The 72,089-nt window shown below is 43.6% G+C and overlaps 7 pseudogenes; all 7 read left to right on the top strand.

Annotated features, from left to right (window-relative positions):
- The first annotated feature begins 4,816 nt into the window (after nt 1-4,816).
- On the top strand, nt 4,817-7,068 carry LOC141540617 (biotin--protein ligase pseudogene; annotated as a pseudogene).
- A 2,551-nt stretch (nt 7,069-9,619) lies between these two features.
- LOC141541042 (biotin--protein ligase pseudogene) lies at nt 9,620-11,871 on the top strand (annotated as a pseudogene).
- Nucleotides 11,872-14,400: 2,529 nt separating this feature from the next.
- LOC141540616 (biotin--protein ligase pseudogene) lies at nt 14,401-16,673 on the top strand (annotated as a pseudogene).
- Nucleotides 16,674-19,316: 2,643 nt separating this feature from the next.
- Nucleotides 19,317-21,476, top strand: LOC141540615 (biotin--protein ligase pseudogene; annotated as a pseudogene).
- An 8,861-nt stretch (nt 21,477-30,337) lies between these two features.
- Nucleotides 30,338-35,884, top strand: LOC141540614 (biotin--protein ligase pseudogene; annotated as a pseudogene).
- Nucleotides 35,885-43,225: 7,341 nt separating this feature from the next.
- LOC141541041 (biotin--protein ligase pseudogene) lies at nt 43,226-45,478 on the top strand (annotated as a pseudogene).
- Nucleotides 45,479-63,919: 18,441 nt separating this feature from the next.
- LOC141540612 (biotin--protein ligase pseudogene) lies at nt 63,920-64,663 on the top strand (annotated as a pseudogene).
- Nucleotides 64,664-72,089: the final 7,426 nt, after the last annotated feature.

Below are 72,089 nucleotides of genomic sequence, written 5' to 3'. Positions count from 1 at the left end.
CTGCTTGCAGGAAAGTGGGCAGACTCTTGTTTGCCATTAGCCTGAAGACCCGGTGAGCCTTAGAAGCTAGTTGCTGAAGCAAGTAGAGATCATTTCATCACACTGCATTCATGGAAAACAGACTCCAATTGGATAGTGGTTTGGCACCCCAAAACATTGCTTCTGTGCCTCTGCAGGCCTCGGTGCTAAAAGAACTACAGCCATGGACAGTATCCCACATCACAGAAGTGGAGGAGTTTCACATCAAAGCAGAAATGTTGGAGCCTTTGAGAGACAGGGATGACCAAAAGATTCAAAAGGAGGAGTATCGTCGGAAGAAAGGCAATGCTTGTCAGCAAGAAGCCACCAATGCATGGGGAAAAGGAGCTGGATTGGATGAATACCATCACTTCCATCTTTCAAGCTGCCTGGAGTGTTTGGGACTAGAAAGCAGCACCACTGAAGCTGTCAGATTGGCATCTGCAGAAGACCTTGCAGATCTTCCTCATGGTTTCAGCAGCAGCCAAGAAGGCAGTGTTAAGCCAACTTGCCAACCTGGACGAAGGAGAAGAGTCAATATTCCCGAGAAACCACCGAACATTTTACTCTTTGTGGGCTCTGACTCTCAGAAAGGACAGCAGAGATTCCAGCAGCTCCATTCCCTTCTGAAGGATTGTATTGACACTGATTGTTATGTCATCTCCCAGCTGAAGGAGAAAAATGTGCTCAGCCATCCATGGCTGCATCACTGTTTATTGTTGATCATTGCCACAGAAGAGCCTATTTCTGAAGCAGTTTCCCAAAAGTTCATCTTGTACCTGTCCCAAGGTGGGAAGGTTTTGGGGCTATCTTCCTCCTTCACGTTTGGTGGCCTACAGCTGAAAAGCAAAGAGGAACTGAAGAAGAGCATCCAGACATTGGTTTTTTCCAAGGCTGATGACAGTGAAATGAAACTGAATGTAGTGACAAGTGGGATCCTATTTGAAGAAGGCCCTGGACAGCTGCCTACCCATCCTGGACAGCTAGAGGGTTACTTAGAAAACGTGCATCGAGACAGGATGATTGTTCACCTGCCTTGTGGAACAAACGGAGGAGAAGCAATTCTCTGTCAGGTGCACTTGGAAATGTCTCCCAGCACTTTGATAGAAGCTCCAGCTGCCTTTAATTTGCTGAAATCAAGCCATTTCACCCGATTGGAAGTCCTGAAGGAGATCCTGAGGGTCCTTGGCCTAAGGTGTGAATTAAAGAAAATTCCTCCCCTGACTCCTCTCTATTTGCTCACAGCTGATGAGGAAGTCCGAACTTCTTTTATGCAGTGGCTGGCAAGAAATGTGGGACCCGAAGGAGTAATGCAATTCAGCAAGCTGACCCTTCAGTTTGTTTCATCCCATCCACCAGAATTGGAAGTGACCCCATCTCATATGCCAGTTATCACTGCCACAGAGGATTTTGCCCCAGAACATTTTCACCTGGAGCTCTATCAAAAACATTTGCACACAAAGCAACTGGGAAAGATCATTCTGTTTGCTGAAGTGACTTCATCCACAATGGATCTTCTGGACGGCTTGATGGTTGAGGTGCCACCACACCTGGGTTTAGTAGCGATTGCAGCCCAGCAAACTCAAGGAAAAGGTCGTGATGGCAATGTCTGGCTTAGTCCTGTGGGATGTTCTCTTTCCACCTTACACTTCCACATCCCCCTAGATTCTCATCTGGGTCAGAGAATCCCATTTGTTCAACACTTGATGTCTTTGGCAGTGGTGGAGGCAGTTCGATCCATTCCTGACTATCAGGACATCAATTTAAGAGTCAAGTGGCCCAATGATATCTACTACAGTGATCAAATGAAGCTTGGGGGAGTGTTGGTCAACTCAACGCTTATGGGATCAACTTGTCATATTCTTATTGGCTGTGGAGTTAATGTGAATAACAGTCACCCTACTCTTTGCCTCAATGATCTCATCATAGAATATAATAAGAAACACAACCAAAACCTCAGTCTGTTACGTGTGGATTATCTGGTGGCAAGAACAATAACTGTGCTGGAGAGCCTACTGGATGCCTTTCAGGACAAAGGACCTAATGCCATTCTTCCTCTCTATTACAAATACTGGATACACAGCGGTCAGCAAGTCCGTCTGGGAAACGATGAGGGCCCACTGGTATGGATTGTTGGGATTGACGATTCTGGCTTCCTTCAAGTCCATCGAGAAGGAGGGGATGTTATGACTGTGCATCCAGACGGCAACTCTTTGGACATGCTGAAAAACCTCTTCATCCCCAAGAATTAATTCAACTGTCCTGAGCAAGAGAGCAGAGTGGGCCATATCGAAGTGAGTTTCATTTCAGGCAAAAGTGCATAGCCACTTGCAAATACATTCCTGCTTTATTTCTTAGCTCTTTCCTAACATTCATCAGAAAGTTCTGTTTGGGATTGGGGAGGCTTGAGGTTTTTTTCCCTTAATGATTTTTCTCATGCCTTTTAGTTACTTTTTGTTTACTAGGGATTTCTCTCTTTTTCAGAAGAGTCGCCTGCCTTTCCCTTCTTAGACGGAACTTGGTGTATGTTGATACCTGGAGCTCTTTTATGCCAACAAGACAGGGAAATTTAGGTGTTTCACAATAGTCAACCCCTCATTATAGCTCCCTTTGAAAAGGGAAAAAATATCAGCCCCCCTTCTTGAGTCATTGCTCAGTTATGTGGGATGGTAATATCCTTTTGACTCAACCAAGGAGATATTTTGAAAACAAACAAACAAACAAACAAATAAATAAATAAAAGCCACACAAAATACAGAAAAAAACCTTTGTTTTTATTTCTTTATTAAGAGAAGAATTATAAATAATCTTTCAGAGATGGTGCTTTCCTTATTTGCATTTGTTATACTTAAGTGGCTAAAGAAATTTAATATATGTGAGTAGAGGTCAAAGATATAGTGGAAAATCACTACTTTATAGTAAATGTCTTGGCCAATGTAGTTCATATATTGAAATTTACTACAAAAGTTGAATGAATATCATATAGTTCAACAACAATGCTATATGATGATCAATTCTCATGGACGTGGCCATCTTCAAAATGAGATGAACCAAATCAGTCCCATTAGAGCAGTAATGAACTGAACCAGCTACATCCAGCGAAAGAACTCTGGGAGATGACTACGAGTCACTACACAGAATTCCCGATCCCTCTATTTCTGTCCGCCTGCATTTTGGGTATCCTTCACAGGCTAATTGTACACTGTTTCAAATTCCGATTCTTCTTGGACAGCAAAACAACTCTTTGGACATGGAGACATATATCGTGTTTAACTTATACTTGAATTTCACATATGTAACATGTATTGGTCAACCTGACATCTGGGGGAGGGAGTGGGGAGAAGGAGGGGAAAGTTGGAACAAAAGGTTCGGCAATTGTCAATGCTGCAAAATCACCCCTGCATATATGTGTTCAATAAAAAGTATTATTAAAAAAAAGGAGTAACTGTTTCATTTTCGTGTTTGTTGTCATATTCTCAATGCCCACAACATTATCTGAAACATAGTAATGAGTCACAAATGATTGTGCATTTCATTCACCCATCAAGAAAGCATTTATTAAGAATCTACTGGCACAGTGTTTAACCCCTGTGTTAAGTGCTTGGGATAGAAGCCCCCAAATCATACAATTTCTGCCTTTAAATCAACAAGCATTTATTAAGCCCCTACCATGTGGCAGGCACTATGCAAAGCACTAGGGATACAAACAGAAGCAAAATGATAGTCCCTCTCCTCAAAAAGCTTACCCAATTCTGAGGGGGGAAAGAGAACACAAACTTGGAACTGAAAAAGGAAAGGAAAGACAGGGTAGTCATAGGCAGAGAATTCAAAATGCAGCTTGGGAAGAATGGTTGATCTGAGATCCTTTCTCTAAATGGACTCAGAGAATGGCCCAATTCCATCTCCATAAGAGAACTAAGGACTAATGTTCACAGAGAAGCAAAGAAAAGACACATAGAAGATTAAAGCACCATACTAGGGAAGGAGGAGAGTACAAACAACTGAGGGCTTCAGAAAGGACCTCTTGAAGAAGATGATACTGGAAAGGAGCTAGAGCAGAAGGGAGGAGTAAGAACTTTTCTGGCATGGGCAATAACAAAGGTACAGATGAATTAGACCCAGTGGGCCTCAAACTTTCAAATAGGGGGCCAGTTCACTGTCCCTCACACTGTTGGAGGGCAGGACTATAGTACAAACAAAAACTCACACTCTGTCTCCGCCCCCTCAGTCCATTGAACACAATCTGGAGGACCTCATAAACATCCTCAGTGGGTTTGAGAACCCCTGAATTAGAGAGTCAGAGCAAAATCATTGGGGCAGTGTTAGGGTTCTGACAAAGTGGTAACAGGGTTATTAGCATGGTACTTAGCTGTTCTCTAGTTTAGAGTTCACACTTTCCCCCCTTTACAAGTTCACACCTCCCCCCCCCTTTAAGAGTTCACACCTTTCAAAGAGCCTATAAAAGGACAAGCCCACTGGAAGCTCCAGGAGATTCAGAGCAGGATTCAGTGGGGAGATTCACTGGACCAGGAAACCCACAATCCCACCCTCTTGGAGTCTGATCTATTCCGACTTGTACTTTGGGGCTGGCTGGACACACTGGGAGGACATTGACAGGCTGAAGCTGGCTAGAGGCTGGAGGACAAATCTTTGGATTCGGACACACTCCAAGCGAGCTCTTGGGAACCAAGGACAGAGAAAGGCCTCTAGTAAAGCTCACAGGGCCCAGGAAAAGATTCAGGACTTTGAAAGACAAAATCAAAGATCTGGACTTTCACTCCTGCTTGCAGGAAAGTGGGCAGACTCTTGTTTGCCATTAGCCTGAAGACCCGGTGAGCCTTAGAAGCTAGTTGCTGAAGCAAGTAGAGATCATTTCATCACACTGCATTCATGGAAAACAGACTCCAATTGGATAGTGGTTTGGCACCCCAAAACATTGCTTCTGTGCCTCTGCAGGCCTCGGTGCTAAAAGAACTACAGCCACGGACAGTATCCCACATCACAGAAGTGGAGGAGTTTCACATCAAAGCAGAAATGTTGGAGCCTTTGAGAGACAGGGATGACCAAAAGATTCAAAAGGAGGAGTATCGTCGGAAGAAAGGCAATGCTTGTCAGCAAGAAGCCACCAATGCATGGGGAAAAGGAGCTGGATTGGATGAATACCATCACTTCCATCTTTCAAGCTGCCTGGAGTGTTTGGGACTAGAAAGCAGCACCACTGAAGCTGTCAGATTGGCATCTGCAGAAGACCTTGCAGATCTTCCTCATGGTTTCAGCAGCAGCCAAGAAGGCAGTGTTAAGCCAACTTGCCAACCTGGACGAAGGAGAAGAGTCAATATTCCCGAGAAGCCACCGAACATTTTACTCTATGTGGGCTCTGACTCTCAGAAAGGACAGCAGAGATTCCAGCAGCTCCATTCCCTTCTGAAGGATTGTATTGACACTGATTGTTATGTCATCTCCCAGCTGAAGGAGAAAAATGTGCTCAGCCATCCATGGCTGCATCACTGTTTATTGTTGATCATTGCCACAGAAGAGCCTATTTCTGAAGCAGTTTCCCAAAAGTTCATCTTGTACCTGTCCCAAGGTGGGAAGGTTTTGGGGCTATCTTCCTCCTTCACGTTTGGTGGCCTACAGCTGAAAAGCAAAGAGGAACTGAAGAAGAGCATCCAGACATTGGTTTTTTCCAAGGCTGATGACAGTGAAATGAAACTGAATGTAGTGACAAGTGGGATCCTATTTGAAGAAGGCCCTGGACAGCTGCCTACCCATCCTGGACAGCTAGAGGGTTACTTAGAAAACGTGCATCGAGACAGGATGATTGTTCACCTGCCTTGTGGAACAAACGGAGGAGAAGCAATTCTCTGTCAGGTGCACTTGGAAATGTCTCCCAGCACTTTGATAGAAGCTCCAGCTGCCTTTAATTTGCTGAAATCAAGCCATTTCACCCGATTGGAAGTCCTGAAGGAGATCCTGAGGGTCCTTGGCCTAAGGTGTGAATTAAAGAAAATTCCTCCCCTGACTCCTCTCTATTTGCTCACAGCTGATGAGGAAGTCCGAACTTCTTTTATGCAGTGGCTGGCAAGAAATGTGGGACCCGAAGGAGTAATGCAATTCAGCAAGCTGACCCTTCAGTTTGTTTCATCCCATCCACCAGAATTGGAAGTGACCCCATCTCATATGCCAGTTATCACTGCCACAGAGGATTTTGCCCCAGAACATTTTCACCTGGAGCTCTATCAAAAACATTTGCACACAAAGCAACTGGGAAAGATCATTCTGTTTGCTGAAGTGACTTCATCCACAATGGATCTTCTGGACGGCTTGATGGTTGAGGTGCCACCACACCTGGGTTTAGTAGCGATTGCAGCCCAGCAAACTCAAGGAAAAGGTCGTGATGGCAATGTCTGGCTTAGTCCTGTGGGATGTTCTCTTTCCACCTTACACCTCCACATCCCCCTAGATTCTCATCTGGGTCAGAGAATCCCATTTGTTCAACACTTGATGTCTTTGGCAGTGGTGGAGGCAGTTCGATCCATTCCTGACTATCAGGACATCAATTTAAGAGTCAAGTGGCCCAATGATATCTACTACAGTGATCAAATGAAGCTTGGGGGAGTGTTGGTCAACTCAACGCTTATGGGATCAACTTGTCATATTCTTATTGGCTGTGGAGTTAATGTGAATAACAGTCACCCTACTCTTTGCCTCAATGATCTCATCATAGAATATAATAAGAAACACAACCAAAACCTCAGTCTGTTACGTGTGGATTATCTGGTGGCAAGAACAATAACTGTGCTGGAGAGCCTACTGGATGCCTTTCAGGACAAAGGACCTAATGCCATTCTTCCTCTCTATTACAAATACTGGATACACAGCGGTCAGCAAGTCCGTCTGGGAAACGACGAGGGCCCACTGGTATGGATTGTTGGGATTGACGATTCTGGCTTCCTTCAAGTCCATCGAGAAGGAGGGGATGTTATGACTGTGCATCCAGACGGCAACTCTTTGGACATGCTGAAAAACCTCATCATCCCCAAGAATTAATTCAACTGTCCTGAGCAAGAGAGCAGAGTGGGCCATATCGAAGTGAGTTTCATTTCAGGCAAAAGTGCATAGCCACTTGCAAATACATTCCTGCTTTATTTCTTAGCTCTTTCCTAACATTCATCAGAAAGTTCTGTTTGGGATTGGGGAGGCTTGAGGTTTTTTTCCCTTAATGATTTTTCTCATGCCTTTTAGTTACTTTTTGTTTACTAGGGATTTCTCTCTTTTTCAGAAGAGTCGCCTGCCTTTCCCTTCTTAGACGGAACTTGGTGTATGTTGATACCTGGAGCTCTTTTATGCCAACAAGACAGGGAAATTTAGGTGTTTCACAATAGTCAACCCCTCATTATAGCTCCCTTTGAAAAGGGAAAAAATATCAGCCCCCCTTCTTGAGTCATTGCTCAGTTATGTGGGATGGTAATATCCTTTTGACTCAACCAAGGAGATATTTTGAAAACAAACAAACAAACAAACAAATAAATAAATAAAAGCCACACAAAATACAGAAAAAAACCTTTGTTTTTATTTCTTTATTAAGAGAAGAATTATAAATAATCTTTCAGAGATGGTGCTTTCCTTATTTGCATTTGTTATACTTAAGTGGCTAAAGAAATTTAATATATGTGAGTAGAGGTCAAAGATATAGTGGAAAATCACTACTTTATAGTAAATGTCTTGGCCAATGTAGTTCATATATTGAAATTTACTACAAAAGTTGAATGAATATCATATAGTTCAACAACAATGCTATATGATGATCAATTCTCATGGACGTGGCCATCTTCAAAATGAGATGAACCAAATCAGTCCCATTAGAGCAGTAATGAACTGAACCAGCTACATCCAGCGAAAGAACTCTGGGAGATGACTACGAGTCACTACACAGAATTCCCGATCCCTCTATTTCTGTCCGCCTGCATTTTGGGTATCCTTCACAGGCTAATTGTACACTGTTTCAAATTCCGATTCTTCTTGGACAGCAAAACAACTCTTTGGACATGGAGACATATATCGTGTTTAACTTATACTTGAATTTCACATATGTAACATGTATTGGTCAACCTGACATCTGGGGGAGGGAGTGGGGAGAAGGAGGGGAAAGTTGGAACAAAAGGTTCGGCAATTGAATTGTCAATGCTGCAAAATCACCCCCGCATATATGTGTTCAATAAAAAGTATTATTAAAAAAAAGGAGTAACTGTTTCATTTTCGTGTTTGTTGTCATATTCTCAATGCCCACAACATTATCTGAAACATAGTAATGAGTCACAAATGATTGTGCATTTCATTCACCCATCAAGAAAGCATTTATTAAGAATCTACTGGCACAGTGTTTAACCCCTGTGTTAAGTGCTTGGGATAGAAGCCCCCAAATCATACAATTTCTGCCTTTAAATCAACAAGCATTTATTAAGCCCCTACCATGTGGCAGGCACTATGCAAAGCACTAGGGATACAAACAGAAGCAAAAAGATAGTCCCTCTCCTCAAAAAGCTTACCCAATTCTGAGGGGGGAAAGAGAACACAAACTTGGAACTGAAAAAGGAAAGGAAAGACAGGGTAGTCATAGGCAGAGAATTCAAAATGCAGCTTGGGAAGAATGGTTGATCTGAGATCCTTTCTCTAAATGGACTCAGAGAATGGCCCAATTCCATCTCCATAAGAGAACTAAGGACTAATGTTCACAGAGAAGCAAAGAAAAGACACATAGAAGATTAAAGCACCATACTAGGGAAGGAGGAGAGTACAAACAACTGAGGGCTTCAGAAAGGACCTCTTGAAGAAGATGATACTGGAAAGGAGCTAGAGCAGAAGGGAGGAGTAAGAACTTTTCTGGCATGGGCAATAACAAAGGTACAGATGAATTAGACCCAGTGGGCCTCAAACTTTCAAATAGGGGGCCAGTTCACTGTCCCTCACACTGTTGGAGGGCAGGACTATAGTACAAACAAAAACTCACACTCTGTCTCCGCCCCCTCAGTCCATTGAACACAATCTGGAGGACCTCATAAACATCCTCAGTGGGTTTGAGAACCCCTGAATTAGAGAGTCAGAGCAAAATCATTGGGGCAGTGTTAGGGTTCTGACAAAGTGGTAACAGGGTTATTAGCATGGTACTTAGCTGTTCTCTAGTTTAGAGTTCACACTTTCCCCCCTTTACAAGTTCACACCTCCCCCCCCCTTTAAGAGTTCACACCTTTCAAAGAGCCTATAAAAGGACAAGCCCACTGGAAGCTCCAGGAGATTCAGAGCAGGATTCAGTGGGGAGATTCACTGGACCAGGAAACCCACAATCCCACCCTCTTGGAGTCTGATCTATTCCGACTTGTACTTTGGGGCTGGCTGGACACACTGGGAGGACATTGAGAGGCTGAAGCTGGCTAGAGGCTGGAGGACAAATCTTTGGATTCGGACACACTCCAAGCGAGCTCTTGGGAACCAAGGACAGAGAAAGGCCTCTAGTAAAGCTCACAGGGCCCAGGAAAAGATTCAGGACTTTGAAAGACAAAATCAAAGATCTGGACTTTCACTCCTGCTTGCAGGAAAGTGGGCAGACTCTTGTTTGCCATTAGCCTGAAGACCCGGTGAGCCTTAGAAGCTAGTTGCTGAAGCAAGTAGAGATCATTTCATCACACTGCATTCATGGAAAACAGACTCCAATTGGATAGTGGTTTGGCACCCCAAAACATTGCTTCTGTGCCTCTGCAGGCCTCGGTGCTAAAAGAACTACAGCCACGGACAGTATCCCACATCACAGAAGTGGAGGAGTTTCACATCAAAGCAGAAATGTTGGAGCCTTTGAGAGACAGGGATGACCAAAAGATTCAAAAGGAGGAGTATCGTCGGAAGAAAGGCAATGCTTGTCAGCAAGAAGCCACCAATGCATGGGGAAAAGGAGCTGGATTGGATGAATACCATCACTTCCATCTTTCAAGCTGCCTGGAGTGTTTGGGACTAGAAAGCAGCACCACTGAAGCTGTCAGATTGGCATCTGCAGAAGACCTTGCAGATCTTCCTCATGGTTTCAGCAGCAGCCAAGAAGGCAGTGTTAAGCCAACTTGCCAACCTGGACGAAGGAGAAGAGTCAATATTCCCGAGAAACCACCGAACATTTTACTCTTTGTGGGCTCTGACTCTCAGAAAGGACAGCAGAGATTCCAGCAGCTCCATTCCCTTCTGAAGGATTGTATTGACACTGATTGTTATGTCATCTCCCAGCTGAAGGAGAAAAATGTGCTCAGCCATCCATGGCTGCATCACTGTTTATTGTTGATCATTGCCACAGAAGAGCCTATTTCTGAAGCAGTTTCCCAAAAGTTCATCTTGTACCTGTCCCAAGGTGGGAAGGTTTTGGGGCTATCTTCCTCCTTCACGTTTGGTGGCCTACAGCTGAAAAGCAAAGAGGAACTGAAGAAGAGCATCCAGACATTGGTTTTTTCCAAGGCTGATGACAGTGAAATGAAACTGAATGTAGTGACAAGTGGGATCCTATTTGAAGAAGGCCCTGGACAGCTGCCTACCCATCCTGGACAGCTAGAGGGTTACTTAGAAAACGTGCATCGAGACAGGATGATTGTTCACCTGCCTTGTGGAACAAACGGAGGAGAAGCAATTCTCTGTCAGGTGCACTTGGAAATGTCTCCCAGCACTTTGATAGAAGCTCCAGCTGCCTTTAATTTGCTGAAATCAAGCCATTTCACCCGATTGGAAGTCCTGAAGGAGATCCTGAGGGTCCTTGGCCTAAGGTGTGAATTAAAGAAAATTCCTCCCCTGACTCCTCTCTATTTGCTCACAGCTGATGAGGAAGTCCGAACTTCTTTTATGCAGTGGCTGGCAAGAAATGTGGGACCCGAAGGAGTAATGCAATTCAGCAAGCTGACCCTTCAGTTTGTTTCATCCCATCCACCAGAATTGGAAGTGACCCCATCTCATATGCCAGTTATCACTGCCACAGAGGATTTTGCCCCAGAACATTTTCACCTGGAGCTCTATCAAAAACATTTGCACACAAAGCAACTGGGAAAGATCATTCTGTTTGCTGAAGTGACTTCATCCACAATGGATCTTCTGGACGGCTTGATGGTTGAGGTGCCACCACACCTGGGTTTAGTAGCGATTGCAGCCCAGCAAACTCAAGGAAAAGGTCGTGATGGCAATGTCTGGCTTAGTCCTGTGGGATGTTCTCTTTCCACCTTACACCTCCACATCCCCCTAGATTCTCATCTGGGTCAGAGAATCCCATTTGTTCAACACTTGATGTCTTTGGCAGTGGTGGAGGCAGTTCGATCCATTCCTGACTATCAGGACATCAATTTAAGAGTCAAGTGGCCCAATGATATCTACTACAGTGATCAAATGAAGCTTGGGGGAGTGTTGGTCAACTCAACGCTTATGGGATCAACTTGTCATATTCTTATTGGCTGTGGAGTTAATGTGAATAACAGTCACCCTACTCTTTGCCTCAATGATCTCATCATAGAATATAATAAGAAACACAACCAAAACCTCAGTCTGTTACGTGTGGATTATCTGGTGGCAAGAACAATAACTGTGCTGGAGAGCCTACTGGATGCCTTTCAGGACAAAGGACCTAATGCCATTCTTCCTCTCTATTACAAATACTGGATACACAGCGGTCAGCAAGTCCGTCTGGGAAACGACGAGGGCCCACTGGTATGGATTGTTGGGATTGACGATTCTGGCTTCCTTCAAGTCCATCGAGAAGGAGGGGATGTTATGACTGTGCATCCAGACGGCAACTCTTTCGACATGCTGAAAAACCTCATCATCCCCAAGAATTAATTCAACTGTCCTGAGCAAGAGAGCAGAGTGGGCCATATCGAAGTGAGTTTCATTTCAGGCAAAAGTGCATAGCCACTTGCAAATACATTCCTGCTTTATTTCTTAGCTCTTTCCTACCATTCATCAGAAAGTTCTGTTTGGGATTGGGGAGGCTTGAGGTTTTTTTCCCTTAATGATTTTTCTCATGCCTTTTAGTTACTTTTTGTTTACTAGGGATTTCTCTCTTTTTCAGAAGAGTCGCCTGCCTTTCCCTTCTTAGACGGAACTTGGTGTATGTTGATACCTGGAGCTCTTTTATGCCAACAAGACAGGGAAATTTAGGTGTTTCACAATAGTCAACCCCTCATTATAGCTCCCTTTGAAAAGGGAAAAAATATCAGCCCCCCTTCTTGAGTCATTGCTCAGTTATGTGGGATGGTAATATCCTTTTGACTCAACCAAGGAGATATTTTGAAAACAAACAAACAAACAAACAAACAAATAAATAAATAAAAGCCACACAAAATACAGAAAAAAACCTTTGTTTTTATTTCTTTATTAAGAGAAGAATTATAAATAATCTTTCAGAGATGGTGCTTTCCTTATTTGCATTTGTTATACTTAAGTGGCTAAAGAAATTTAATATATGTGAGTAGAGGTCAAAGATATAGTGGAAAATCACTACTTTATAGTAAATGTCTTGGCCAATGTAGTTCATATATTGAAATTTACTACAAAAGTTGAATGAATATCATATAGTTCAACAACAATGCTATATGATGATCAATTCTCATGGACGTGGCCATCTTCAAAATGAGATGAACCAAATCAGTCCCATTAGAGCAGTAATGAACTGAACCAGCTACATCCAGCGAAAGAACTCTGGGAGATGACTACGAGTCACTACACAGAATTCCCGATCCCTCTATTTCTGTCCGCCTGCATTTTGGGTATCCTTCACAGGCTAATTGTACACTGTTTCAAATTCCGATTCTTCTTGGACAGCAAAACAACTCTTTGGACATGGAGACATATATCGTGTTTAACTTATACTTGAATTTCACATATGTAACATGTATTGGTCAACCTGACATCTGGGGGAGGGAGTGGGGAGAAGGAGGGGAAAGTTGGAACAAAAGGTTCGGCAATTGTCAATGCTGCAAAATCACCCCTGCATATATGTGTTCAATAAAAAGTATTATTAAAAAAAAGGAGTAACTGTTTCATTTTCGTGTTTGTTGTCATATTCTCAATGCCCACAACATTATCTGAAACATAGTAATGAGTCACAAATGATTGTGCATTTCATTCACCCATCAAGAAAGCATTTATTAAGAATCTACTGGCACAGTGTTTAACCCCTGTGTTAAGTGCTTGGGATAGAAGCCCCCAAATCATACAATTTCTGCCTTTAAATCAACAAGCATTTATTAAGCCCCTACCATGTGGCAGGCACTATGCAAAGCACTAGGGATACAAACAGAAGCAAAAAGATAGTCCCTCTCCTCAAAAAGCTTACCCAATTCTGAGGGGGGAAAGAGAACACAAACTTGGAACTGAAAAAGGAAAGGAAAGACAGGGTAGTCATAGGCAGAGAATTCAAAATGCAGCTTGGGAAGAATGGTTGATCTGAGATCCTTTCTCTAAATGGACTCAGAGAATGGCCCAATTCCATCTCCATAAGAGAACTAAGGACTAATGTTCACAGAGAAGCAAAGAAAAGACACATAGAAGATTAAAGCACCATACTAGGGAAGGAGGAGAGTACAAACAACTGAGGGCTTCAGAAAGGACCTCTTGAAGAAGATGATACTGGAAAGGAGCTAGAGCAGAAGGGAGGAGTAAGAACTTTTCTGGCATGGGCAATAACAAAGGTACAGATGAATTAGACCCAGTGGGCCTCAAACTTTCAAATAGGGGGCCAGTTCACTGTCCCTCACACTGTTGGAGGGCAGGACTATAGTACAAACAAAAACTCACACTCTGTCTCCGCCCCCTCAGTCCATTGAACACAATCTGGAGGACCTCATAAACATCCTCAGTGGGTTTGAGAACCCCTGAATTAGAGAGTCAGAGCAAAATCATTGGGGCAGTGTTAGGGTTCTGACAAAGTGGTAACAGGGTTATTAGCATGGTACTTAGCTGTTCTCTAGTTTAGAGTTCACACTTTCCCCCCTTTACAAGTTCACACCTCCCCCCCCCTTTAAGAGTTCACACCTTTCAAAGAGCCTATAAAAGGACAAGCCCACTGGAAGCTCCAGGAGATTCAGAGCAGGATTCAGTGGGGAGATTCACTGGACCAGGAAACCCACAATCCCACCCTCTTGGAGTCTGATCTATTCCGACTTGTACTTTGGGGCTGGCTGGACACACTGGGAGGACATTGACAGGCTGAAGCTGGCTAGAGGCTGGAGGACAAATCTTTGGATTCGGACACACTCCAAGCGAGCTCTTGGGAACCAAGGACAGAGAAAGGCCTCTAGTAAAGCTCACAGGGCCCAGGAAAAGATTCAGGACTTTGAAAGACAAAATCAAAGATCTGGACTTTCACTCCTGCTTGCAGGAAAGTGGGCAGACTCTTGTTTGCCATTAGCCTGAAGACCCGGTGAGCCTTAGAAGCTAGTTGCTGAAGCAAGTAGAGATCATTTCATCACACTGCATTCATGGAAAACAGACTCCAATTGGATAGTGGTTTGGCACCCCAAAACATTGCTTCTGTGCCTCTGCAGGCCTCGGTGCTAAAAGAACTACAGCCACGGACAGTATCCCACATCACAGAAGTGGAGGAGTTTCACATCAAAGCAGAAATGTTGGAGCCTTTGAGAGACAGGGATGACCAAAAGATTCAAAAGGAGGAGTATCGTCGGAAGAAAGGCAATGCTTGTCAGCAAGAAGCCACCAATGCATGGGGAAAAGGAGCTGGATTGGATGAATACCATCACTTCCATCTTTCAAGCTGCCTGGAGTGTTTGGGACTAGAAAGCAGCACCACTGAAGCTGTCAGATTGGCATCTGCAGAAGACCTTGCAGATCTTCCTCATGGTTTCAGCAGCAGCCAAGAAGGCAGTGTTAAGCCAACTTGCCAACCTGGACGAAGGAGAAGAGTCAATATTCCCGAGAAGCCACCGAACATTTTACTCTTTGTGGGCTCTGACTCTCAGAAAGGACAGCAGAGATTCCAGCAGCTCCATTCCCTTCTGAAGGATTGTATTGACACTGATTGTTATGTCATCTCCCAGCTGAAGGAGAAAAATGTGCTCAGCCATCCATGGCTGCATCACTGTTTATTGTTGATCATTGCCACAGAAGAGCCTATTTCTGAAGCAGTTTCCCAAAAGTTCATCTTGTACCTGTCCCAAGGTGGGAAGGTTTTGGGGCTATCTTCCTCCTTCACGTTTGGTGGCCTACAGCTGAAAAGCAAAGAGGAACTGAAGAAGAGCATCCAGACATTGGTTTTTTCCAAGGCTGATGACAGTGAAATGAAACTGAATGTAGTGACAAGTGGGATCCTATTTGAAGAAGGCCCTGGACAGCTGCCTACCCATCCTGGACAGCTAGAGGGTTACTTAGAAAACGTGCATCGAGACAGGATGATTGTTCACCTGCCTTGTGGAACAAACGGAGGAGAAGCAATTCTCTGTCAGGTGCACTTGGAAATGTCTCCCAGCACTTTGATAGAAGCTCCAGCTGCCTTTAATTTGCTGAAATCAAGCCATTTCACCCGATTGGAAGTCCTGAAGGAGATCCTGAGGGTCCTTGGCCTAAGGTGTGAATTAAAGAAAATTCCTCCCCTGACTCCTCTCTATTTGCTCACAGCTGATGAGGAAGTCCGAACTTCTTTTATGCAGTGGCTGGCAAGAAATGTGGGACCCGAAGGAGTAATGCAATTCAGCAAGCTGACCCTTCAGTTTGTTTCATCCCATCCACCAGAATTGGAAGTGACCCCATCTCATATGCCAGTTATCACTGCCACAGAGGATTTTGCCCCAGAACATTTTCACCTGGAGCTCTATCAAAAACATTTGCACACAAAGCAACTGGGAAAGATCATTCTGTTTGCTGAAGTGACTTCATCCACAATGGATCTTCTGGACGGCTTGATGGTTGAGGTGCCACCACACCTGGGTTTAGTAGCGATTGCAGCCCAGCAAACTCAAGGAAAAGGTCGTGATGGCAATGTCTGGCTTAGTCCTGTGGGATGTTCTCTTTCCACCTTACACCTCCACATCCCCCTAGATTCTCATCTGGGTCAGAGAATCCCATTTGTTCAACACTTGATGTCTTTGGCAGTGGTGGAGGCAGTTCGATCCATTCCTGACTATCAGGACATCAATTTAAGAGTCAAGTGGCCCAATGATATCTACTACAGTGATCAAATGAAGCTTGGGGGAGTGTTGGTCAACTCAACGCTTATGGGATCAACTTGTCATATTCTTATTGGCTGTGGAGTTAATGTGAATAACAGTCACCCTACTCTTTGCCTCAATGATCTCATCATAGAATATAATAAGAAACACAACCAAAACCTCAGTCTGTTACGTGTGGATTATCTTGTGGCAAGAACAATAACTGTGCTGGAGAGCCTACTGGATGCCTTTCAGGACAAAGGACCTAATGCCATTCTTCCTCTCTATTACAAATACTGGATACACAGCGGTCAGCAAGTCCGTCTGGGAAACGACGAGGGCCCACTGGTATGGATTGTTGGGATTGACGATTCTGGCTTCCTTCAAGTCCATCGAGAAGGAGGGGATGTTATGACTGTGCATCCAGACGGCAACTCTTTGGACATGCTGAAAAACCTCATCATCCCCAAGAATTAATTCAACTGTCCTGAGCAAGAGAGCAGAGTGGGCCATATCGAAGTGAGTTTCATTTCAGGCAAAAGTGCATAGCCACTTGCAAATACATTCCTGCTTTATTTCTTAGCTCTTTCCTACCATTCATCAGAAAGTTCTGTTTGGGATTGGGGAGGCTTGAGGTTTTTTTCCCTTAATGATTTTTCTCATGCCTTTTAGTTACTTTTTGTTTACTAGGGATTTCTCTCTTTTTCAGAAGAGTCGCCTGCCTTTCCCTTCTTAGACGGAACTTGGTGTATGTTGATACCTGGAGCTCTTTTATGCCAACAAGACAGGGAAATTTAGGTGTTTCACAATAGTCAACCCCTCATTATAGCTCCCTTTGAAAAGGGAAAAAATATCAGCCCCCCTTCTTGAGTCATTGCTCAGTTATGTGGGATGGTAATATCCTTTTGACTCAACCAAGGAGATATTTTGAAAACAAACAAACAAAGAAACAAACAAATAAATAAATAAAAGCCACACAAAATACAGAAAAAAACCTTTGTTTTTATTTCTTTATTAAGAGAAGAATTATAAATAATCTTTCAGAGATGGTGCTTTCCTTATTTGCATTTGTTATACTTAAGTGGCTAAAGAAATTTAATATATGTGAGTAGAGGTCAAAGATATAGTGGAAAATCACTACTTTATAGTAAATGTCTTGGCCAATGTAGTTCATATATTGAAATTTACTACAAAAGTTGAATGAATATCATATAGTTCAACAACAATGCTATATGATGATCAATTCTCATGGACGTGGCCATCTTCAAAATGAGATGAACCAAATCAGTCCCATTAGAGCAGTAATGAACTGAACCAGCTACATCCAGCGAAAGAACTCTGGGAGATGACTACGAGTCACTACACAGAATTCCCGATCCCTCTATTTCTGTCCGCCTGCATTTTGGGTATCCTTCACAGGCTAATTGTACACTGTTTCAAATTCCGATTCTTCTTGGACAGCAAAACAACTCTTTGGACATGGAGACATATATCGTGTTTAACTTATACTTGAATTTCACATATGTAACATGTATTGGTCAACCTGACATCTGGGGGAGGGAGTGGGGAGAAGGAGGGGAAAGTTGGAACAAAAGGTTCGGCAATTGTCAATGCTGCAAAATCACCCCTGCATATATGTGTTCAATAAAAAGTATTATTAAAAAAAAGGAGTAACTGTTTCATTTTCGTGTTTGTTGTCATATTCTCAATGCCCACAACATTATCTGAAACATAGTAATGAGTCACAAATGATTGTGCATTTCATTCACCCATCAAGAAAGCATTTATTAAGAATCTACTGGCACAGTGTTTAACCCCTGTGTTAAGTGCTTGGGATAGAAGCCCCCAAATCATACAATTTCTGCCTTTAAATCAACAAGCATTTATTAAGCCCCTACCATGTGGCAGGCACTATGCAAAGCACTAGGGATACAAACAGAAGCAAAAAGATAGTCCCTCTCCTCAAAAAGCTTACCCAATTCTGAGGGGGGAAAGAGAACACAAACTTGGAACTGAAAAAGGAAAGGAAAGACAGGGTAGTCATAGGCAGAGAATTCAAAATGCAGCTTGGGAAGAATGGTTGATCTGAGATCCTTTCTCTAAATGGACTCAGAGAATGGCCCAATTCCATCTCCATAAGAGAACTAAGGACTAATGTTCACAGAGAAGCAAAGAAAAGACACATAGAAGATTAAAGCACCATACTAGGGAAGGAGGAGAGTACAAACAACTGAGGGCTTCAGAAAGGACCTCTTGAAGAAGATGATACTGGAAAGGAGCTAGAGCAGAAGGGAGGAGTAAGAACTTTTCTGGCATGGGCAATAACAAAGGTACAGATGAATTAGACCCAGTGGGCCTCAAACTTTCAAATAGGGGGCCAGTTCACTGTCCCTCACACTGTTGGAGGGCAGGACTATAGTACAAACAAAAACTCACACTCTGTCTCCGCCCCCTCAGTCCATTGAACATAATCTGGAGGACCTCATAAACATCCTCAGTGGGTTTGAGAACCCCTGAATTAGAGAGTCAGAGCAAAATCATTGGGGCAGTGTTAGGGTTCTGACAAAGTGGTAACAGGGTTATTAGCATGGTACTTTAGCTGTTCTCTAGTTTAGAGTTCACACTTTCCCCCCTTTACAAGTTCACACCTCTCCCCCCCTTTAAGAGTTCACACCTTTCAAAGAGCCTATAAAAGGACAAGCCCACTGGAAGCTCCAGGAGATTCAGAGCAGGATTCAGTGGGGAGATTCACTGGACCAGGAAACCCACAATCCCACCCTCTTGGAGTCTGATCTATTCCGACTTGTACTTTGGGGCTGGCTGGACACACTGGGAGGACATTGAGAGGCTGAAGCTGGCTAGAGGCTGGAGGACAAATCTTTGGATTCGGACACACTCCAAGCGAGCTCTTGGGAACCAAGGACAGAGAAAGGCCTCTAGTAAAGCTCACAGGGCCCAGGAAAAGATTCAGGACTTTGAAAGACAAAATCAAAGATCTGGACTTTCACTCCTGCTTGCAGGAAAGTGGGCAGACTCTTGTTTGCCATTAGCCTGAAGACCCGGTGAGCCTTAGAAGCTAGTTGCTGAAGCAAGTAGAGATCATTTCATCACACTGCATTCATGGAAAACAGACTCCAATTGGATAGTGGTTTGGCACCCCAAAACATTGCTTCTGTGCCTCTGCAGGCCTCGGTGCTAAAAGAACTACAGCCACGGACAGTATCCCACATCACAGAAGTGGAGGAGTTTCACATCAAAGCAGAAATGTTGGAGCCTTTGAGAGACAGGGATGACCAAAAGATTCAAAAGGAGGAGTATCGTCGGAAGAAAGGCAATGCTTGTCAGCAAGAAGCCACCAATGCATGGGGAAAAGGAGCTGGATTGGATGAATACCATCACTTCCATCTTTCAAGCTGCCTGGAGTGTTTGGGACTAGAAAGCAGCACCACTGAAGCTGTCAGATTGGCATCTGCAGAAGACCTTGCAGATCTTCCTCATGGTTTCAGCAGCAGCCAAGAAGGCAGTGTTAAGCCAACTTGCCAACCTGGACGAAGGAGAAGAGTCAATATTCCCGAGAAGCCACCGAACATTTTACTCTTTGTGGGCTCTGACTCTCAGAAAGGACAGCAGAGATTCCAGCAGCTCCATTCCCTTCTGAAGGATTGTATTGACACTGATTGTTATGTCATCTCCCAGCTGAAGGAGAAAAATGTGCTCAGCCATCCATGGCTGCATCACTGTTTATTGTTGATCATTGCCACAGAAGAGCCTATTTCTGAAGCAGTTTCCCAAAAGTTCATCTTGTACCTGTCCCAAGGTGGGAAGGTTTTGGGGCTATCTTCCTCCTTCACGTTTGGTGGCCTACAGCTGAAAAGCAAAGAGGAACTGAAGAAGAGCATCCAGACATTGGTTTTTTCCAAGGCTGATGACAGTGAAATGAAACTGAATGTAGTGACAAGTGGGATCCTATTTGAAGAAGGCCCTGGACAGCTGCCTACCCATCCTGGACAGCTAGAGGGTTACTTAGAAAACGTGCATCGAGACAGGATGATTGTTCACCTGCCTTGTGGAACAAACGGAGGAGAAGCAATTCTCTGTCAGGTGCACTTGGAAATGTCTCCCAGCACTTTGATAGAAGCTCCAGCTGCCTTTAATTTGCTGAAATCAAGCCATTTCACCCGATTGGAAGTCCTGAAGGAGATCCTGAGGGTCCTTGGCCTAAGGTGTGAATTAAAGAAAATTCCTCCCCTGACTCCTCTCTATTTGCTCACAGCTGATGAGGAAGTCCGAACTTCTTTTATGCAGTGGCTGGCAAGAAATGTGGGACCCGAAGGAGTAATGCAATTCAGCAAGCTGACCCTTCAGTTTGTTTCATCCCATCCACCAGAATTGGAAGTGACCCCATCTCATATGCCAGTTATCACTGCCACAGAGGATTTTGCCCCAGAACATTTTCACCTGGAGCTCTATCAAAAACATTTGCACACAAAGCAACTGGGAAAGATCATTCTGTTTGCTGAAGTGACTTCATCCACAATGGATCTTCTGGACGGCTTGATGGTTGAGGTGCCACCACACCTGGGTTTAGTAGCGATTGCAGCCCAGCAAACTCAAGGAAAAGGTCGTGATGGCAATGTCTGGCTTAGTCCTGTGGGATGTTCTCTTTCCACCTTACACCTCCACATCCCCCTAGATTCTCATCTGGGTCAGAGAATCCCATTTGTTCAACACTTGATGTCTTTGGCAGTGGTGGAGGCAGTTCGATCCATTCCTGACTATCAGGACATCAATTTAAGAGTCAAGTGGCCCAATGATATCTACTACAGTGATCAAATGAAGCTTGGGGGAGTGTTGGTCAACTCAACGCTTATGGGATCAACTTGTCATATTCTTATTGGCTGTGGAGTTAATGTGAATAACAGTCACCCTACTCTTTGCCTCAATGATCTCATCATAGAATATAATAAGAAACACAACCAAAACCTCAGTCTGTTACGTGTGGATTATCTGGTGGCAAGAACAATAACTGTGCTGGAGAGCCTACTGGATGCCTTTCAGGACAAAGGACCTAATGCCATTCTTCCTCTCTATTACAAATACTGGATACACAGCGGTCAGCAAGTCCGTCTGGGAAACGACGAGGGCCCACTGGGATGGATTGTTGGGATTGACGATTCTGGCTTCCTTCAAGTCCATCGAGAAGGAGGGGATGTTATGACTGTGCATCCAGACGGCAACTCTTTCGACATGCTGAAAAACCTCATCATCCCCAAGAATTAATTCAACTGTCCTGAGCAAGAGAGCAGAGTGGGCCATATCGAAGTGAGTTTCATTTCAGGCAAAAGTGCATAGCCACTTGCAAATACATTCCTGCTTTATTTCTTAGCTCTTTCCTACCATTCATCAGAAAGTTCTGTTTGGGATTGGGGAGGCTTGAGGTTTTTTTCCCTTAATGACTTTTCTCATGCCTTTTAGTTACTTTTTGTTTACTAGGGATTTCTCTCTTTTTCAGAAGAGTCGCCTGCCTTTCCCTTCTTAGACGGAACTTGGTGTATGTTGATACCTGGAGCTCTTTTATGCCAACAAGACAGGGAAATTTAGGTGTTTCACAATAGTCAACCCCTCATTATAGCTCCCTTTGAAAAGGGAAAAAATATCAGCCCCCCTTCTTGAGTCATTGCTCAGTTATGTGGGATGGTAATATCCTTTTGACTCAACCAAGGAGATATTTTGAAAACAAACAAACAAACAAACAAACAAATAAATAAATAAAAGCCACACAAAATACAGAAAAAAACCTTTGTTTTTATTTCTTTATTAAGAGAAGAATTATAAATAATCTTTCAGAGATGGTGCTTTCCTTATTTGCATTTGTTATACTTAAGTGGCTAAAGAAATTTAATATATGTGAGTAGAGGTCAAAGATATAGTGGAAAATCACTACTTTATAGTAAATGTCTTGGCCAATGTAGTTCATATATTGAAATTTACTACAAAAGTGGAATGAATATCATATAGTTCAACAACAATGCTATATGATGATCAATTCTCATGGACGTGGCCATCTTCAAAATGAGATGAACCAAATCAGTCCCATTAGAGCAGTAATGAACTGAACCAGCTACATCCAGCGAAAGAACTCTGGGAGATGACTACGAGTCACTACACAGAATTCCCGATCCCTCTATTTCTGTCCGCCTGCATTTTGGGTATCCTTCACAGGCTAATTGTACACTGTTTCAAATTCCGATTCTTCTTGGACAGCAAAACAACTCTTTGGACATGGAGACATATATCGTGTTTAACTTATACTTGAATTTCACATATGTAACATGTATTGGTCAACCTGACATCTGGGGGAGGGAGTGGGGAGAAGGAGGGGAAAGTTGGAACAAAAGGTTCGGCAATTGTCAATGCTGCAAAATCACCCCTGCATATATGTGTTCAATAAAAAGTATTATTAAAAAAAAGGAGTAACTGTTTCATTTTCGTGTTTGTTGTCATATTCTCAATGCCCACAACATTATCTGAAACATAGTAATGAGTCACAAATGATTGTGCATTTCATTCACCCATCAAGAAAGCATTTATTAAGAATCTACTGGCACAGTGTTTAACCCCTGTGTTAAGTGCTTGGGATAGAAGCCCCCAAATCATACAATTTCTGCCTTTAAATCAACAAGCATTTATTAAGCCCCTACCATGTGGCAGGCACTATGCAAAGCACTAGGGATACAAACAGAAGCAAAAAGATAGTCCCTCTCCTCAAAAAGCTTACCCAATTCTGAGGGGGGAAAGAGAACACAAACTTGGAACTGAAAAAGGAAAGGAAAGACAGGGTAGTCATAGGCAGAGAATTCAAAATGCAGCTTGGGAAGAATGGTTGATCTGAGATCCTTTCTCTAAATGGACTCAGAGAATGGCCCAATTCCATCTCCATAAGAGAACTAAGGACTAATGTTCACAGAGAAGCAAAGAAAAGACACATAGAAGATTAAAGCACCATACTAGGGAAGGAGGAGAGTACAAACAACTGAGGGCTTCAGAAAGGACCTCTTGAAGAAGATGATACTGGAAAGGAGCTAGAGCAGAAGGGAGGAGTAAGAACTTTTCTGGCATGGGCAATAACAAAGGTACAGATGAATTAGACCCAGTGGGCCTCAAACTTTCAAATAGGGGGCCAGTTCACTGTCCCTCACACTGTTGGAGGGCAGGACTATAGTACAAACAAAAACTCACACTCTGTCTCCGCCCCCTCAGTCCATTGAACACAATCTGGAGGACCTCATAAACATCCTCAGTGGGTTTGAGAACCCCTGAATTAGAGAGTCAGAGCAAAATCATTGGGGCAGTGTTAGGGTTCTGACAAAGTGGTAACAGGGTTATTAGCATGGTACTTAGCTGTTCTCTAGTTTAGAGTTCACACTTTCCCCCCTTTACAAGTTCATACCTCCCCCCCCCTTTAAGAGTTCACACCTTTCAAAGAGCCTATAAAAGGACAAGCCCACTGGAAGCTCCAGGAGATTCAGAGCAGGATTCAGTGGGGAGATTCACTGGACCAGGAAACCCACAATCCCACCCTCTTGGAGTCTGATCTATTCCGACTTGTACTTTGGGGCTGGCTGGACACACTGGGAGGACATTGAGAGGCTGAAGCTGGCTAGAGGCTGGAGGACAAATCTTTGGATTCGGACACACTCCAAGCGAGCTCTTGGGAACCAAGGACAGAGAAAGGCCTCTAGTAAAGCTCACAGGGCCCAGGAAAAGATTCAGGACTTTGAAAGACAAAATCAAAGATCTGGACTTTCACTCCTGCTTGCAGGAAAGTGGGCAGACTCTTGTTTGCCATTAGCCTGAAGACCCGGTGAGCCTTAGAAGCTAGTTGCTGAAGCAAGTAGAGATCATTTCATCACACTGCATTCATGGAAAACAGACTCCAATTGGATAGTGGTTTGGCACCCCAAAACATTGCTTCTGTGCCTCTGCAGGCCTCGGTGCTAAAAGAACTACAGCCACGGACAGTATCCCACATCACAGAAGTGGAGGAGTTTCACATCAAAGCAGAAATGTTGGAGCCTTTGAGAGACAGGGATGACCAAAAGATTCAAAAGGAGGAGTATCGTCGGAAGAAAGGCAATGCTTGTCAGCAAGAAGCCACCAATGCATGGGGAAAAGGAGCTGGATTGGATGAATACCATCACTTCCATCTTTCAAGCTGCCTGGAGTGTTTGGGACTAGAAAGCAGCACCACTGAAGCTGTCAGATTGGCATCTGCAGAAGACCTTGCAGATCTTCCTCATGGTTTCAGCAGCAGCCAAGAAGGCAGTGTTAAGCCAACTTGCCAACCTGGACGAAGGAGAAGAGTCAATATTCCCGAGAAGCCACCGAACATTTTACTCTTTGTGGGCTCTGACTCTCAGAAAGGACAGCAGAGATTCCAGCAGCTCCATTCCCTTCTGAAGGATTGTATTGACACTGATTGTTATGTCATCTCCCAGCTGAAGGAGAAAAATGTGCTCAGCCATCCATGGCTGCATCACTGTTTATTGTTGATCATTGCCACAGAAGAGCCTATTTCTGAAGCAGTTTCCCAAAAGTTCATCTTGTACCTGTCCCAAGGTGGGAAGGTTTTGGGGCTATCTTCCTCCTTCACGTTTGGTGGCCTACAGCTGAAAAGCAAAGAGGAACTGAAGAAGAGCATCCAGACATTGGTTTTTTCCAAGGCTGATGACAGTGAAATGAAACTGAATGTAGTGACAAGTGGGATCCTATTTGAAGAAGGCCCTGGACAGCTGCCTACCCATCCTGGACAGCTAGAGGGTTACTTAGAAAACGTGCATCGAGACAGGATGATTGTTCACCTGCCTTGTGGAACAAACGGAGGAGAAGCAATTCTCTGTCAGGTGCACTTGGAAATGTCTCCCAGCACTTTGATAGAAGCTCCAGCTGCCTTTAATTTGCTGAAATCAAGCCATTTCACCCGATTGGAAGTCCTGAAGGAGATCCTGAGGGTCCTTGGCCTAAGGTGTGAATTAAAGAAAATTCCTCCCCTGACTCCTCTCTATTTGCTCACAGCTGATGAGGAAGTCCGAACTTCTTTTATGCAGTGGCTGGCAAGAAATGTGGGACCCGAAGGAGTAATGCAATTCAGCAAGCTGACCCTTCAGTTTGTTTCATCCCATCCACCAGAATTGGAAGTGACCCCATCTCATATGCCAGTTATCACTGCCACAGAGGATTTTGCCCCAGAACATTTTCACCTGGAGCTCTATCAAAAACATTTGCACACAAAGCAACTGGGAAAGATCATTCTGTTTGCTGAAGTGACTTCATCCACAATGGATCTTCTGGACGGCTTGATGGTTGAGGTGCCACCACACCTGGGTTTAGTAGCGATTGCAGCCCAGCAAACTCAAGGAAAAGGTCGTGATGGCAATGTCTGGCTTAGTCCTGTGGGATGTTCTCTTTCCACCTTACACCTCCACATCCCCCTAGATTCTCATCTGGGTCAGAGAATCCCATTTGTTCAACACTTGATGTCTTTGGCAGTGGTGGAGGCAGTTCGATCCATTCCTGACTATCAGGACATCAATTTAAGAGTCAAGTGGCCCAATGATATCTACTACAGTGATCAAATGAAGCTTGGGGGAGTGTTGGTCAACTCAACGCTTATGGGATCAACTTGTCATATTCTTATTGGCTGTGGAGTTAATGTGAATAACAGTCACCCTACTCTTTGCCTCAATGATCTCATCATAGAATATAATAAGAAACACAACCAAAACCTCAGTCTGTTACGTGTGGATTATCTGGTGGCAAGAACAATAACTGTGCTGGAGAGCCTACTGGATGCCTTTCAGGACAAAGGACCTAATGCCATTCTTCCTCTCTATTACAAATACTGGATACACAGCGGTCAGCAAGTCCGTCTGGGAAACGACGAGGGCCCACTGGGATGGATTGTTGGGATTGACGATTCTGGCTTCCTTCAAGTCCATCGAGAAGGAGGGGATGTTATGACTGTGCATCCAGACGGCAACTCTTTGGACATGCTGAAAAACCTCATCATCCCCAAGAATTAATTCAACTGTCCTGAGCAAGAGAGCAGAGTGGGCCATATCGAAGTGAGTTTCATTTCAGGCAAAAGTGCATAGCCACTTGCAAATACATTCCTGCTTTATTTCTTAGCTCTTTCCTACCATTCATCAGAAAGTTCTGTTTGGGATTGGGGAGGCTTGAGGTTTTTTTCCCTTAATGATTTTTCTCATGCCTTTTAGTTACTTTTTGTTTACTAGGGATTTCTCTCTTTTTCAGAAGAGTCGCCTGCCTTTCCCTTCTTAGACGGAACTTGGTGTATGTTGATACCTGGAGCTCTTTTATGCCAACAAGACAGGGAAATTTAGGTGTTTCACAATAGTCAACCCCTCATTATAGCTCCCTTTGAAAAGGGAAAAAATATCAGCCCCCCTTCTTGAGTCATTGCTCAGTTATGTGGGATGGTAATATCCTTTTGACTCAACCAAGGAGATATTTTGAAAACAAACAAACAAACAAACAAACAAATAAATAAATAAAAGCCACACAAAATACAGAAAAAAACCTTTGTTTTTATTTCTTTATTAAGAGAAGAATTATAAATAATCTTTCAGAGATGGTGCTTTCCTTATTTGCATTTGTTATACTTAAGTGGCTAAAGAAATTTAATATATGTGAGTAGAGGTCAAAGATATAGTGGAAAATCACTACTTTATAGTAAATGTCTTGGCCAATGTAGTTCATATATTGAAATTTACTACAAAAGTTGAATGAATATCATATAGTTCAACAACAATGCTATATGATGATCAATTCTCATGGACGTGGCCATCTTCAAAATGAGATGAACCAAATCAGTCCCATTAGAGCAGTAATGAACTGAACCAGCTACATCCAGCGAAAGAACTCTGGGAGATGACTACGAGTCACTACACAGAATTCCCGATCCCTCTATTTCTGTCCGCCTGCATTTTGGGTATCCTTCACAGGCTAATTGTACACTGTTTCAAATTCCGATTCTTCTTGGACAGCAAAACAACTCTTTGGACATGGAGACATATATCGTGTTTAACTTATACTTGAATTTCACATATGTAACATGTATTGGTCAACCTGACATCTGGGGGAGGGAGTGGGGAGAAGGAGGGGAAAGTTGGAACAAAAGGTTCGGCAATTGTCAATGCTGCAAAATCACCCCTGCATATATGTGTTCAATAAAAAGTATTATTAAAAAAAAGGAGTAACTGTTTCATTTTCGTGTTTGTTGTCATATTCTCAATGCCCACAACATTATCTGAAACATAGTAATGAGTCACAAATGATTGTGCATTTCATTCACCCATCAAGAAAGCATTTATTAAGAATCTACTGGCACAGTGTTTAACCCCTGTGTTAAGTGCTTGGGATAGAAGCCCCCAAATCATACAATTTCTGCCTTTAAATCAACAAGCATTTATTAAGCCCCTACCATGTGGCAGGCACTATGCAAAGCACTAGGGATACAAACAGAAGCAAAAAGATAGTCCCTCTCCTCAAAAAGCTTACCCAATTCTGAGGGGGGAAAGAGAACACAAACTTGGAACTGAAAAAGGAAAGGAAAGACAGGGTAGTCATAGGCAGAGAATTCAAAATGCAGCTTGGGAAGAATGGTTGATCTGAGATCCTTTCTCTAAATGGACTCAGAGAATGGCCCAATTCCATCTCCATAAGAGAACTAAGGACTAATGTTCACAGAGAAGCAAAGAAAAGACACATAGAAGATTAAAGCACCATACTAGGGAAGGAGGAGAGTACAAACAACTGAGGGCTTCAGAAAGGACCTCTTGAAGAAGATGATACTGGAAAGGAGCTAGAGCAGAAGGGAGGAGTAAGAACTTTTCTGGCATGGGCAATAACAAAGGTACAGATGAATTAGACCCAGTGGGCCTCAAACTTTCAAATAGGGGGCCAGTTCACTGTCCCTCACACTGTTGGAGGGCAGGACTATAGTACAAACAAAAACTCACACTCTGTCTCCGCCCCCTCAGTCCATTGAACACAATCTGGAGGACCTCATAAACATCCTCAGTGGGTTTGAGAACCCCTGAATTAGAGAGTCAGAGCAAAATCATTGGGGCAGTGTTAGGGTTCTGACAAAGTGGTAACAGGGTTATTAGCATGGTACTTTAGCTGTTCTCTAGTTTAGAGTTCACACTTTCCCCCCTTTACAAGTTCACACCTCTCCCCCCCTTTAAGAGTTCACACCTTTCAAAGAGCCTATAAAAGGACAAGCCCACTGGAAGCTCCAGGAGATTCAGAGCAGGATTCAGTGGGGAGATTCACTGGACCAGGAAACCCACAATCCCACCCTCTTGGAGTCTGATCTATTCCGACTTGTACTTTGGGGCTGGCTGGACACACTGGGAGGACATTGAGAGGCTGAAGCTGGCTAGAGGCTGGAGGACAAATCTTTGGATTCGGACACACTCCAAGCGAGCTCTTGGGAACCAAGGACAGAGAAAGGCCTCTAGTAAAGCTCACAGGGCCCAGGAAAAGATTCAGGACTTTGAAAGACAAAATCAAAGATCTGGACTTTCACTCCTGCTTGCAGGAAAGTGGGCAGACTCTTGTTTGCCATTAGCCTGAAGACCCGGTGAGCCTTAGAAGCTAGTTGCTGAAGCAAGTAGAGATCATTTCATCACACTGCATTCATGGAAAACAGACTCCAATTGGATAGTGGTTTGGCACCCCAAAACATTGCTTCTGTGCCTCTGCAGGCCTCGGTGCTAAAAGAACTACAGCCACGGACAGTATCCCACATCACAGAAGTGGAGGAGTTTCACATCAAAGCAGAAATGTTGGAGCCTTTGAGAGACAGGGATGACCAAAAGATTCAAAAGGAGGAGTATCGTCGGAAGAAAGGCAATGCTTGTCAGCAAGAAGCCACCAATGCATGGGGAAAAGGAGCTGGATTGGATGAATACCATCACTTCCATCTTTCAAGCTGCCTGGAGTGTTTGGGACTAGAAAGCAGCACCACTGAAGCTGTCAGATTGGCATCTGCAGAAGACCTTGCAGATCTTCCTCATGGTTTCAGCAGCAGCCAAGAAGGCAGTGTTAAGCCAACTTGCCAACCTGGACGAAGGAGAAGAGTCAATATTCCCGAGAAGCCACCGAACATTTTACTCTTTGTGGGCTCTGACTCTCAGAAAGGACAGCAGAGATTCCAGCAGCTCCATTCCCTTCTGAAGGATTGTATTGACACTGATTGTTATGTCATCTCCCAGCTGAAGGAGAAAAATGTGCTCAGCCATCCATGGCTGCATCACTGTTTATTGTTGATCATTGCCACAGAAGAGCCTATTTCTGAAGCAGTTTCCCAAAAGTTCATCTTGTACCTGTCCCAAGGTGGGAAGGTTTTGGGGCTATCTTCCTCCTTCACGTTTGGTGGCCTACAGCTGAAAAGCAAAGAGGAACTGAAGAAGAGCATCCAGACATTGGTTTTTTCCAAGGCTGATGACAGTGAAATGAAACTGAATGTAGTGACAAGTGGGATCCTATTTGAAGAAGGCCCTGGACAGCTGCCTACCCATCCTGGACAGCTAGAGGGTTACTTAGAAAACGTGCATCGAGACAGGATGATTGTTCACCTGCCTTGTGGAACAAACGGAGGAGAAGCAATTCTCTGTCAGGTGCACTTGGAAATGTCTCCCAGCACTTTGATAGAAGCTCCAGCTGCCTTTAATTTGCTGAAATCAAGCCATTTCACCCGATTGGAAGTCCTGAAGGAGATCCTGAGGGTCCTTGGCCTAAGGTGTGAATTAAAGAAAATTCCTCCCCTGACTCCTCTCTATTTGCTCACAGCTGATGAGGAAGTCCGAACTTCTTTTATGCAGTGGCTGGCAAGAAATGTGGGACCCGAAGGAGTAATGCAATTCAGCAAGCTGACCCTTCAGTTTGTTTCATCCCATCCACCAGAATTGGAAGTGACCCCATCTCATATGCCAGTTATCACTGCCACAGAGGATTTTGCCCCAGAACATTTTCACCTGGAGCTCTATCAAAAACATTTGCACACAAAGCAACTGGGAAAGATCATTCTGTTTGCTGAAGTGACTTCATCCACAATGGATCTTCTGGACGGCTTGATGGTTGAGGTGCCACCACACCTGGGTTTAGTAGCGATTGCAGCCCAGCAAACTCAAGGAAAAGGTCGTGATGGCAATGTCTGGCTTAGTCCTGTGGGATGTTCTCTTTCCACCTTACACCTCCACATCCCCCTAGATTCTCATCTGGGTCAGAGAATCCCATTTGTTCAACACTTGATGTCTTTGGCAGTGGTGGAGGCAGTTCGATCCATTCCTGACTATCAGGACATCAATTTAAGAGTCAAGTGGCCCAATGATATCTACTACAGTGATCAAATGAAGCTTGGGGGAGTGTTGGTCAACTCAACGCTTATGGGATCAACTTGTCATATTCTTATTGGCTGTGGAGTTAATGTGAATAACAGTCACCCTACTCTTTGCCTCAATGATCTCATCATAGAATATAATAAGAAACACAACCAAAACCTCAGTCTGTTACGTGTGGATTATCTGGTGGCAAGAACAATAACTGTGCTGGAGAGCCTACTGGATGCCTTTCAGGACAAAGGACCTAATGCCATTCTTCCTCTCTATTACAAATACTGGATACACAGCGGTCAGCAAGTCCGTCTGGGAAACGACGAGGGCCCACTGGGATGGATTGTTGGGATTGACGATTCTGGCTTCCTTCAAGTCCATCGAGAAGGAGGGGATGTTATGACTGTGCATCCAGACGGCAACTCTTTGGACATGCTGAAAAACCTCATCATCCCCAAGAATTAATTCAACTGTCCTGAGCAAGAGAGCAGAGTGGGCCATATCGAAGTGAGTTTCATTTCAGGCAAAAGTGCATAGCCACTTGCAAATACATTCCTGCTTTATTTCTTAGCTCTTTCCTACCATTCATCAGAAAGTTCTGTTTGGGATTGGGGAGGCTTGAGGTTTTTTTCCCTTAATGATTTTTCTCATGCCTTTTAGTTACTTTTTGTTTACTAGGGATTTCTCTCTTTTTCAGAAGAGTCGCCTGCCTTTCCCTTCTTAGACGGAACTTGGTGTATGTTGATACCTGGAGCTCTTTTATGCCAACAAGACAGGGAAATTTAGGTGTTTCACAATAGTCAACCCCTCATTATAGCTCCCTTTGAAAAGGGAAAAAATATCAGCCCCCCTTCTTGAGTCATTGCTCAGTTATGTGGGATGGTAATATCCTTTTGACTCAACCAAGGAGATATTTTGAAAACAAACAAACAAACAAACAAACAAATAAATAAATAAAAGCCACACAAAATACAGAAAAAAACCTTTGTTTTTATTTCTTTATTAAGAGAAGAATTATAAATAATCTTTCAGAGATGGTGCTTTCCTTATTTGCATTTGTTATACTTAAGTGGCTAAAGAAATTTAATATATGTGAGTAGAGGTCAAAGATATAGTGGAAAATCACTACTTTATAGTAAATGTCTTGGCCAATGTAGTTCATATATTGAAATTTACTACAAAAGTGGAATGAATATCATATAGTTCAACAACAATGCTATATGATGATCAATTCTCATGGACGTGGCCATCTTCAAAATGAGATGAACCAAATCAGTCCCATTAGAGCAGTAATGAACTGAACCAGCTACATCCAGCGAAAGAACTCTGGGAGATGACTACGAGTCACTACACAGAATTCCCGATCCCTCTATTTCTGTCCGCCTGCATTTTGGGTATCCTTCACAGGCTAATTGTACACTGTTTCAAATTCCGATTCTTCTTGGACAGCAAAACAACTCTTTGGACATGGAGACATATATCGTGTTTAACTTATACTTGAATTTCACATATGTAACATGTATTGGTCAACCTGACATCTGGGGGAGGGAGTGGGGAGAAGGAGGGGAAAGTTGGAACAAAAGGTTCGGCAATTGTCAATGCTGCAAAATCACCCCTGCATATATGTGTTCAATAAAAAGTATTATTAAAAAAAAGGAGTAACTGTTTCATTTTCGTGTTTGTTGTCATATTCTCAATGCCCACAACATTATCTGAAACATAGTAATGAGTCACAAATGATTGTGCATTTCATTCACCCATCAAGAAAGCATTTATTAAGAATCTACTGGCACAGTGTTTAACCCCTGTGTTAAGTGCTTGGGATAGAAGCCCCCAAATCATACAATTTCTGCCTTTAAATCAACAAGCATTTATTAAGCCCCTACCATGTGGCAGGCACTATGCAAAGCACTAGGGATACAAACAGAAGCAAAAAGATAGTCCCTCTCCTCAAAAACCTTACCCAATTCTGAGGGGGGAAAGAGAACACAAACTTGGAACTGAAAAAGGAAAGGAAAGACAGGGTAGTCATAGGCAGAGAATTCAAAATGCAGCTTGGGAAGAATGGTTGATCTGAGATCCTTTCTCTAAATGGACTCAGAGAATGGCCCAATTCCATCTCCATAAGAGAACTAAGGACTAATGTTCACAGAGAAGCAAAGAAAAGACACATAGAAGATTAAAGCACCATACTAGGGAAGGAGGAGAGTACAAACAACTGAGGGCTTCAGAAAGGACCTCTTGAAGAAGATGATACTGGAAAGGAGCTAGAGCAGAAGGGAGGAGTAAGAACTTTTCTGGCATGGGCAATAACAAAGGTACAGATGAATTAGACCCAGTGGGCCTCAAACTTTCAAATAGGGGGCCAGTTCACTGTCCCTCACACTGTTGGAGGGCAGGACTATAGTACAAACAAAAACTCACACTCTGTCTCCGCCCCCTCAGTCCATTGAACACAATCTGGAGGACCTCATAAACATCCTCAGTGGGTTTGAGAACCCCTGAATTAGAGAGTCAGAGCAAAATCATTGGGGCAGTGTTAGGGTTCTGACAAAGTGGTAACAGGGTTATTAGCATGGTACTTAGCTGTTCTCTAGTTTAGAGTTCACACTTTCCCCCCTTTACAAGTTCACACCTCCCCCCCCCCTTTAAGAGTTCACACCTTTCAAAGAGCCTATAAAAGGACAAGCCCACTGGAAGCTCCAGGAGATTCAGAGCAGGATTCAGTGGGGAGATTCACTGGACCAGGAAACCCACAATCCCACCCTCTTGGAGTCTGATCTATTCCGACTTGTACTTTGGGGCTGGCTGGACACACTGGGAGGACATTGAGAGGCTGAAGCTGGCTAGAGGCTGGAGGACAAATCTTTGGATTCGGACACACTCCAAGCGAGCTCTTGGGAACCAAGGACAGAGAAAGGCCTCTAGTAAAGCTCACAGGGCCCAGGAAAAGATTCAGGACTTTGAAAGACAAAATCAAAGATCTGGACTTTCACTCCTGCTTGCAGGAAAGTGGGCAGACTCTTGTTTGCCATTAGCCTGAAGACCCGGTGAGCCTTAGAAGCTAGTTGCTGAAGCAAGTAGAGATCATTTCATCACACTGCATTCATGGAAAACAGACTCCAATTGGATAGTGGTTTGGCACCCCAAAACATTGCTTCTGTGCCTCTGCAGGCCTCGGTGCTAAAAGAACTACAGCCACGGACAGTATCCCACATCACAGAAGTGGAGGAGTTTCACATCAAAGCAGAAATGTTGGAGCCTTTGAGAGACAGGGATGACCAAAAGATTCAAAAGGAGGAGTATCGTCGGAAGAAAGGCAATGCTTGTCAGCAAGAAGCCACCAATGCATGGGGAAAAGGAGCTGGATTGGATGAATACCATCACTTCCATCTTTCAAGCTGCCTGGAGTGTTTGGGACTAGAAAGCAGCACCACTGAAGCTGTCAGATTGGCATCTGCAGAAGACCTTGCAGATCTTCCTCATGGTTTCAGCAGCAGCCAAGAAGGCAGTGTTAAGCCAACTTGCCAACCTGGACGAAGGAGAAGAGTCAATATTCCCGAGAAGCCACCGAACATTTTACTCTTTGTGGGCTCTGACTCTCAGAAAGGACAGCAGAGATTCCAGCAGCTCCATTCCCTTCTGAAGGATTGTATTGACACTGATTGTTATGTCATCTCCCAGCTGAAGGAGAAAAATGTGCTCAGCCATCCATGGCTGCATCACTGTTTATTGTTGATCATTGCCACAGAAGAGCCTATTTCTGAAGCAGTTTCCCAAAAGTTCATCTTGTACCTGTCCCAAGGTGGGAAGGTTTTGGGGCTATCTTCCTCCTTCACGTTTGGTGGCCTACAGCTGAAAAGCAAAGAGGAACTGAAGAAGAGCATCCAGACATTGGTTTTTTCCAAGGCTGATGACAGTGAAATGAAACTGAATGTAGTGACAAGTGGGATCCTATTTGAAGAAGGCCCTGGACAGCTGCCTACCCATCCTGGACAGCTAGAGGGTTACTTAGAAAACGTGCATCGAGACAGGATGATTGTTCACCTGCCTTGTGGAACAAACGGAGGAGAAGCAATTCTCTGTCAGGTGCACTTGGAAATGTCTCCCAGCACTTTGATAGAAGCTCCAGCTGCCTTTAATTTGCTGAAATCAAGCCATTTCACCCGATTGGAAGTCCTGAAGGAGATCCTGAGGGTCCTTGGCCTAAGGTGTGAATTAAAGAAAATTCCTCCCCTGACTCCTCTCTATTTGCTCACAGCTGATGAGGAAGTCCGAACTTCTTTTATGCAGTGGCTGGCAAGAAATGTGGGACCCGAAGGAGTAATGCAATTCAGCAAGCTGACCCTTCAGTTTGTTTCATCCCATCCACCAGAATTGGAAGTGACCCCATCTCATATGCCAGTTATCACTGCCACAGAGGATTTTGCCCCAGAACATTTTCACCTGGAGCTCTATCAAAAACATTTGCACACAAAGCAACTGGGAAAGATCATTCTGTTTGCTGAAGTGACTTCATCCACAATGGATCTTCTGGACGGCTTGATGGTTGAGGTGCCACCACACCTGGGTTTAGTAGCGATTGCAGCCCAGCAAACTCAAGGAAAAGGTCGTGATGGCAATGTCTGGCTTAGTCCTGTGGGATGTTCTCTTTCCACCTTACACCTCCACATCCCCCTAGATTCTCATCTGGGTCAGAGAATCCCATTTGTTCAACACTTGATGTCTTTGGCAGTGGTGGAGGCAGTTCGATCCATTCCTGACTATCAGGACATCAATTTAAGAGTCAAGTGGCCCAATGATATCTACTACAGTGATCAAATGAAGCTTGGGGGAGTGTTGGTCAACTCAACGCTTATGGGATCAACTTGTCATATTCTTATTGGCTGTGGAGTTAATGTGAATAACAGTCACCCTACTCTTTGCCTCAATGATCTCATCATAGAATATAATAAGAAACACAACCAAAACCTCAGTCTGTTACGTGTGGATTATCTGGTGGCAAGAACAATAACTGTGCTGGAGAGCCTACTGGATGCCTTTCAGGACAAAGGACCTAATGCCATTCTTCCTCTCTATTACAAATACTGGATACACAGCGGTCAGCAAGTCCGTCTGGGAAACGACGAGGGCCCACTGGTATGGATTGTTGGGATTGACGATTCTGGCTTCCTTCAAGTCCATCGAGAAGGAGGGGATGTTATGACTGTGCATCCAGACGGCAACTCTTTGGACATGCTGAAAAACCTCATCATCCCCAAGAATTAATTCAACTGTCCTGAGCAAGAGAGCAGAGTAGGCCATATCGAAGTGAGTTTCATTTCAGGCAAAAGTGCATAGCCACTTGCAAATACATTCCTGCTTTATTTCTTAGCTCTTTCCTACCATTCATCAGAAAGTTCTGTTTGGGATTGGGGAGGCTTGAGGTTTTTTTCCCTTAATGATTTTTCTCATGCCTTTTAGTTACTTTTTGTTTACTAGGGATTTCTCTCTTTTTCAGAAGAGTCGCCTGCCTTTCCCTTCTTAGACGGAACTTGGTGTATGTTGATACCTGGAGCTCTTTTATGCCAACAAGACAGGGAAATTTAGGTGTTTCACAATAGTCAACCCCTCATTATAGCTCCCTTTGAAAAGGGAAAAAATATCAGCCCCCCTTCTTGAGTCATTGCTCAGTTATGTGGGATGGTAATATCCTTTTGACTCAACCAAGGAGATATTTTGAAAACAAACAAACAAAGAAACAAACAAATAAATAAATAAAAGCCACACAAAATACAGAAAAAAACCTTTGTTTTTATTTCTTTATTAAGAGAAGAATTATAAATAATCTTTCAGAGATGGTGCTTTCCTTATTTGCATTTGTTATACTTAAGTGGCTAAAGAAATTTAATATATGTGAGTAGAGGTCAAAGATATAGTGGAAAATCACTACTTTATAGTAAATGTCTTGGCCAATGTAGTTCATATATTGAAATTTACTACAAAAGTTGAATGAATATCATATAGTTCAACAACAATGCTATATGATGATCAATTCTCATGGACGTGGCCATCTTCAAAATGAGATGAACCAAATCAGTCCCATTAGAGCAGTAATGAACTGAACCAGCTACATCCAGCGAAAGAACTCTGGGAGATGACTACGAGTCACTACACAGAATTCCCGATCCCTCTATTTCTGTCCGCCTGCATTTTGGGTATCCTTCACAGGCTAATTGTACACTGTTTCAAATTCCGATTCTTCTTGGACAGCAAAACAACTCTTTGGACATGGAGACATATATCGTGTTTAACTTATACTTGAATTTCACATATGTAACATGTATTGGTCAACCTGACATCTGGGGGAGGGAGTGGGGAGAAGGAGGGGAAAGTTGGAACAAAAGGTTCGGCAATTGTCAATGCTGCAAAATCACCCCTGCATATATGTGTTCAATAAAAAGTATTATTAAAAAAAAGGAGTAACTGTTTCATTTTCGTGTTTGTTGTCATATTCTCAATGCCCACAACATTATCTGAAACATAGTAATGAGTCACAAATGATTGTGCATTTCATTCACCCATCAAGAAAGCATTTATTAAGAATCTACTGGCACAGTGTTTAACCCCTGTGTTAAGTGCTTGGGATAGAAGCCCCCAAATCATACAATTTCTGCCTTTAAATCAACAAGCATTTATTAAGCCCCTACCATGTGGCAGGCACTATGCAAAGCACTAGGGATACAAACAGAAGCAAAAAGATAGTCCCTCTCCTCAAAAAGCTTACCCAATTCTGAGGGGGGAAAGAGAACACAAACTTGGAACTGAAAAAGGAAAGGAAAGACAGGGTAGTCATAGGCAGAGAATTCAAAATGCAGCTTGGGAAGAATGGTTGATCTGAGATCCTTTCTCTAAATGGACTCAGAGAATGGCCCAATTCCATCTCCATAAGAGAACTAAGGACTAATGTTCACAGAGAAGCAAAGAAAAGACACATAGAAGATTAAAGCACCATACTAGGGAAGGAGGAGAGTACAAACAACTGAGGGCTTCAGAAAGGACCTCTTGAAGAAGATGATACTGGAAAGGAGCTAGAGCAGAAGGGAGGAGTAAGAACTTTTCTGGCATGGGCAATAACAAAGGTACAGATGAATTAGACCCAGTGGGCCTCAAACTTTCAAATAGGGGGCCAGTTCACTGTCCCTCACACTGTTGGAGGGCAGGACTATAGTACAAACAAAAACTCACACTCTGTCTCCGCCCCCTCAGTCCATTGAACACAATCTGGAGGACCTCATAAACATCCTCAGTGGGTTTGAGAACCCCTGAATTAGAGAGTCAGAGCAAAATCATTGGGGCAGTGTTAGGGTTCTGACAAAGTGGTAACAGGGTTATTAGCATGGTACTTAGCTGTTCTCTAGTTTAGAGTTCACACCTCCCCCCCCCTTAAGAGTTCACACCTTTCAAAGAGCCTATAAAAGGACAAGCCCACTGGAAGCTCCAGGAGATTCAGAGCAGGATTCAGTGGGGAGATTCACTGGACCAGGAAACCCACAATCCCACCCTCTTGGAGTCTGATCTATTCCGACTTGTACTTTGGGGCTGGCTGGACACACTGGGAGGACATTGAGAGGCTGAAGCTGGCTAGAGGCTGGAGGACAAATCTTTGGATTCGGACACACTCCAAGCGAGCTCTTGGGAACCAAGGACAGAGAAAGGCCTCTAGTAAAGCTCACAGGGCCCAGGAAAAGATTCAGGACTTTGAAAGACAAAATCAAAGATCTGGACTTTCACTCCTGCTTGCAGGAAAGTGGGCAGACTCTTGTTTGCCATTAGCCTGAAGACCCGGTGAGCCTTAGAAGCTAGTTGCTGAAGCAAGTAGAGATCATTTCATCACACTGCATTCATGGAAAACAGACTCCAATTGGATAGTGGTTTGGCACCCCAAAACATTGCTTCTGTGCCTCTGCAGGCCTCGGTGCTAAAAGAACTACAGCCACGGACAGTATCCCACATCACAGAAGTGGAGGAGTTTCACATCAAAGCAGAAATGTTGGAGCCTTTGAGAGACAGGGATGACCAAAAGATTCAAAAGGAGGAGTATCGTCGGAAGAAAGGCAATGCTTGTCAGCAAGAAGCCACCAATGCATGGGGAAAAGGAGCTGGATTGGATGAATACCATCACTTCCATCTTTCAAGCTGCCTGGAGTGTTTGGGACTAGAAAGCAGCACCACTGAAGCTGTCAGATTGGCATCTGCAGAAGACCTTGCAGATCTTCCTCATGGTTTCAGCAGCAGCCAAGAAGGCAGTGTTAAGCCAACTTGCCAACCTGGACGAAGGAGAAGAGTCAATATTCCCGAGAAGCCACCGAACATTTTACTCTTTGTGGGCTCTGACTCTCAGAAAGGACAGCAGAGATTCCAGCAGCTCCATTCCCTTCTGAAGGATTGTATTGACACTGATTGTTATGTCATCTCCCAGCTGAAGGAGAAAAATGTGCTCAGCCATCCATGGCTGCATCACTGTTTATTGTTGATCATTGCCACAGAAGAGCCTATTTCTGAAGCAGTTTCCCAAAAGTTCATCTTGTACCTGTCCCAAGGTGGGAAGGTTTTGGGGCTATCTTCCTCCTTCACGTTTGGTGGCCTACAGCTGAAAAGCCAAGAGGAACTGAAGAAGAGCATCCAGACATTGGTTTTTCCCAAGGCTGATGACAGTGAAATGAAACTGAATGTAGTGACAAGTGGGATCCTATTTGAAGAAGGCCCTGGACAGCTGCCTACCCATCCTGGACAGCTAGAGGGTTACTTAGAAAACGTGCATCGAGACAGGATGATTGTTCACCTGCCTTGTGGAACAAACGGAGGAGAAGCAATTCTCTGTCAGGTGCACTTGGAAATGTCTCCCAGCACTTTGATAGAAGCTCCAGCTGCCTTTAATTTGCTGAAATCAAGCCATTTCACCCGATTGGAAGTCCTGAAGGAGATCCTGAGGGTCCTTGGCCTAAGGTGTGAATTAAAGAAAATTCCTCCCCTGACTCCTCTCTATTTGCTCACAGCTGATGAGGAAGTCCGAACTTCTTTTATGCAGTGGCTGGCAAGAAATGTGGGACCCGAAGGAGTAATGCAATTCAGCAAGCTGACCCTTCAGTTTGTTTCATCCCATCCACCAGAATTGGAAGTGACCCCATCTCATATGCCAGTTATCACTGCCACAGAGGATTTTGCCCCAGAACATTTTCACCTGGAGCTCTATCAAAAACATTTGCACACAAAGCAACTGGGAAAGATCATTCTGTTTGCTGAAGTGACTTCATCCACAATGGATCTTCTGGACGGCTTGATGGTTGAGGTGCCACCACACCTGGGTTTAGTAGCGATTGCAGCCCAGCAAACTCAAGGAAAAGGTCGTGATGGCAATGTCTGGCTTAGTCCTGTGGGATGTTCTCTTTCCACCTTACACCTCCACATCCCCCTAGATTCTCATCTGGGTCAGAGAATCCCATTTGTTCAACACTTGATGTCTTTGGCAGTGGTGGAGGCAGTTCGATCCATTCCTGACTATCAGGACATCAATTTAAGAGTCAAGTGGCCCAATGATATCTACTACAGTGATCAAATGAAGCTTGGGGGAGTGTTGGTCAACTCAACGCTTATGGGATCAACTTGTCATATTCTTATTGGCTGTGGAGTTAATGTGAATAACAGTCACCCTACTCTTTGCCTCAATGATCTCATCATAGAATATAATAAGAAACACAACCAAAACCTCAGTCTGTTACGTGTGGATTATCTGGTGGCAAGAACAATAACTGTGCTGGAGAGCCTACTGGATGCCTTTCAGGACAAAGGACCTAATGCCATTCTTCCTCTCTATTACAAATACTGGATACACAGCGGTCAGCAAGTCCGTCTGGGAAACGACGAGGGCCCACTGGGATGGATTGTTGGGATTGACGATTCTGGCTTCCTTCAAGTCCATCGAGAAGGAGGGGATGTTATGACTGTGCATCCAGACGGCAACTCTTTGGACATGCTGAAAAACCTCATCATCCCCAAGAATTAATTCAACTGTCCTGAGCAAGAGAGCAGAGTGGGCCATATCGAAGTGAGTTTCATTTCAGGCAAAAGTGCATAGCCACTTGCAAATACATTCCTGCTTTATTTCTTAGCTCTTTCCTACCATTCATCAGAAAGTTCTGTTTGGGATTGGGGAGGCTTGAGGTTTTTTTCCCTTAATGATTTTTCTCATGCCTTTTAGTTACTTTTTGTTTACTAGGGATTTCTCTCTTTTTCAGAAGAGTCGCCTGCCTTTCCCTTCTTAGACGGAACTTGGTGTATGTTGATACCTGGAGCTCTTTTATGCCAACAAGACAGGGAAATTTAGGTGTTTCACAATAGTCAACCCCTCATTATAGCTCCCTTTGAAAAGGGAAAAAATATCAGCCCCCCTTCTTGAGTCATTGCTCAGTTATGTGGGATGGTAATATCCTTTTGACTCAACCAAGGAGATATTTTGAAAACAAACAAACAAACAAACAAACAAATAAATAAATAAAAGCCACACAAAATACAGAAAAAAACCTTTGTTTTTATTTCTTTATTAAGAGAAGAATTATAAATAATCTTTCAGAGATGGTGCTTTCCTTATTTGCATTTGTTATACTTAAGTGGCTAAAGAAATTTAATATATGTGAGTAGAGGTCAAAGATATAGTGGAAAATCACTACTTTATAGTAAATGTCTTGGCCAATGTAGTTCATATATTGAAATTTACTACAAAAAGTTGAATGAATATCATATAGTTCAACAACAATGCTATATGATGATCAATTCTCATGGACGTGGCCATCTTCAAAATGAGATGAACCAAATCAGTCCCATTAGAGCAGTAATGAACTGAACCAGCTACATCCAGCGAAAGAACTCTGGGAGATGACTACGAGTCACTACACAGAATTCCCGATCCCTCTATTTCTGTCCGCCTGCATTTTTGGGTATCCTTCACAGGCTAATTGTACACTGTTTCAAATTCCGATTCTTCTTGGACAGCAAAACAACTCTTTGGACATGGAGACATATATCGTGTTTAACTTATACTTGAATTTCACATATGTAACATGTATTGGTCAACCCTGACATCTGGGGGAGGGAGTGGGGAGAAGGAGGGGAAAGTTGGAACAAAAGGTTCGGCAATTGTCAATGCTGCAAAATCACCCCTGCATATATGTGTTCAATAAAAAAGTATTATTAAAAAAAAGGAGTAACTGTTTCATTTTCGTGTTTGTTGTCATATTCTCAATGCCCACAACATTATCTGAAACATAGTAATGAGTCACAAATGATTGTGCATTTCATTCACCCATCAAGAAAGCATTTATTAAGAATCTACTGGCACAGTGTTTAACCCCTGTGTTAAGTGCTTGGGATAGAAGCCCCCCAAATCATACAATTTCTGCCTTTAAATCAACAAGCATTTATTAAGCCCCTACCATGTGGCAGGCACTATGCAAAGCACTAGGGATACAAACAGAAGCAAAAAGATAGTCCCTCTCCTCAAAAAAGCTTACCCAATTCTGAGGGGGGAAAGAGAACACAAACTTGGAACTGAAAAAGGAAAGGAAAGACAGGGTAGTCATAGGCAGAGAATTCAAAATGCAGCTTGGGAAGAATGGTTGATCTGAGATCCTTTCTCTAAATGGACTCAGAGAATGGCCCAATTCCATCTCCATAAGAGAACTAAGGACTAATGTTCACAGAGAAGCAAAGAAAAGACACATAGAAGATTAAAAGCACCATACTAGGGAAGGAGGAGAGTACAAACAACTGAGGGCTTCAGAAAGGACCTCTTGAAGAAGATGATACTGGAAAGGAGCTAGAGCAGAAGGGAGGAGTAAGAACTTTTCTGGCATGGGCAATAACAAAGGTACAGATGAATTAGACCCAGTGGGCCTCAAACTTTCAAATAGGGGGCCAGTTCACTGTCCCTCACACTGTTGGAGGGCAGGACTATAGTACAAAACAAAAACTCACACTCTGTCTCCGCCCCCTCAGTCCATTGAACACAATCTGGAGGACCTCATAAACATCCTCAGTGGGTTTGAGAACCCCTGAATTAGAGAGTCAGAGCAAAATCATTGGGGCAGTGTTAGGGTTCTGACAAGAGTGGTAACAGGGTTATTAGCATGGTACTTAGCTGTTCTCTAGTTTAGAGTTCACACTTTCCCCCCTTTACAAGTTCACACCTCCCCCCCCCCCTTTAAGAGTTCACACCTTTCAAAGAGCCTATAAAAGGACAAGCCCACTGGAAGCTCCAGGAGATTCAGAGCAGGATTCAGTGGGGAGATTCACTGGACCAGGAAACCCACAATCCCACCCTCTTGGAGTCTGATCTATTCCGACTTGTACTTTGGGGCTGGCTGGACACACTGGAGAGGACATTGACAGGCTGAAGCTGGCTAGAGGCTGGAGGACAAATCTTTGGATTCGGACACACTCCAAGCGAGCTCTTGGGAACTCAAGGACAGAGAAAGGCCTCTAGTAAAGCTCACAGCGGCCCAGGAAAAGATTCAGGACTTTGAAAGACAAAATCAAAGATCTGGACTTTCACTCCTGCTTGCAGGAAAGTGGGCAGACTCTTGTTTGCCATTAGCCTGAAGACCCGGTGAGCCTTAGAAGCTAGTTGCTGAAGCAAGTAGAGATCATTTCATCACACTGCATTCATGGAAAACAGACTCCAATTGGATAGTGGTTTGGCACCCCAAAACATTGCTTCTGTGCCTCTGCAGGCCTCGGTGCTAAAAGAACTACAGCCACGGACAGTATCCCACATCACAGAAGTGGAGGAGTTTCACATCAAAGCAGAAATGTTGGAGCCTTTGAGAGACAGGGATGACCAAAAGATTCAAAAGGAGGAGTATCGTCGGAAGAAAGGCAATGCTTGTCAGCAAGAAGCCACCAATGCATGGGGAAAAGGAGCTGGATTGGATGAATACCATCACTTCCATCTTTCAAGCTGCCTGGAGTGTTTGGGACTAGAAAGCAGCACCACTGAAGCTGTCAGATTGGCATCTGCAGAAGACCTTGCAGATCTTCCTCATGGTTTCAGCAGCAGCCAAGAAGGCAGTGTTAAGCCAACTTGCCAACCTGGACGAAGGAGAAGAGTCAATATTCCCGAGAAGCCACCGAACATTTTACTCTTTGTGGGCTCTGACTCTCAGAAAGGACAGCAGAGATTCCAGCAGCTCCATTCCCTTCTGAAGGATTGTATTGACACTGATTGTTATGTCATCTCCCAGCTGAAGGAGAAAAATGTGCTCAGCCATCCATGGCTGCATCACTGTTTATTGTTGATCATTGCCACAGAAGAGCCTATTTCTGAAGCAGTTTCCCAAAAGTTCATCTTGTACCTGTCCCAAGGTGGGAAGGTTTTGGGGCTATCTTCCTCCTTCACGTTTGGTGGCCTACAGCTGAAAAGCAAAGAGGAACTGAAGAAGAGCATCCAGACATTGGTTTTTTCCAAGGCTGATGACAGTGAAATGAAACTGAATGTAGTGACAAGTGGGATCCTATTTGAAGAAGGCCCTGGACAGCTGCCTACCCATCCTGGACAGCTAGAGGGTTACTTAGAAAACGTGCATCGAGACAGGATGATTGTTCACCTGCCTTGTGGAACAAACGGAGGAGAAGCAATTCTCTGTCAGGTGCACTTGGAAATGTCTCCCAGCACTTTGATAGAAGCTCCAGCTGCCTTTAATTTGCTGAAATCAAGCCATTTCACCCGATTGGAAGTCCTGAAGGAGATCCTGAGGGTCCTTGGCCTAAGGTGTGAATTAAAGAAAATTCCTCCCCTGACTCCTCTCTATTTGCTCACAGCTGATGAGGAAGTCCGAACTTCTTTTATGCAGTGGCTGGCAAGAAATGTGGGACCCGAAGGAGTAATGCAATTCAGCAAGCTGACCCTTCAGTTTGTTTCATCCCATCCACCAGAATTGGAAGTGACCCCATCTCATATGCCAGTTATCACTGCCACAGAGGATTTTGCCCCAGAACATTTTCACCTGGAGCTCTATCAAAAACATTTGCACACAAAGCAACTGGGAAAGATCATTCTGTTTGCTGAAGTGACTTCATCCACAATGGATCTTCTGGACGGCTTGATGGTTGAGGTGCCACCACACCTGGGTTTAGTAGCGATTGCAGCCCAGCAAACTCAAGGAAAAGGTCGTGATGGCAATGTCTGGCTTAGTCCTGTGGGATGTTCTCTTTCCACCTTACACCTCCACATCCCCCTAGATTCTCATCTGGGTCAGAGAATCCCATTTGTTCAACACTTGATGTCTTTGGCAGTGGTGGAGGCAGTTCGATCCATTCCTGACTATCAGGACATCAATTTAAGAGTCAAGTGGCCCAATGATATCTACTTACAGTGATCAAATGAAGCTTGGGGGAGTGTTGGTCAACTCAACGCTTATGGGATCAACTTGTCATATTCTTATTGGCTGTGGAGTTAATGTGAATAACAGTCACCCTACTCTTTGCCTCAATGATCTCATCATAGAATATAATAAGAAACACAACCAAAACCTCAGTCTGTTACGTGTGGATTATCTGGTGGCAAGAACAATAACTGTGCTGGAGAGCCTACTGGATGCCTTTCAGGACAAAGGACCTAATGCCATTCTTCCTCTCTATTACAAATACTGGATACACAGCGGTCAGCAAGTCCGTCTGGGAAACGACGAGGGCCCACTGGTATGGATTGTTGGGATTGACGATTCTGGCTTCCTTCAAGTCCATCGAGAAGGAGGGGATGTTATGACTGTGCATCCAGACGGCAACTCTTTCGACATGCTGAAAAACCTCATCATCCCCAAGAATTAATTCAACTGTCCTGAGCAAGAGAGCAGAGTGGGCCATATCGAAGTGAGTTTCATTTCAGGCAAAAGTGCATAGCCACTTGCAAATACATTCCTGCTTTATTTCTTAGCTCTTTCCTACCATTCATCAGAAAGTTCTGTTTGGGATTGGGGAGGCTTGAGGTTTTTTTCCCTTAATGATTTTTCTCATGCCTTTTAGTTACTTTTTGTTTACTAGGGATTTCTCTCTTTTTCAGAAGAGTCGCCTGCCTTTCCCTTCTTAGACGGAACTTGGTGTATGTTGATACCTGGAGCTCTTTTATGCCAACAAGACAGGGAAATTTAGGTGTTTCACAATAGTCAACCCCTCATTATAGCTCCCTTTGAAAAGGGAAAAAATATCAGCCCCCCTTCTTGAGTCATTGCTCAGTTATGTGGGATGGTAATATCCTTTTGACTCAACCAAGGAGATATTTTGAAAACAAACAAACAAACAAACAAACAAATAAATAAATAAAAGCCACACAAAATACAGAAAAAAACCTTTGTTTTTATTTCTTTATTAAGAGAAGAATTATAAATAATCTTTCAGAGATGGTGCTTTCCTTATTTGCATTTGTTATACTTAAGTGGCTAAAGAAATTTAATATATGTGAGTAGAGGTCAAAGATATAGTGGAAAATCACTACTTTATAGTAAATGTCTTGGCCAATGTAGTTCATATATTGAAATTTACTACAAAAGTTGAATGAATATCATATAGTTCAACAACAATGCTATATGATGATCAATTCTCATGGACGTGGCATCTTCAAAATGAGATGAACCAAATCAGTCCCATTAGAGCAGTAATGAACTGAACCAGCTACATCCAGTGAAAGAACTCTGGGAGATGACTACGGTCACTACACAGAATTCCCGATCCCTCTATTTCTGTCCGCCTGCATTTTGGGTATCCTTCACAGGCTAATTGTACACTGTTTCAAATTCCGATTCTTCTTGGGCAGCAAAACAACTCTTTGGACATGGAGACATATATCGTGTTTAACTTATACTTGAATTTCACATATGTAACATGTATTGGTCAACCTGACATCTGGGGGAGGGAGTGGGGAGAAGGAGGGGAAAGTTGGAACAAAAGGTTCGGCAATTGTCAATGCTGCAAAATCACCCCTGCATATATGTGTTCAATAAAAAGTATTATTAAAAAAAAGGAGTAACTGTTTCATTTTCGTGTTTGTTGTCATATTCTCAATGCCCACAACATTATCTGAAACATAGTAATGAGTCACAAATGATTGTGCATTTCATTCACCCATCAAGAAAGCATTTATTAAGAATCTACTGGCACAGTGTTTAACCCCTGTGTTAAGTGCTTGGGATAGAAGCCCCCAAATCATACAATTTCTGCCTTTAAGTCAACAAGCATTTATTAAGCCCCTACCATGTGGCAGGCACTATGCAAAGCACTAGGGATACAAACAGAAGCAAAAAGATAGTCCCTCTCCTCAAAAAGCTTACCCAATTCTGAGGGGGGAAAGAGAACACAAACTTGGAACTGAAAAAGGAAAGGAAAGACAGGGTAGTCATAGGCAGAGAATTCAAAATGCAGCTTGGGAAGAATGGTTGATCTGAGATCCTTTCTCTAAATGGACTCAGAGAATGGCCCAATTCCATCTCCATAAGAGAACTAAGGACTAATGTTCACAGAGAAGCAAAGAAAAGACACATAGAAGATTAAAGCACCATACTAGGGAAGGAGGAGAGTACAAACAACTGAGGGCTTCAGAAAGGACCTCTTGAAGAAGATGATACTGGAAAGGAGCTAGAGCAGAAGGGAGAAGTAAGAACTTTTCTGGCATGGGCAATAACAAAGGTACAGATGAATTAGACCCAGTGGGCCTCAAACTTTCAAATACGGGGCCAGTTCACTGTCCCTCACACTGTTGGAGGGCAGGACTATAGTACAAACAAAAACTCACACTCTGTCTCCGCCCCCTCAGTCCATTGAACACAATCTGGAGGACCTCATAAACATCCTCAGTGGGTTTGAGAACCCCTGAATTAGAGAGTCAGAGCAAAATCATTGGGGCAGTGTTAGGGTTCTGACAAAGTGGTAACAGGGTTATTAGCATGGTACTTAGCTGTTCTCTAGTTTAGAGTTCACACCTCCCCCCCCTTTAAGAGTTCACACCTTTCAAAGAGCCTATAAAAGGACAAGCCCACTGGAAGCTCCAGGAGATTCAGAGCAGGATTCAGTGGGGAGATTCACTGGACCAGGAAACCCACAATCCCACCCTCTTGGAGTCTGATCTATTCCGACTTGTACTTTGGGGCTGGCTGGACACACTGGGAGGACATTGAGAGGCTGAAGCTGGCTAGAGGCTGGAGGACAAATCTTTGGATTCGGACACACTCCAAGCGAGCTCTTGGGAACCAAGGACAGAGAAAGGCCTCTAGTAAAGCTCACAGGGCCCAGGAAAAGATTCAGGACTTTGAAAGACAAAATCAAAGATCTGGACTTTCACTCCTGCTTGCAGGAAAGTGGGCAGACTCTTGTTTGCCATTAGCCTGAAGACCCGGTGAGCCTTAGAAGCTAGTTGCTGAAGCAAGTAGAGATCATTTCATCACACTGCATTCATGGAAAACAGACTCCAATTGGATAGTGGTTTGGCACCCCAAAACATTGCTTCTGTGCCTCTGCAGGCCTCGGTGCTAAAAGAACTACAGCCACGGACAGTATCCCACATCACAGAAGTGGAGGAGTTTCACATCAAAGCAGAAATGTTGGAGCCTTTGAGAGACAGGGATGACCAAAAGATTCAAAAGGAGGAGTATCGTCGGAAGAAAGGCAATGCTTGTCAGCAAGAAGCCACCAATGCATGGGGAAAAGGAGCTGGATTGGATGAATACCATCACTTCCATCTTTCAAGCTGCCTGGAGTGTTTGGGACTAGAAAGCAGCACCACTGAAGCTGTCAGATTGGCATCTGCAGAAGACCTTGCAGATCTTCCTCATGGTTTCAGCAGCAGCCAAGAAGGCAGTGTTAAGCCAACTTGCCAACCTGGACGAAGGAGAAGAGTCAATATTCCCGAGAAGCCACCGAACATTTTACTCTTTGTGGGCTCTGACTCTCAGAAAGGACAGCAGAGATTCCAGCAGCTCCATTCCCTTCTGAAGGATTGTATTGACACTGATTGTTATGTCATCTCCCAGCTGAAGGAGAAAAATGTGCTCAGCCATCCATGGCTGCATCACTGTTTATTGTTGATCATTGCCACAGAAGAGCCTATTTCTGAAGCAGTTTCCCAAAAGTTCATCTTGTACCTGTCCCAAGGTGGGAAGGTTTTGGGGCTATCTTCCTCCTTCACGTTTGGTGGCCTACAGCTGAAAAGCAAAGAGGAACTGAAGAAGAGCATCCAGACATTGGTTTTTTCCAAGGCTGATGACAGTGAAATGAAACTGAATGTAGTGACAAGTGGGATCCTATTTGAAGAAGGCCCTGGACAGCTGCCTACCCATCCTGGACAGCTAGAGGGTTACTTAGAAAACGTGCATCGAGACAGGATGATTGTTCACCTGCCTTGTGGAACAAACGGAGGAGAAGCAATTCTCTGTCAGGTGCACTTGGAAATGTCTCCCAGCACTTTGATAGAAGCTCCAGCTGCCTTTAATTTGCTGAAATCAAGCCATTTCACCCGATTGGAAGTCCTGAAGGAGATCCTGAGGGTCCTTGGCCTAAGGTGTGAATTAAAGAAAATTCCTCCCCTGACTCCTCTCTATTTGCTCACAGCTGATGAGGAAGTCCGAACTTCTTTTATGCAGTGGCTGGCAAGAAATGTGGGACCCGAAGGAGTAATGCAATTCAGCAAGCTGACCCTTCAGTTTGTTTCATCCCATCCACCAGAATTGGAAGTGACCCCATCTCATATGCCAGTTATCACTGCCACAGAGGATTTTGCCCCAGAACATTTTCACCTGGAGCTCTATCAAAAACATTTGCACACAAAGCAACTGGGAAAGATCATTCTGTTTGCTGAAGTGACTTCATCCACAATGGATCTTCTGGACGGCTTGATGGTTGAGGTGCCACCACACCTGGGTTTAGTAGCGATTGCAGCCCAGCAAACTCAAGGAAAAGGTCGTGATGGCAATGTCTGGCTTAGTCCTGTGGGATGTTCTCTTTCCACCTTACACCTCCACATCCCCCTAGATTCTCATCTGGGTCAGAGAATCCCATTTGTTCAACACTTGATGTCTTTGGCAGTGGTGGAGGCAGTTCGATCCATTCCTGACTATCAGGACATCAATTTAAGAGTCAAGTGGCCCAATGATATCTACTACAGTGATCAAATGAAGCTTGGGGGAGTGTTGGTCAACTCAACGCTTATGGGATCAACTTGTCATATTCTTATTGGCTGTGGAGTTAATGTGAATAACAGTCACCCTACTCTTTGCCTCAATGATCTCATCATAGAATATAATAAGAAACACAACCAAAACCTCAGTCTGTTACGTGTGGATTATCTGGTGGCAAGAACAATAACTGTGCTGGAGAGCCTACTGGATGCCTTTCAGGACAAAGGACCTAATGCCATTCTTCCTCTCTATTACAAATACTGGATACACAGCGGTCAGCAAGTCCGTCTGGGAAACGACGAGGGCCCACTGGGATGGATTGTTGGGATTGACGATTCTGGCTTCCTTCAAGTCCATCGAGAAGGAGGGGATGTTATGACTGTGCATCCAGACGGCAACTCTTTGGACATGCTGAAAAACCTCATCATCCCCAAGAATTAATTCAACTGTCCTGAGCAAGAGAGCAGAGTGGGCCATATCGAAGTGAGTTTCATTTCAGGCAAAAGTGCATAGCCACTTGCAAATACATTCCTGCTTTATTTCTTAGCTCTTTCCTACCATTCATCAGAAAGTTCTGTTTGGGATTGGGGAGGCTTGAGGTTTTTTTCCCTTAATGATTTTTCTCATGCCTTTTAGTTACTTTTTGTTTACTAGGGATTTCTCTCTTTTTCAGAAGAGTCGCCTGCCTTTCCCTTCTTAGACGGAACTTGGTGTATGTTGATACCTGGAGCTCTTTTATGCCAACAAGACAGGGAAATTTAGGTGTTTCACAATAGTCAACCCCTCATTATAGCTCCCTTTGAAAAGGGAAAAAATATCAGCCCCCCTTCTTGAGTCATTGCTCAGTTATGTGGGATGGTAATATCCTTTTGACTCAACCAAGGAGATATTTTGAAAACAAACAAACAAACAAACAAACAAACAAATAAATAAAAGCCACACAAAATACAGAAAAAAACCTTTGTTTTTATTTCTTTATTAAGAGAAGAATTATAAATAATCTTTCAGAGATGGTGCTTTCCTTATTTGCATTTGTTATACTTAAGTGGCTAAAGAAATTTAATATATGTGAGTAGAGGTCAAAGATATAGTGGAAAATCACTACTTTATAGTAAATGTCTTGGCCAATGTAGTTCATATATTGAAATTTACTACAAAAGTTGAATGAATATCATATAGTTCAACAACAATGCTATATGATGATCAATTCTCATGGACGTGGCCATCTTCAAAATGAGATGAACCAAATCAGTCCCATTAGAGCAGTAATGAACTGAACCAGCTACATCCAGCGAAAGAACTCTGGGAGATGACTACGAGTCACTACACAGAATTCCCGATCCCTCTATTTCTGTCCGCCTGCATTTTGGGTATCCTTCACAGGCTAATTGTACACTGTTTCAAATTCCGATTCTTCTTGGACAGCAAAACAACTCTTTGGACATGGAGACATATATCGTGTTTAACTTATACTTGAATTTCACATATGTAACATGTATTGGTCAACCTGACATCTGGGGGAGGGAGTGGGGAGAAGGAGGGGAAAGTTGGAACAAAAGGTTCGGCAATTGTCAATGCTGCAAAATCACCCCTGCATATATGTGTTCAATAAAAAGTATTATTAAAAAAAAGGAGTAACTGTTTCATTTTCGTGTTTGTTGTCATATTCTCAATGCCCACAACATTATCTGAAACATAGTAATGAGTCACAAATGATTGTGCATTTCATTCACCCATCAAGAAAGCATTTATTAAGAATCTACTGGCACAGTGTTTAACCCCTGTGTTAAGTGCTTGGGATAGAAGCCCCCAAATCATACAATTTCTGCCTTTAAATCAACAAGCATTTATTAAGCCCCTACCATGTGGCAGGCACTATGCAAAGCACTAGGGATACAAACAGAAGCAAAAAGATAGTCCCTCTCCTCAAAAAGCTTACCCAATTCTGAGGGGGGAAAGAGAACACAAACTTGGAACTGAAAAAGGAAAGGAAAGACAGGGTAGTCATAGGCAGAGAATTCAAAATGCAGCTTGGGAAGAATGGTTGATCTGAGATCCTTTCTCTAAATGGACTCAGAGAATGGCCCAATTCCATCTCCATAAGAGAACTAAGGACTAATGTTCACAGAGAAGCAAAGAAAAGACACATAGAAGATTAAAGCACCATACTAGGGAAGGAGGAGAGTACAAACAACTGAGGGCTTCAGAAAGGACCTCTTGAAGAAGATGATACTGGAAAGGAGCTAGAGCAGAAGGGAGGAGTAAGAACTTTTCTGGCATGGGCAATAACAAAGGTACAGATGAATTAGACCCAGTGGGCCTCAAACTTTCAAATAGGGGGCCAGTTCACTGTCCCTCACACTGTTGGAGGGCAGGACTATAGTACAAACAAAAACTCACACTCTGTCTCCGCCCCCTCAGTCCATTGAACACAATCTGGAGGACCTCATAAACATCCTCAGTGGGTTTGAGAACCCCTGAATTAGAGAGTCAGAGCAAAATCATTGGGGCAGTGTTAGGGTTCTGACAAAGTGGTAACAGGGTTATTAGCATGGTACTTAGCTGTTCTCTAGTTTAGAGTTCACACTTTCCCCCCTTTACAAGTTCACACCTCCCCCCCCCCCTTTAAGAGTTCACACCTTTCAAAGAGCCTATAAAAGGACAAGCCCACTGGAAGCTCCAGGAGATTCAGAGCAGGATTCAGTGGGGAGATTCACTGGACCAGGAAACCCACAATCCCACCCTCTTGGAGTCTGATCTATTCCGACTTGTACTTTGGGGCTGGCTGGACACACTGGGAGGACATTGACAGGCTGAAGCTGGCTAGAGGCTGGAGGACAAATCTTTGGATTCGGACACACTCCAAGCGAGCTCTTGGGAACCAAGGACAGAGAAAGGCCTCTAGTAAAGCTCACAGGGCCCAGGAAAAGATTCAGGACTTTGAAAGACAAAATCAAAGATCTGGACTTTCACTCCTGCTTGCAGGAAAGTGGGCAGACTCTTGTTTGCCATTAGCCTGAAGACCCGGTGAGCCTTAGAAGCTAGTTGCTGAAGCAAGTAGAGATCATTTCATCACACTGCATTCATGGAAAACAGACTCCAATTGGATAGTGGTTTGGCACCCCAAAACATTGCTTCTGTGCCTCTGCAGGCCTCGGTGCTAAAAGAACTACAGCCACGGACAGTATCCCACATCACAGAAGTGGAGGAGTTTCACATCAAAGCAGAAATGTTGGAGCCTTTGAGAGACAGGGATGACCAAAAGATTCAAAAGGAGGAGTATCGTCGGAAGAAAGGCAATGCTTGTCAGCAAGAAGCCACCAATGCATGGGGAAAAGGAGCTGGATTGGATGAATACCATCACTTCCATCTTTCAAGCTGCCTGGAGTGTTTGGGACTAGAAAGCAGCACCACTGAAGCTGTCAGATTGGCATCTGCAGAAGACCTTGCAGATCTTCCTCATGGTTTCAGCAGCAGCCAAGAAGGCAGTGTTAAGCCAACTTGCCAACCTGGACGAAGGAGAAGAGTCAATATTCCCGAGAAGCCACCGAACATTTTACTCTTTGTGGGCTCTGACTCTCAGAAAGGACAGCAGAGATTCCAGCAGCTCCATTCCCTTCTGAAGGATTGTATTGACACTGATTGTTATGTCATCTCCCAGCTGAAGGAGAAAAATGTGCTCAGCCATCCATGGCTGCATCACTGTTTATTGTTGATCATTGCCACAGAAGAGCCTATTTCTGAAGCAGTTTCCCAAAAGTTCATCTTGTACCTGTCCCAAGGTGGGAAGGTTTTGGGGCTATCTTCCTCCTTCACGTTTGGTGGCCTACAGCTGAAAAGCAAAGAGGAACTGAAGAAGAGCATCCAGACATTGGTTTTTTCCAAGGCTGATGACAGTGAAATGAAACTGAATGTAGTGACAAGTGGGATCCTATTTGAAGAAGGCCCTGGACAGCTGCCTACCCATCCTGGACAGCTAGAGGGTTACTTAGAAAACGTGCATCGAGACAGGATGATTGTTCACCTGCCTTGTGGAACAAACGGAGGAGAAGCAATTCTCTGTCAGGTGCACTTGGAAATGTCTCCCAGCACTTTGATAGAAGCTCCAGCTGCCTTTAATTTGCTGAAATCAAGCCATTTCACCCGATTGGAAGTCCTGAAGGAGATCCTGAGGGTCCTTGGCCTAAGGTGTGAATTAAAGAAAATTCCTCCCCTGACTCCTCTCTATTTGCTCACAGCTGATGAGGAAGTCCGAACTTCTTTTATGCAGTGGCTGGCAAGAAATGTGGGACCCGAAGGAGTAATGCAATTCAGCAAGCTGACCCTTCAGTTTGTTTCATCCCATCCACCAGAATTGGAAGTGACCCCATCTCATATGCCAGTTATCACTGCCACAGAGGATTTTGCCCCAGAACATTTTCACCTGGAGCTCTATCAAAAACATTTGCACACAAAGCAACTGGGAAAGATCATTCTGTTTGCTGAAGTGACTTCATCCACAATGGATCTTCTGGACGGCTTGATGGTTGAGGTGCCACCACACCTGGGTTTAGTAGCGATTGCAGCCCAGCAAACTCAAGGAAAAGGTCGTGATGGCAATGTCTGGCTTAGTCCTGTGGGATGTTCTCTTTCCACCTTACACCTCCACATCCCCCTAGATTCTCATCTGGGTCAGAGAATCCCATTTGTTCAACACTTGATGTCTTTGGCAGTGGTGGAGGCAGTTCGATCCATTCCTGACTATCAGGACATCAATTTAAGAGTCAAGTGGCCCAATGATATCTACTACAGTGATCAAATGAAGCTTGGGGGAGTGTTGGTCAACTCAACGCTTATGGGATCAACTTGTCATATTCTTATTGGCTGTGGAGTTAATGTGAATAACAGTCACCCTACTCTTTGCCTCAATGATCTCATCATAGAATATAATAAGAAACACAACCAAAACCTCAGTCTGTTACGTGTGGATTATCTGGTGGCAAGAACAATAACTGTGCTGGAGAGCCTACTGGATGCCTTTCAGGACAAAGGACCTAATGCCATTCTTCCTCTCTATTACAAATACTGGATACACAGCGGTCAGCAAGTCCGTCTGGGAAACGACGAGGGCCCACTGGGATGGATTGTTGGGATTGACGATTCTGGCTTCCTTCAAGTCCATCGAGAAGGAGGGGATGTTATGACTGTGCATCCAGACGGCAACTCTTTGGACATGCTGAAAAACCTCATCATCCCCAAGAATTAATTCAACTGTCCTGAGCAAGAGAGCAGAGTGGGCCATATCGAAGTGAGTTTCATTTCAGGCAAAAGTGCATAGCCACTTGCAAATACATTCCTGCTTTATTTCTTAGCTCTTTCCTACCATTCATCAGAAAGTTCTGTTTGGGATTGGGGAGGCTTGAGGTTTTTTTCCCTTAATGATTTTTCTCATGCCTTTTAGTTACTTTTTGTTTACTAGGGATTTCTCTCTTTTTCAGAAGAGTCGCCTGCCTTTCCCTTCTTAGACGGAACTTGGTGTATGTTGATACCTGGAGCTCTTTTATGCCAACAAGACAGGGAAATTTAGGTGTTTCACAATAGTCAACCCCTCATTATAGCTCCCTTTGAAAAGGGAAAAAATATCAGCCCCCCTTCTTGAGTCATTGCTCAGTTATGTGGGATGGTAATATCCTTTTGACTCAACCAAGGAGATATTTTGAAAACAAACAAACAAACAAACAAACAAACAAATAAATAAAAGCCACACAAAATACAGAAAAAAACCTTTGTTTTTATTTCTTTATTAAGAGAAGAATTATAAATAATCTTTCAGAGATGGTGCTTTCCTTATTTGCATTTGTTATACTTAAGTGGCTAAAGAAATTTAATATATGTGAGTAGAGGTCAAAGATATAGTGGAAAATCACTACTTTATAGTAAATGTCTTGGCCAATGTAGTTCATATATTGAAATTTACTACAAAAGTTGAATGAATATCATATAGTTCAACAACAATGCTATATGATGATCAATTCTCATGGACGTGGCCATCTTCAAAATGAGATGAACCAAATCAGTCCCATTAGAGCAGTAATGAACTGAACCAGCTACATCCAGCGAAAGAACTCTGGGAGATGACTACGAGTCACTACACAGAATTCCCGATCCCTCTATTTCTGTCCGCCTGCATTTTGGGTATCCTTCACAGGCTAATTGTACACTGTTTCAAATTCCGATTCTTCTTGGACAGCAAAACAACTCTTTGGACATGGAGACATATATCGTGTTTAACTTATACTTGAATTTCACATATGTAACATGTATTGGTCAACCTGACATCTGGGGGAGGGAGTGGGGAGAAGGAGGGGAAAGTTGGAACAAAAGGTTCGGCAATTGTCAATGCTGCAAAATCACCCCTGCATATATGTGTTCAATAAAAAGTATTATTAAAAAAAAGGAGTAACTGTTTCATTTTCGTGTTTGTTGTCATATTCTCAATGCCCACAACATTATCTGAAACATAGTAATGAGTCACAAATGATTGTGCATTTCATTCACCCATCAAGAAAGCATTTATTAAGAATCTACTGGCACAGTGTTTAACCCCTGTGTTAAGTGCTTGGGATAGAAGCCCCCAAATCATACAATTTCTGCCTTTAAATCAACAAGCATTTATTAAGCCCCTACCATGTGGCAGGCACTATGCAAAGCACTAGGGATACAAACAGAAGCAAAAAGATAGTCCCTCTCCTCAAAAAGCTTACCCAATTCTGAGGGGGGAAAGAGAACACAAACTTGGAACTGAAAAAGGAAAGGAAAGACAGGGTAGTCATAGACAGAGAATTCAAAATGCAGCTTGGGAAGAATGGTTGATCTGAGATCCTTTCTCTAAATGGACTCAGAGAATGGCCCAATTCCATCTCCATAAGAGAACTAAGGACTAATGTTCACAGAGAAGCAAAGAAAAGACACATAGAAGATTAAAGCACCATACTAGGGAAGGAGGAGAGTACAAACAACTGAGGGCTTCAGAAAGGACCTCTTGAAGAAGATGATACTGGAAAGGAGCTAGAGCAGAAGGGAGGAGTAAGAACTTTTCTGGCATGGGCAATAACAAAGGTACAGATGAATTAGACCCAGTGGGCCTCAAACTTTCAAATAGGGGGCCAGTTCACTGTCCCTCACACTGTTGGAGGGCAGGACTATAGTACAAACAAAAACTCACACTCTGTCTCCGCCCCCTCAGTCCATTGAACACAATCTGGAGGACCTCATAAACATCCTCAGTGGGTTTGAGAACCCCTGAATTAGAGAGTCAGAGCAAAATCATTGGGGCAGTGTTAGGGTTCTGACAAAGTGGTAACAGGGTTATTAGCATGGTACTTAGCTGTTCTCTAGTTTAGAGTTCACACTTTCCCCCCTTTACAAGTTCACACCTCCCCCCCCCCTTTAAGAGTTCACACCTTTCAAAGAGCCTATAAAAGGACAAGCCCACTGGAAGCTCCAGGAGATTCAGAGCAGGATTCAGTGGGGAGATTCACTGGACCAGGAAACCCACAATCCCACCCTCTTGGAGTCTGATCTATTCCGACTTGTACTTTGGGGCTGGCTGGACACACTGGGAGGACATTGAGAGGCTGAAGCTGGCTAGAGGCTGGAGGACAAATCTTTGGATTCGGACACACTCCAAGCGAGCTCTTGGGAACCAAGGACAGAGAAAGGCCTCTAGTAAAGCTCACAGGGCCCAGGAAAAGATTCAGGACTTTGAAAGACAAAATCAAAGATCTGGACTTTCACTCCTGCTTGCAGGAAAGTGGGCAGACTCTTGTTTGCCATTAGCCTGAAGACCCGGTGAGCCTTAGAAGCTAGTTGCTGAAGCAAGTAGAGATCATTTCATCACACTGCATTCATGGAAAACAGACTCCAATTGGATAGTGGTTTGGCACCCCAAAACATTGCTTCTGTGCCTCTGCAGGCCTCGGTGCTAAAAGAACTACAGCCACGGACAGTATCCCACATCACAGAAGTGGAGGAGTTTCACATCAAAGCAGAAATGTTGGAGCCTTTGAGAGACAGGGATGACCAAAAGATTCAAAAGGAGGAGTATCGTCGGAAGAAAGGCAATGCTTGTCAGCAAGAAGCCACCAATGCATGGGGAAAAGGAGCTGGATTGGATGAATACCATCACTTCCATCTTTCAAGCTGCCTGGAGTGTTTGGGACTAGAAAGCAGCACCACTGAAGCTGTCAGATTGGCATCTGCAGAAGACCTTGCAGATCTTCCTCATGGTTTCAGCAGCAGCCAAGAAGGCAGTGTTAAGCCAACTTGCCAACCTGGACGAAGGAGAAGAGTCAATATTCCCGAGAAGCCACCGAACATTTTACTCTTTGTGGGCTCTGACTCTCAGAAAGGACAGCAGAGATTCCAGCAGCTCCATTCCCTTCTGAAGGATTGTATTGACACTGATTGTTATGTCATCTCCCAGCTGAAGGAGAAAAATGTGCTCAGCCATCCATGGCTGCATCACTGTTTATTGTTGATCATTGCCACAGAAGAGCCTATTTCTGAAGCAGTTTCCCAAAAGTTCATCTTGTACCTGTCCCAAGGTGGGAAGGTTTTGGGGCTATCTTCCTCCTTCACGTTTGGTGGCCTACAGCTGAAAAGCAAAGAGGAACTGAAGAAGAGCATCCAGACATTGGTTTTTTCCAAGGCTGATGACAGTGAAATGAAACTGAATGTAGTGACAAGTGGGATCCTATTTGAAGAAGGCCCTGGACAGCTGCCTACCCATCCTGGACAGCTAGAGGGTTACTTAGAAAACGTGCATCGAGACAGGATGATTGTTCACCTGCCTTGTGGAACAAACGGAGGAGAAGCAATTCTCTGTCAGGTGCACTTGGAAATGTCTCCCAGCACTTTGATAGAAGCTCCAGCTGCCTTTAATTTGCTGAAATCAAGCCATTTCACCCGATTGGAAGTCCTGAAGGAGATCCTGAGGGTCCTTGGCCTAAGGTGTGAATTAAAGAAAATTCCTCCCCTGACTCCTCTCTATTTGCTCACAGCTGATGAGGAAGTCCGAACTTCTTTTATGCAGTGGCTGGCAAGAAATGTGGGACCCGAAGGAGTAATGCAATTCAGCAAGCTGACCCTTCAGTTTGTTTCATCCCATCCACCAGAATTGGAAGTGACCCCATCTCATATGCCAGTTATCACTGCCACAGAGGATTTTGCCCCAGAACATTTTCACCTGGAGCTCTATCAAAAACATTTGCACACAAAGCAACTGGGAAAGATCATTCTGTTTGCTGAAGTGACTTCATCCACAATGGATCTTCTGGACGGCTTGATGGTTGAGGTGCCACCACACCTGGGTTTAGTAGCGATTGCAGCCCAGCAAACTCAAGGAAAAGGTCGTGATGGCAATGTCTGGCTTAGTCCTGTGGGATGTTCTCTTTCCACCTTACACCTCCACATCCCCCTAGATTCTCATCTGGGTCAGAGAATCCCATTTGTTCAACACTTGATGTCTTTGGCAGTGGTGGAGGCAGTTCGATCCATTCCTGACTATCAGGACATCAATTTAAGAGTCAAGTGGCCCAATGATATCTACTACAGTGATCAAATGAAGCTTGGGGGAGTGTTGGTCAACTCAACGCTTATGGGATCAACTTGTCATATTCTTATTGGCTGTGGAGTTAATGTGAATAACAGTCACCCTACTCTTTGCCTCAATGATCTCATCATAGAATATAATAAGAAACACAACCAAAACCTCAGTCTGTTACGTGTGGATTATCTTGTGGCAAGAACAATAACTGTGCTGGAGAGCCTACTGGATGCCTTTCAGGACAAAGGACCTAATGCCATTCTTCCTCTCTATTACAAATACTGGATACACAGCGGTCAGCAAGTCCGTCTGGGAAACGACGAGGGCCCACTGGGATGGATTGTTGGGATTGACGATTCTGGCTTCCTTCAAGTCCATCGAGAAGGAGGGGATGTTATGACTGTGCATCCAGACGGCAACTCTTTGGACATGCTGAAAAACCTCATCATCCCCAAGAATTAATTCAACTGTCCTGAGCAAGAGAGCAGAGTGGGCCATATCGAAGTGAGTTTCATTTCAGGCAAAAGTGCATAGCCACTTGCAAATACATTCCTGCTTTATTTCTTAGCTCTTTCCTACCATTCATCAGAAAGTTCTGTTTGGGATTGGGGAGGCTTGAGGTTTTTTTCCCTTAATGATTTTTCTCATGCCTTTTAGTTACTTTTTGTTTACTAGGGATTTCTCTCTTTTTCAGAAGAGTCGCCTGCCTTTCCCTTCTTAGACGGAACTTGGTGTATGTTGATACCTGGAGCTCTTTTATGCCAACAAGACAGGGAAATTTAGGTGTTTCACAATAGTCAACCCCTCATTATAGCTCCCTTTGAAAAGGGAAAAAATATCAGCCCCCCTTCTTGAGTCATTGCTCAGTTATGTGGGATGGTAATATCCTTTTGACTCAACCAAGGAGATATTTTGAAAACAAACAAACAAACAAACAAACAAACAAATAAATAAAAGCCACACAAAATACAGAAAAAAACCTTTGTTTTTATTTCTTTATTAAGAGAAGAATTATAAATAATCTTTCAGAGATGGTGCTTTCCTTATTTGCATTTGTTATACTTAAGTGGCTAAAGAAATTTAATATATGTGAGTAGAGGTCAAAGATATAGTGGAAAATCACTACTTTATAGTAAATGTCTTGGCCAATGTAGTTCATATATTGAAATTTACTACAAAAGTTGAATGAATATCATATAGTTCAACAACAATGCTATATGATGATCAATTCTCATGGACGTGGCCATCTTCAAAATGAGATGAACCAAATCAGTCCCATTAGAGCAGTAATGAACTGAACCAGCTACATCCAGCGAAAGAACTCTGGGAGATGACTACGAGTCACTACACAGAATTCCCGATCCCTCTATTTCTGTCCGCCTGCATTTTGGGTATCCTTCACAGGCTAATTGTACACTGTTTCAAATTCCGATTCTTCTTGGACAGCAAAACAACTCTTTGGACATGGAGACATATATCGTGTTTAACTTATACTTGAATTTCACATATGTAACATGTATTGGTCAACCTGACATCTGGGGGAGGGAGTGGGGAGAAGGAGGGGAAAGTTGGAACAAAAGGTTCGGCAATTGTCAATGCTGCAAAATCACCCCTGCATATATGTGTTCAATAAAAAGTATTATTAAAAAAAAGGAGTAACTGTTTCATTTTCGTGTTTGTTGTCATATTCTCAATGCCCACAACATTATCTGAAACATAGTAATGAGTCACAAATGATTGTGCATTTCATTCACCCATCAAGAAAGCATTTATTAAGAATCTACTGGCACAGTGTTTAACCCCTGTGTTAAGTGCTTGGGATAGAAGCCCCCAAATCATACAATTTCTGCCTTTAAATCAACAAGCATTTATTAAGCCCCTACCATGTGGCAGGCACTATGCAAAGCACTAGGGATACAAACAGAAGCAAAAAGATAGTCCCTCTCCTCAAAAAGCTTACCCAATTCTGAGGGGGGAAAGAGAACACAAACTTGGAACTGAAAAAGGAAAGGAAAGACAGGGTAGTCATAGGCAGAGAATTCAAAATGCAGCTTGGGAAGAATGGTTGATCTGAGATCCTTTCTCTAAATGGACTCAGAGAATGGCCCAATTCCATCTCCATAAGAGAACTAAGGACTAATGTTCACAGAGAAGCAAAGAAAAGACACATAGAAGATTAAAGCACCATACTAGGGAAGGAGGAGAGTACAAACAACTGAGGGCTTCAGAAAGGACCTCTTGAAGAAGATGATACTGGAAAGGAGCTAGAGCAGAAGGGAGGAGTAAGAACTTTTCTGGCATGGGCAATAACAAAGGTACAGATGAATTAGACCCAGTGGGCCTCAAACTTTCAAATAGGGGGCCAGTTCACTGTCCCTCACACTGTTGGAGGGCAGGACTATAGTACAAACAAAAACTCACACTCTGTCTCCGCCCCCTCAGTCCATTGAACACAATCTGGAGGACCTCATAAACATCCTCAGTGGGTTTGAGAACCCCTGAATTAGAGAGTCAGAGCAAAATCATTGGGGCAGTGTTAGGGTTCTGACAAAGTGGTAACAGGGTTATTAGCATGGTACTTAGCTGTTCTCTAGTTTAGAGTTCACACTTTCCCCCCTTTACAAGTTCACACCTCCCCCCCCCCTTTAAGAGTTCACACCTTTCAAAGAGCCTATAAAAGGACAAGCCCACTGGAAGCTCCAGGAGATTCAGAGCAGGATTCAGTGGGGAGATTCACTGGACCAGGAAACCCACAATCCCACCCTCTTGGAGTCTGATCTATTCCGACTTGTACTTTGGGGCTGGCTGGACACACTGGGAGGACATTGAGAGGCTGAAGCTGGCTAGAGGCTGGAGGACAAATCTTTGGATTCGGACACACTCCAAGCGAGCTCTTGGGAACCAAGGACAGAGAAAGGCCTCTAGTAAAGCTCACAGGGCCCAGGAAAAGATTCAGGACTTTGAAAGACAAAATCAAAGATCTGGACTTTCACTCCTGCTTGCAGGAAAGTGGGCAGACTCTTGTTTGCCATTAGCCTGAAGACCCGGTGAGCCTTAGAAGCTAGTTGCTGAAGCAAGTAGAGATCATTTCATCACACTGCATTCATGGAAAACAGACTCCAATTGGATAGTGGTTTGGCACCCCAAAACATTGCTTCTGTGCCTCTGCAGGCCTCGGTGCTAAAAGAACTACAGCCACGGACAGTATCCCACATCACAGAAGTGGAGGAGTTTCACATCAAAGCAGAAATGTTGGAGCCTTTGAGAGACAGGGATGACCAAAAGATTCAAAAGGAGGAGTATCGTCGGAAGAAAGGCAATGCTTGTCAGCAAGAAGCCACCAATGCATGGGGAAAAGGAGCTGGATTGGATGAATACCATCACTTCCATCTTTCAAGCTGCCTGGAGTGTTTGGGACTAGAAAGCAGCACCACTGAAGCTGTCAGATTGGCATCTGCAGAAGACCTTGCAGATCTTCCTCATGGTTTCAGCAGCAGCCAAGAAGGCAGTGTTAAGCCAACTTGCCAACCTGGACGAAGGAGAAGAGTCAATATTCCCGAGAAGCCACCGAACATTTTACTCTTTGTGGGCTCTGACTCTCAGAAAGGACAGCAGAGATTCCAGCAGCTCCATTCCCTTCTGAAGGATTGTATTGACACTGATTGTTATGTCATCTCCCAGCTGAAGGAGAAAAATGTGCTCAGCCATCCATGGCTGCATCACTGTTTATTGTTGATCATTGCCACAGAAAAGCCTATTTCTGAAGCAGTTTCCCAAAAGTTCATCTTGTACCTGTCCCAAGGTGGGAAGGTTTTGGGGCTATCTTCCTCCTTCACGTTTGGTGGCCTACAGCTGAAAAGCAAAGAGGAACTGAAGAAGAGCATCCAGACATTGGTTTTTTCCAAGGCTGATGACAGTGAAATGAAACTGAATGTAGTGACAAGTGGGATCCTATTTGAAGAAGGCCCTGGACAGCTGCCTACCCATCCTGGACAGCTAGAGGGTTACTTAGAAAACGTGCATCGAGACAGGATGATTGTTCACCTGCCTTGTGGAACAAACGGAGGAGAAGCAATTCTCTGTCAGGTGCACTTGGAAATGTCTCCCAGCACTTTGATAGAAGCTCCAGCTGCCTTTAATTTGCTGAAATCAAGCCATTTCACCCGATTGGAAGTCCTGAAGGAGATCCTGAGGGTCCTTGGCCTAAGGTGTGAATTAAAGAAAATTCCTCCCCTGACTCCTCTCTATTTGCTCACAGCTGATGAGGAAGTCCGAACTTCTTTTATGCAGTGGCTGGCAAGAAATGTGGGACCCGAAGGAGTAATGCAATTCAGCAAGCTGACCCTTCAGTTTGTTTCATCCCATCCACCAGAATTGGAAGTGACCCCATCTCATATGCCAGTTATCACTGCCACAGAGGATTTTGCCCCAGAACATTTTCACCTGGAGCTCTATCAAAAACATTTGCACACAAAGCAACTGGGAAAGATCATTCTGTTTGCTGAAGTGACTTCATCCACAATGGATCTTCTGGACGGCTTGATGGTTGAGGTGCCACCACACCTGGGTTTAGTAGCGATTGCAGCCCAGCAAACTCAAGGAAAAGGTCGTGATGGCAATGTCTGGCTTAGTCCTGTGGGATGTTCTCTTTCCACCTTACACCTCCACATCCCCCTAGATTCTCATCTGGGTCAGAGAATCCCATTTGTTCAACACTTGATGTCTTTGGCAGTGGTGGAGGCAGTTCGATCCATTCCTGACTATCAGGACATCAATTTAAGAGTCAAGTGGCCCAATGATATCTACTACAGTGATCAAATGAAGCTTGGGGGAGTGTTGGTCAACTCAACGCTTATGGGATCAACTTGTCATATTCTTATTGGCTGTGGAGTTAATGTGAATAACAGTCACCCTACTCTTTGCCTCAATGATCTCATCATAGAATATAATAAGAAACACAACCAAAACCTCAGTCTGTTACGTGTGGATTATCTGGTGGCAAGAACAATAACTGTGCTGGAGAGCCTACTGGATGCCTTTCAGGACAAAGGACCTAATGCCATTCTTCCTCTCTATTACAAATACTGGATACACAGCGGTCAGCAAGTCCGTCTGGGAAACGACGAGGGCCCACTGGTATGGATTGTTGGGATTGACGATTCTGGCTTCCTTCAAGTCCATCGAGAAGGAGGGGATGTTATGACTGTGCATCCAGACGGCAACTCTTTGGACATGCTGAAAAACCTCATCATCCCCAAGAATTAATTCAACTGTCCTGAGCAAGAGAGCAGAGTGGGCCATATCGAAGTGAGTTTCATTTCAGGCAAAAGTGCATAGCCACTTGCAAATACATTCCTGCTTTATTTCTTAGCTCTTTCCTACCATTCATCAGAAAGTTCTGTTTGGGATTGGGGAGGCTTGAGGTTTTTTTCCCTTAATGATTTTTCTCATGCCTTTTAGTTACTTTTTGTTTACTAGGGATTTCTCTCTTTTTCAGAAGAGTCGCCTGCCTTTCCCTTCTTAGACGGAACTTGGTGTATGTTGATACCTGGAGCTCTTTTATGCCAACAAGACAGGGAAATTTAGGTGTTTCACAATAGTCAACCCCTCATTATAGCTCCCTTTGAAAAGGGAAAAAATATCAGCCCCCCTTCTTGAGTCATTGCTCAGTTATGTGGGATGGTAATATCCTTTTGACTCAACCAAGGAGATATTTTGAAAACAAACAAACAAACAAACAAACAAATAAATAAATAAAAGCCACACAAAATACAGAAAAAAACCTTTGTTTTTATTTCTTTATTAAGAGAAGAATTATAAATAATCTTTCAGAGATGGTGCTTTCCTTATTTGCATTTGTTATACTTAAGTGGCTAAAGAAATTTAATATATGTGAGTAGAGGTCAAAGATATAGTGGAAAATCACTACTTTATAGTAAATGTCTTGGCCAATGTAGTTCATATATTGAAATTTACTACAAAAGTTGAATGAATATCATATAGTTCAACAACAATGCTATATGATGATCAATTCTCATGGACGTGGCCATCTTCAAAATGAGATGAACCAAATCAGTCCCATTAGAGCAGTAATGAACTGAACCAGCTACATCCAGCGAAAGAACTCTGGGAGATGACTACGAGTCACTACACAGAATTCCCGATCCCTCTATTTCTGTCCGCCTGCATTTTGGGTATCCTTCACAGGCTAATTGTACACTGTTTCAAATTCCGATTCTTCTTGGACAGCAAAACAACTCTTTGGACATGGAGACATATATCGTGTTTAACTTATACTTGAATTTCACATATGTAACATGTATTGGTCAACCTGACATCTGGGGGAGGGAGTGGGGAGAAGGAGGGGAAAGTTGGAACAAAAGGTTCGGCAATTGTCAATGCTGCAAAATCACCCCTGCATATATGTGTTCAATAAAAAGTATTATTAAAAAAAAGGAGTAACTGTTTCATTTTCGTGTTTGTTGTCATATTCTCAATGCCCACAACATTATCTGAAACATAGTAATGAGTCACAAATGATTGTGCATTTCATTCACCCATCAAGAAAGCATTTATTAAGAATCTACTGGCACAGTGTTTAACCCCTGTGTTAAGTGCTTGGGATAGAAGCCCCCAAATCATACAATTTCTGCCTTTAAATCAACAAGCATTTATTAAGCCCCTACCATGTGGCAGGCACTATGCAAAGCACTAGGGATACAAACAGAAGCAAAAAGATAGTCCCTCTCCTCAAAAAGCTTACCCAATTCTGAGGGGGGAAAGAGAACACAAACTTGGAACTGAAAAAGGAAAGGAAAGACAGGGTAGTCATAGGCAGAGAATTCAAAATGCAGCTTGGGAAGAATGGTTGATCTGAGATCCTTTCTCTAAATGGACTCAGAGAATGGCCCAATTCCATCTCCATAAGAGAACTAAGGACTAATGTTCACAGAGAAGCAAAGAAAAGACACATAGAAGATTAAAGCACCATACAAGGGAAGGAGGAGAGTACAAACAACTGAGGGCTTCAGAAAGGACCTCTTGAAGAAGATGATACTGGAAAGGAGCTAGAGCAGAAGGGAGGAGTAAGAACTTTTCTGGCATGGGCAATAACAAAGGTACAGATGAATTAGACCCAGTGGGCCTCAAACTTTCAAATAGGGGGCCAGTTCACTGTCCCTCACACTGTTGGAGGGCAGGACTATAGTACAAACAAAAACTCACACTCTGTCTCCGCCCCCTCAGTCCATTGAACACAATCTGGAGGACCTCATAAACATCCTCAGTGGGTTTGAGAACCCCTGAATTAGAGAGTCAGAGCAAAATCATTGGGGCAGTGTTAGGGTTCTGACAAAGTGGTAACAGGGTTATTAGCATGGTACTTAGCTGTTCTCTAGTTTAGAGTTCACACTTTCCCCCCTTTACAAGTTCACACCTCCCCCCCCCCTTTAAGAGTTCACACCTTTCAAAGAGCCTATAAAAGGACAAGCCCACTGGAAGCTCCAGGAGATTCAGAGCAGGATTCAGTGGGGAGATTCACTGGACCAGGAAACCCACAATCCCACCCTCTTGGAGTCTGATCTATTCCGACTTGTACTTTGGGGCTGGCTGGACACACTGGGAGGACATTGAGAGGCTGAAGCTGGCTAGAGGCTGGAGGACAAATCTTTGGATTCGGACACACTCCAAGCGAGCTCTTGGGAACCAAGGACAGAGAAAGGCCTCTAGTAAAGCTCACAGGGCCCAGGAAAAGATTCAGGACTTTGAAAGACAAAATCAAAGATCTGGACTTTCACTCCTGCTTGCAGGAAAGTGGGCAGACTCTTGTTTGCCATTAGCCTGAAGACCCGGTGAGCCTTAGAAGCTAGTTGCTGAAGCAAGTAGAGATCATTTCATCACACTGCATTCATGGAAAACAGACTCCAATTGGATAGTGGTTTGGCACCCCAAAACATTGCTTCTGTGCCTCTGCAGGCCTCGGTGCTAAAAGAACTACAGCCACGGACAGTATCCCACATCACAGAAGTGGAGGAGTTTCACATCAAAGCAGAAATGTTGGAGCCTTTGAGAGACAGGGATGACCAAAAGATTCAAAAGGAGGAGTATCGTCGGAAGAAAGGCAATGCTTGTCAGCAAGAAGCCACCAATGCATGGGGAAAAGGAGCTGGATTGGATGAATACCATCACTTCCATCTTTCAAGCTGCCTGGAGTGTTTGGGACTAGAAAGCAGCACCACTGAAGCTGTCAGATTGGCATCTGCAGAAGACCTTGCAGATCTTCCTCATGGTTTCAGCAGCAGCCAAGAAGGCAGTGTTAAGCCAACTTGCCAACCTGGACGAAGGAGAAGAGTCAATATTCCCGAGAAGCCACCGAACATTTTACTCTTTGTGGGCTCTGACTCTCAGAAAGGACAGCAGAGATTCCAGCAGCTCCATTCCCTTCTGAAGGATTGTATTGACACTGATTGTTATGTCATCTCCCAGCTGAAGGAGAAAAATGTGCTCAGCCATCCATGGCTGCATCACTGTTTATTGTTGATCATTGCCACAGAAGAGCCTATTTCTGAAGCAGTTTCCCAAAAGTTCATCTTGTACCTGTCCCAAGGTGGGAAGGTTTTGGGGCTATCTTCCTCCTTCACGTTTGGTGGCCTACAGCTGAAAAGCAAAGAGGAACTGAAGAAGAGCATCCAGACATTGGTTTTTTTCCAAGGCTGATGACAGTGAAATGAAACTGAATGTAGTGACAAGTGGGATCCTATTTGAAGAAGGCCCTGGACAGCTGCCTACCCATCCTGGACAGCTAGAGGGTTACTTAGAAAACGTGCATCGAGACAGGATGATTGTTCACTCTGCCTTGTGGAACAAACGGAGGAGAAGCAATTCTCTGTCAGGTGCACTTGGAAATGTCTCCCAGCACTTTGATAGAAGCTCCAGCTGCCTTTAATTTGCTGAAATCAAGCCATTTCACCCGATTGGAAGTCCTGAAGGAGATCCTGAGGGTCCTTGGCCTAAGGTGTGAATTAAAGAAAATTCCTCCCCTGACTCCTCTCTATTTGCTCACAGCTGATGAGGAAGTCCGAACTTCTTTTATGCAGTGGCTGGCAAGAAATGTGGGACCCGAAGGAGTAATGCAATTCAGCAAGCTGACCCTTCAGTTTGTTTCATCCCATCCACCAGAATTGGAAGTGACCCCATCTCATATGCCAGTTATCACTGCCACAGAGGATTTTGCCCCAGAACATTTTCACCTGGAGCTCTATCAAAAACATTTGCACACAAAGCAACTGGGAAAGATCATTCTGTTTGCTGAAGTGACTTCATCCACAATGGATCTTCTGGACGGCTTGATGGTTGAGGTGCCACCACACCTGGGTTTAGTAGCGATTGCAGCCCAGCAAACTCAAGGAAAAGGTCGTGATGGCAATGTCTGGCTTAGTCCTGTGGGATGTTCTCTTTCCACCTTACACCTCCACATCCCCCTAGATTCTCATCTGGGTCAGAGAATCCCATTTGTTCAACACTTGATGTCTTTGGCAGTGGTGGAGGCAGTTCGATCCATTCCTGACTATCAGGACATCAATTTAAGAGTCAAGTGGCCCAATGATATCTACTACAGTGATCAAATGAAGCTTGGGGGAGTGTTGGTCAACTCAACGCTTATGGGATCAACTTGTCATATTCTTATTGGCTGTGGAGTTAATGTGAATAACAGTCACCCTACTCTTTGCCTCAATGATCTCATCATAGAATATAATAAGAAACACAACCAAAACCTCAGTCTGTTACGTGTGGATTATCTGGTGGCAAGAACAATAACTGTGCTGGAGAGCCTACTGGATGCCTTTCAGGACAAAGGACCTAATGCCATTCTTCCTCTCTATTACAAATACTGGATACACAGCGGTCAGCAAGTCCGTCTGGGAAACGACGAGGGCCCACTGGGATGGATTGTTGGGATTGACGATTCTGGCTTCCTTCAAGTCCATCGAGAAGGAGGGGATGTTATGACTGTGCATCCAGACGGCAACTCTTTCGACATGCTGAAAAACCTCATCATCCCCAAGAATTAATTCAACTGTCCTGAGCAAGAGAGCAGAGTGGGCCATATCGAAGTGAGTTTCATTTCAGGCAAAAGTGCATAGCCACTTGCAAATACATTCCTGCTTTATTTCTTAGCTCTTTCCTACCATTCATCAGAAAGTTCTGTTTGGGATTGGGGAGGCTTGAGGTTTTTTTCCCTTAATGATTTTTCTCATGCCTTTTAGTTACTTTTTGTTTACTAGGGATTTCTCTCTTTTTCAGAAGAGTCGCCTGCCTTTCCCTTCTTAGACGGAACTTGGTGTATGTTGATACCTGGAGCTCTTTTATGCCAACAAGACAGGGAAATTTAGGTGTTTCACAATAGTCAACCCCTCATTATAGCTCCCTTTGAAAAGGGAAAAAATATCAGCCCCCCTTCTTGAGTCATTGCTCAGTTATGTGGGATGGTAATATCCTTTTGACTCAACCAAGGAGATATTTTGAAAACAAACAAACAAACAAACAAACAAACAAATAAATAAAAGCCACACAAAATACAGAAAAAAACCTTTGTTTTTATTTCTTTATTAAGAGAAGAATTATAAATAATCTTTCAGAGATGGTGCTTTCCTTATTTGCATTTGTTATACTTAAGTGGCTAAAGAAATTTAATATATGTGAGTAGAGGTCAAAGATATAGTGGAAAATCACTACTTTATAGTAAATGTCTTGGCCAATGTAGTTCATATATTGAAATTTACTACAAAAGTTGAATGAATATCATATAGTTCAACAACAATGCTATATGATGATCAATTCTCATGGACGTGGCCATCTTCAAAATGAGATGAACCAAATCAGTCCCATTAGAGCAGTAATGAACTGAACCAGCTACATCCAGCGAAAGAACTCTGGGAGATGACTACGAGTCACTACACAGAATTCCCGATCCCTCTATTTCTGTCCGCCTGCATTTTGGGTATCCTTCACAGGCTAATTGTACACTGTTTCAAATTCCGATTCTTCTTGGACAGCAAAACAACTCTTTGGACATGGAGACATATATCGTGTTTAACTTATACTTGAATTTCACATATGTAACATGTATTGGTCAACCTGACATCTGGGGGAGGGAGTGGGGAGAAGGAGGGGAAAGTTGGAACAAAAGGTTCGGCAATTGTCAATGCTGCAAAATCACCCCTGCATATATGTGTTCAATAAAAAGTATTATTAAAAAAAAGGAGTAACTGTTTCATTTTCGTGTTTGTTGTCATATTCTCAATGCCCCACAACATTATCTGAAACATAGTAATGAGTCACAAATGATTGTGCATTTCATTCACCCATCAAGAAAGCATTTATTAAGAATCTACTGGCACAGTGTTTAACCCCCCTGTGTTAAGTGCTTGGATAGAAGCCCCCAAATCATACAATTTTCTGCCTTTAAATCAACAAGCATTTATTAAGCCCCTACCATGTGGCAGGCACTATGCAAAGCACTAGGGATACAAACAGAAAGCAAAAAGATAGTCCCTCTCCTCAAAAAGCTTACCCAATTCTGAGGGGGGAAAGAGAACACAAACTTGGAACTGAAAAAGGAAAGGAAAGACAGGGTAGTCATAGGCAGAGAATTCAAAATGCCAGCTTGGGAAGAAATGGTTGATCTGAGATCCTTTCTCTAAATGGACTCAGAGAATGGCCCAATTCCATCTCCATAAGAGACTAAGGACTAATGTTCACAGAGAAGCAAAGAAAAGACACATAGAAGATTAAAGCACCATACTAGGGAAGGAGGAGAGTACAAACAACTGAGGGCTTCAGAAAGGACCTCTTGAAGAAGATGATACTGGAAAGGAGCTAGAGCAGAAGGGGAGGAGTAAGAACTTTTCTGGGCATGGGCAATAACAAAGGTACAGATGAATTAGACCCAGTGGGCCTCAAACTTTCATATAGGGGGCCAGTTCACTGTCCCCTCACACTGTTGGAGGGCAGGACTATAGTACAAACAAAAACTCACACTCTGTCTCCGCCCCCTCAGTCCATTGAACACAATCTGGAGGACCTCATAAACATCCTCAGTGGGGTTTGAGAACCCCTGAATTAGAGAGTCAGAGCAAAATCATTGGGGCAGTGTTAGGGTTCTGACAAAGTGGTAACAGGGTTATTAGCATGGTACTTAGCTGTTCTCTAGTTTAGAGTTCACACTTTCCCCCCTTTACAAGTTCACACCTCCCCCCCCCTTTAAGAGTTCACACCTTTCAAAGAGCCTATAAAAGGACAAAGCCCACTGGAAGCTCCAGGAGATTCAGAGCAGGATTCAGTGGGGAGATTCACTGGACCAGGAAACCCACAATCCCACCCTCTTGGAGTCTGATCTATTCCGACTTGTACTTTGGGGCTGCTGGACACACTGGGAGGACATTGACAGGCTGAAGCTGGCTAGAGGCTGGAGGACAAATCTTTGGATTCGGACACACTCCAAGCGAGCTCTTGGGAACCAAGGACAGAGAAAGGCCTCTAGTAAAGCTCACAGGGCCCAGGAAAAGATTCAGGACTTTGAAAGACAAAATCAAAGATCTGGACTTTCACTCCTGCTTGCAGGAAAGTGGGCAGACTCTTGTTTGCCATTAGCCTGAAGACCCGGTGAGCCTTAGAAGCTAGTTGCTGAAGC

Source organism: Sminthopsis crassicaudata, chromosome 4 (genome assembly GCF_048593235.1).
Source record: "Sminthopsis crassicaudata isolate SCR6 chromosome 4, ASM4859323v1, whole genome shotgun sequence".
Taxonomy (NCBI): domain Eukaryota; kingdom Metazoa; phylum Chordata; class Mammalia; order Dasyuromorphia; family Dasyuridae; genus Sminthopsis; species Sminthopsis crassicaudata.
The sequence above is the reverse complement of the archived record's forward strand: the minus strand, read 5'-3'. Positions and strand labels throughout refer to the sequence as shown.